The following is a 59,580-nucleotide window of genomic DNA, read 5'->3' as shown; positions in this document are numbered from 1 at the left end:
GGCCTGTTTCCGTGCTGTATCTCTGAACTAAACCAAACCATTCATCCAATGGCCAGTATGGTTAAGCTGGGCTGAAGGGCCTGTTTTCGTTCTGTAAGAGTCTATAAATAGTAAATGGCCCGAGCATCTTTAAAGATTCTCTGCTCAGCTTCTGCTAAGCTGTTCTTTATCCTTGCAATTCCCAGTTTCCTTCACTATTGCCTGATTTACTGTAGTTAACAGCCTTTTGCAATCTTATATGCAGCACACCATCTGCAATTCCTTTAAATTGTCCCTTGTATATACTTGCTTGCTATCCATAAACCCAATATATCTAGTTGGTGATTTTACCCCACTGCTCCTTGGAGTTTCTCTGTTGTTAATCTTGGGTTGTAGTAAAGGTCCACCACTGATTTTCCAGCAACTGGAGGTCTTCCACCCCCCCCCCAACCTCGCATGGGGGTGTACACTACCCAAGCAAAATGTGAGGTGCTGTTCCTCCAATTTGCGCTGGAACTCACTCTGACAATGGAGGAGGCCCAGGACAGATTGGGAATGGGAGGGGGAGTTGAAGTGCTGGGCCACCAGGAGATCAGGTAGGTTAAGATGGACTGAGCAGAGGTGCTCAGTTGTCAAGCCTGTACCTGGTCTCGCCGATGTATGGAAGTTGACACCTATACACTTCCTTATCTATGTACCGCCCACTCCTCTGCCATCAGTCTGAAGAAGGGTCTCGACCCGAAACGTCACCCATTCCTTCTCTCCGGAGATGCTGCCGGTCCCACTGAGTTACCCCAGCTTTGTGTCTATCTTCAATTATTGTACAATCGAGCCGTCCAGTGTTCAGATGCAGTTTAGTGCAGATACAACGTGGAAAAAATCCCGTCGGCACTCCGAGTAGTAATCCCCGCATATTAACACTATCCTACACACACGGGGAATTTACACTTAATATCAAGTCAATTAACCTATCTGGTGATTTCACCAAAGGTCAAATGAGCGTAGATCCCCCCTCACGTGACCAAAAATTTTAACTGGAGGACATGTCACTTCGGTACATGTTAGTGAATGTGGAAACACACACTTTCACACCCGTTACAAACATGGAAAACGGACGATATTTGAGCTGAAATTTTCTGTGCTAGTCGGGGTGACCGTGAAGCACAGCGACCTAAATTTTCAGGCAAAAAGAAAGATAGAAAGTAAAGTAATTACAAGAGGGAACTGAAGGTGGAAAAACAGCGGAAGTGCTTAGCAGCCATTTGCCGTGGAGATTTAAAGGTCCAAAATATCGGGAATTATGGCGTTTGCTGAACAAATTTCATCAAAAGTAAGGCATTATTAACTTACTTTTGATGAAATTCAGCGAGCAAACGCGATAATCCCCGATATTTTGGACCTTTAAATCTCCACGGCAAATATCTGCTAAGCACTTCCGCTGTTTTTCCACCTTCAGTTCCCTCTTGTAATTACTTTACTTTCTATCTTTTTTTTTGCCTGAAAATTTAGGTCGCTGTGCTTCACGGTCACCCCGACTAGCACAGAAAATCTCAGCTCAAAAATCGGCCGTTTTCCATGTTTTTAACGGGTGTGAAATTGCGTGTTTCCCCATTCACTAACATGTACCGAAGTGACATATGTCCTCCAGTTAAATTTTTCGGTCACGTGAGGGGGGGATCTACTCTCATTTGACCTTTGGTGAAATCACCCTATAAACCAGGAAAGAACGTTCACGTCGTGGCCCCTTTTCCACCACCACGCACAAGCAGTGACAAGCCAGACACCATTGTATGCAGATGCCGAGAAGTGTGTTCAGCTCTGGCTGAACAACTTGTAATCTTGTTTGCGGTCTCGATGAGAAGACCTACAAACCTGTATGTCTTCGAAGTGCGGGAGGAATCCGAAGATCTCGGAGAAAACCCATGTGGGTCTCGGGGAGAACGTGCAAACTCTGTACAGACAGCACCCGCAGTCGGGATTGAACCCGGGTCTCTGGCACTGTGAGGCAGCAACTCTAGCGCCGTGCCGCCCTGCTGCAAAATAAAGTCCAGTACCGTCTGATTTAGTTTAGTTCTTCCTTCATGTTTTACGGTGGTAACAATACATTGTTTTAAAATAAATCTTACACCGGGAAGACTTCAGCTGTCACCAGCAGCATCTGCAAAACCACTGTTTTCACAACTTTATTTGTAACACCATGCTAAATACACAAATGTTCCAATTGTATTGTACAAGTCCATGCAAAAATTTACAATCTTGCTGCAGGATAGATTCGAATAATTTATCCATTCCCATATTTACACTGAATTCAGTCTAGATGGAGTTAACATTCATGAAAAATAGCAGTCATTGTACAAAGAGTAACATGTACTGGATGAAAAAAACATGTAACGTGGTAATCAAAGTATATCTGGGCTTAATGTGGCGATGTACAGCCAGTACTCGCTTTACGCAGTTCCTCAACTTAATGCTTGTATTTCAGATACCTCCAGGCAATTGCACTCATTTTAAACTGACATACAATGCATATAAGGAGGGAGACAAAAATGCTGGAGAAACTCAGCGGGTGAGGCAGCATCTATGGAACGAAGGAATAGGTGACGTTTCGGGTCGAGACCCTACCGGGTCTCGACCCGAAACGTCACCTATTCCTTCGCTCCATAGATGCTGCCTCACCCGCTGAGTTTCCCCAGCATTTTTGTCTACCTTCGATTTTTCCAGCATCAGCAGTTCTTTCTTAAACAATGCATATAGTAGACCGTACATTTATATAAACGACAGAAGCAAGTGGCCTTTGTGTTAGTTCGCATTCATTAGGGAAACTGGATGCCATTTAGTTTAGACATACAGCGTGGAAACCGGCCATTCGGCCCACCAACGATCACACTAGTTCTATCCCACACACACACACTAGGGACAATTTACAGGAGCCAATTAACCTACAAACCTGCACGTCGTTGGAGTGGGGGTGGAAACCGGAGCACCCGGAGAAAACCCACGCAGGTCACAGGGAGATAAGACACAAAAGGCTGGAGTAACTCAGCGGGACAGGCAGCGTCTCTGGAGAGAAGGAATGGGCGATGTTTCGGGTCGCGACCCCTTCTTCAGACTTCAATCTCGACCCAAAACGTCACCCATTCCCTTCTCTCCAGAGATGCTGCCTGTCCCGCTGAGTTACTCCAGCATTTTGTGTCTATCTTCGGTTTAAACCAGCATCTGCAGTTCCTTGTCAGGGAGAATAAACAAACTCCGTACAGACAGCACCCGTAGTCAGGATGGAACCCGGGTCTCTGGCGCTGGGAGGCAGCAACTCTACCGCTGCGGGTATTGCACAACTCAAGTTTAAAAAATAATTAAAATTATTGGGTAAACCATCCATAAGACTTCAAACACAAATGGAATCAATGGCTGTCTTTTTTTTTCTCTCTATGGTGCATTTTTGTGGCATAATCATGACGCTGCCAGTATTACCAACTCAGTCAAATGTAAACTTAGCACAATGGGCCATTTATTTCAGGGTAATACCTCTACTTCCCTCTTGTTCAATTAAGACTTGTTCAATAGTGATTGGAGTTGATAGTTTTGCAAATAGGAGCAGTGAAAGTTCAAACAGCGAATGGCTTGGATAGAGTAGATGTGGAGGATGTTTCCACTGGTGGGAGAGTCTAGGACTAGAGGTCACAGCCTCAGAATCCGTTGCCACAGAATGTGGAGGCCAAGTGAGTGGATAGTTTTTAAGGCAGAGATAGATAGATTCTTGATTAGTGCGGGTGTCAGAGATTATGGAGAGAAGGCAGGAGAATGGGGTTAAGAGAGAGATAGATCAGCCATGATTGAATGGCAGAGTTGACTTGATGGGCCGAATGGCCTAATTCTGCTCCTATCACTTGTGACCTTACGAACATGCAGTCATAGATTTTGAAATTTTGATTCCCAGGAGTATGTTTTTAGGCACTTCTCTCTGCTATTTTGATAGAAGTCGCATCGCTGAGCCTGGACTTTGCAATACTGAATGCAGTCAGTGTTGGATGATCAACAACAACCTGCTCCCATCTCATTTCTTATTATACCCTTGTCCTTTCCAATCCAGTCTTATTGTAAGCAAAACACACAAGGTGGGAGGGGAAAGGTCTATTAGGAAGTCAAGGGGCAACTTGTTCACATAAGGGGGGTGGTGGGTGTATGGAACGAGCTGCCAGAGGAGGTAGTTGACACGGGGACTAGAACAAGATTTGAAAGACATTTAGACAGGTGTATGAACAGGGCAGGTGTGGAGAGATGTGGGCCAAATGCAGGCAGGTGGGACTAGTGTCGATGGGGGATGTTGGTTGGTGTGGGCAAGTTGGGCCGCAGGGCTGGTTTCATCACTGTATCACTCACTCTACGATAGCAGCTGATGCTCAGGCACTTTAAAAACTGTGACGCAAAGCCCGGAATTATTACTGGTTCTGAGGTGGTTGTAAAGGAGGCACAAAACTTGAGCAAAAGGCCAGGTCAAACATGTATCTGAACCACAGAGACTCTGACAGGTTGGGGATAAATCTACTCCCCCAGCTGCCCAGGAGATGCAACTTTGGTAAGTCACTAAAACACAAAAATCAACAAAAAGGATTAGTATATTATTGCACAAAGTCTTGTTAAGTTTGGAGACTTCATAGAGATATACAGCTCCCCACGGCCCACCGAGTCCGCACCCACCGACAATATCCTACACACTAGAGACAATTTACAGGAGTTCATTCACCTACAAACCCGCAAGGACGTCTTTGGGATGTGGGAGGAAACCGGAGCACCCGGAGAAAACCCACGCGCCCAAACTGCGTACAGACAGCACCCGAGGTCAGGGGTCGAACCCGGGGCTCTGGCGCTGTGAGGCAGCAACTCTACTGCTGCGCCACCGTACAGAAACTCACAACATTTTCCACAAAAATAAATAAAGAGAGCATATTTAAAAAAGAAAAGAATATAATGGAGCACAGGCAGGAAAATGAATGTAAATGAGGGGCTTTTCCAAGCATTTCTATAGTCAGCCTCTTCAGCTGATGTCCTGTAAAAGTGCACGGCTGGACTACACAGTCATGAAAGCTTCGCCATGTTAGGTGGTATTTCATGTATAAAAATGAATCATCTGTTCTTCCATTTGGTTTTAAAATGGGACTGTACAGCATTGCTACAAAATGCAGTAAAAACACAAAAATATATTCCCATGGCAACTTTACTCATGAACAATAAATAGCCAAAACAATATATAATAACAGCTTTTGACGAGTTTAAATAGATTTGGGAGCTGTACAAAAACAAAACTGGAACAATATTCTTCATGGACGTATGGTTTTCAAAAGTAAAATACTTCTTTGGAATATAAAGAAGGCTTTGGAGACTGTGATCGTGTATAATAGAATATCTATCTATCTTTTTCATTTAGTTTAGAGATACAGCGCGAAAACAGGCCCTTCGGCCCACCGGGTCTGTGCAGGCCAGTGATACCTGCACACTAACACTACCCTACACACGCGCGCACACACGCACACACACTAGGGACAATTTACAATTTTACCAAAAGCCAATTAACCGACAAACCTGCACGTCTTTGGAGTGTGGGAGGAAACCGGAGCACCCGGAGAAAACCCACGCAGGTCACGGGGTGGGGGAGAACATACAAACGCCATAAAGACGGCATCCGTGGTCAGAATCAAACCGTGGCGCTGTGAGGCAGCAGCTCTACCCGCTGCGCCACCGTGCCTCGAAGGGCCGAATGGCCTCCTCCTGCACCTATTAACTATGTTTCTATCAAGGGATAAGGGGAGAAGGCAGGCACGGCTTATTGATTTGGGACGATCAGCCATGATCACAATGAATGGCGGTGCTGGATCAAAGGGCCGAATGGCCTCCTCCTGCACATATTTTCTATGTTCATTGTAGACTTTGTATACAACCTTCTATCCCAAAACACATTGCAATCAGAGAGTTTGCTGCCAAACCTTTAAACCGACTACAGCTCAAGACAAAACGGATCGACCATTTCCACAGTGAAGTCCAATCATGTAAAACTGCTTCTCACATGTACTTGTACATTGAAATATGATAACAGAACTTAAAGTTAGCATGTATGCAGAGCCAAGACTGGGGCTGTGATCATCTATAACTGCACACACCCATAGTCCCAGTGTGATTTGTTGAAACAATCCCAATCCCTGCAAAGTACAATTGCAATAACAACAGGTAGTTTCCTCATGGAAGTAACATCGATGAACTATGAAAATGTTTTTGGCATTTCCTTCAAATCAAACGAACTTTACAAATCAAAATGTAAAACGAACTTAAAATCGCAAACATTAAAACTATAAAACAGTGCACAAATTCAGCAGCTGCTGTTCCACTCTGCAGTCAGCGTTTATACTATTTCCCAGTGATAGGATTATCCGGAGTGACTGGGGTTATTGCATCCTTGTAGAAGTCCTCGATCTGATCGCTGTACATCTTCAAGACCACTGGTCGCTTCAGTTTCATTGTGGGACCTGGGGGGGGGGGGGGGGGGGAACAGAAGCCAAAAAAAAAGCAAAAAGTTACCAAAGGTGGCAAATACTTACAGAAGTTTGTTCGTGCTTCATTTAAAAAAAAAAAAAAAAAAAAATTAAAATATTTTTTATTAGAAACAGTGTACAAAAGTACGGCATATACTCGAGTATATGAGAGTACTTGGTTTATACTCTCTAGAATTTAGGAGATTGAGAGGGGATCTTATAGAAACTTACAAAATTCTTAAGGGGTTGGACAGGCTAGATGCAGGAAGATTGTTCCCGATGTTGGGGAAGTCCAGGACAAGGGGTCACAGTTTAAGGATAAGGGGGAAATCCTTTAAAACCGAGATGAGAAGAACTTTTTCACACAGAGAGTGGTGAATCTCTGGAACTCTCTGCCACAGAGGGTAGTCGAGGCCACAGTTCATTGGCTATATTTAACAGGGAGTTAGATGTGGCCCTTGTGGCTAAGGGGGTGAGGGGGTATGGAGAGAAGGCAGGTACGGGATACTGAGTTGGATGATCAGCCATGATCACATTGAATGGCGGTGCAGGCTCGAAGGGCCGAATGGCCTACTCTTGCACCTAATTTCTATGTTTTCTATATGACATAATGCATTTATTGTACAGCTTCAATTTTAATTTTAGCAAAGATGAAATAGAAAAAGAGAGAAAGAGCAAGAAAGAGAGAAAATGAAAGAGAAAGTGAATGTTTAAGAGTAGACCCCTAGACGAGCAAATGAGTGCAGTCGAACCGTGAGTAAAATAGGAAAAACGGAAAGAAATAAGTTAGTGCTTCCATTTTAATCATCTTCTTCAGCTTTTCCTTCCCAATACGTAATTTACTTTAGTTTAGAGATACAGCTCGGAAACAGACCCTTCAGCCCACCGAGTCAGCACGGTGGCGCAGCTGTAGAAACACAGACAATTGGTGCAGGATTTAGAATTTAGAAGATTGAGGGGGGGGGGGGGGGGGGTCTTATAGAAACTTACAAAATTCTTAAGGGCAAGTTGGACAGGCTAGATGTTAGCATTCATAGCAAAAGGATTTGAGTCTAGGAGCAGGGAGGTTCTACTGCAGTTGTACAGGGTCTTGGTGAGACCACACCTGGAGTATTGTGTACAGGTTTGGTCTCCTAATCCGAGGAAATAAATTCTTGCCATAGAGGGAGTACAGAGAAGGTTCACCAGACTGATTCCTGGGATGTCAGGACTTTCATATGAAGAAAGACTGGATAGACTCGGCTTGTACTCGCTAGAATTTAGAAGATTGAGGGGGGATCTTATAGAAACTTACAAAATTCTTAAGGGCAAGTTGGACAGGCTAGATGCAGGAAGATTGTTCCCGATGTTGGGGAAGTCCAGGACAAGGGGTCACAGTTTAAGGATAAGGAGGAAGTCTTTAGGACCGAGATGAGGAAAACATTTTTCACACAGAGAGTGCTGAATCTCTGGAACTCTCTGCCACAGAAGGTAGTTGAGGCCACAGTTCATTGGCTATATTTAAGAGGGAGTTAGATGTGGCCCTTGTGGCTAAAGGGATCAGGGGGTATGGAGAGAAGGCAGGTACAGGATACTGAGTTGGATGATCAGCCATGATCATATTGAATGGCGGTGCAGGCTCGAAGGGCCGAATGGCCTCTACTCCTGCACCTATTTTCCATGTTTCTAGGAGTAGGCCATTGGGCCCTTCAAGCCAGCACCGCCATTCTATATGATCATGGCTGATCATCTAAACTCAGTACCCTGTTAATACTTGCGTTGATAGGCTCAGCACTTACCCAATTCACCGCCTGCAATGGAGAAGTCCTTTTCTAAAAGACACCACTTCTGAATTCTCTGGGCGTTGGATGAAGCCTTGTCATTCACGCGGTTGATGCCTTCCTGAATGGCAGCAAACACAGTCGCATCTTTGCTGGTGTAGATCTCCGACACCTTTGTGGCTTTGGAACCGATCGTCTGGCAATACTGGACGGCCTCTTCCGTCAGGTCATCCTGCGGCTCCCCAGTGTCACCGTTCACATTGCACTGCAAACCCAGAAAACAGATCAACACTCACTCCTGCACGCAGACACAATCCAGATCCACAGACTGTCTCGGCCCAGCTGTTATCAGGCAACTGAACCACCCCATCACCAACTAGACAGCGGTCCTGACCTCCCATCTACCTCATTGGAGACCCTCGGACTTTCTTTAAATTGGACTTTACCTTCACTAAATGTTATTCCCTCTATCCTGTATCTATATGGTCCGGTGGCGCAGCGGTAGAGTTGCTGCCTCACAGCGCCAGGGACCTAGGTTCGATCCTGGCTACGGGCGCTGTCTGTACGGAGTTTGTACGTTTTCCCTGTGACCTGCGTGGGTTTTCTCCGAGATCTTCGCTTTCCTCCCACACTCCAAAGACGCGCAGGTTTGTAGGTTAATTGGCTGTGGTAAAAATGTAAAAATTGTCCCGAGTGTAGGATAGTGATAGTGCGCGGGTCTCCAATGAGGTAGATGGGAGGTCAGGTTGGTGGTTGGACGGTTCAGTTGCCTGATAACAGCCAGGAAGAAACTGTCCCTGAATCTGGAGGTGTGTGCGTTCGTTTTCACGCTTCTGTACCTCTTGCCCGATGGGAGAGGGGAGAAGAGGGAGTGACCAGTGGGGTGAGACTGGTCCTTGATGATGCTGCTGGCCTTGCCGAGGCAGCGTGAGGTGTAGATGGAGTCAACGGAAGGGAGGTTGGTTTGTGTGTTGGTCTGGGCTGCGGCCCTCAGTGGAACGTAGCGAAAATGCCGCGCAGCCATTGTTAAGGAGGAGAATAAACCACGCACCTTCAGCGTCAATAACATGGAGAGGAACTTGCGCTTGTCTCCGATCACCATGGCGTTGCTGATGATGGGAACTCGCTCCTTCACCGCGTCCTCGATGGGAACAGGCGGAATGTTCTCCCCGCCGGCCGTGATGATCAACTCTGTCACAGATAACACCGCCAGTGAACAGGCGAAGGCAAAGCTGACACAGACACCTTTTGCCCAGATACCTTGTGTGTCTCAATGCACCATGGGCTAATTAAATACAGGTCCACCACCGGTCATCTGGCAACTGTTGGTCCACCTGCCGCCCCCCCGTGGTCTGGGCTACATCTCCCACCCCAAAAAGGTGGCAGCTGATCTCAACCTCGCAGGAGGAGCCCATCGTCAACTTCCAATCCCGCGCCCACCAGCTATCGCCCCCACGCTAGTTCGATCAGAGTCATTGGAGACAATTTACAGAAGCCAATTAACCTACAAACCTGCCCGTCTTTGGAGTGTGGGAGGAAACCGGAGCACCCGGAGAAAACCCACGCAGGTCACGGGGAGAACGTGCAAACTCCGTACAGACAGCGCCCGTAGTCAGGATGGAACCCGGGTCTCTGGCGCTGCGAGGCTGCAACTCTACCGCTGCGCCACCGTGCCGACCAAATGTTTTGTATATAGAATGCGTACAATAGCAAGTGATTGTTATAATAGGGCAGCACGGTGGCGCAGCGGTAGCGTTGCCGCCTCACAGCGCCAGTGACCCGGGTTCCATCCCGTCTGCACGGAGTTTGTATGTTCACCCCGTGACTGCGCGGGATTTCTCGGAGAACTTCGGTTTCCTCCCACACTCCAAAGGTGTACAGACTTGTAGGTTAATCGTGGGCCGAATGGCCTGTTTCCGCGCTGTATCTCCAAATTAACCCGAAGAAGAACCAAAGGTAGATAACAATGCTGGAGAAACTCAGCGGGTGAGGCAGCATCTATGGAGCGAAGGAATAGGTGACGGTTCAGGTCGAGACCCTTAAGGGTGAGGCAGCATCTATGGAGCGAAGGAATAGGTGACGTTTCGGGTCGAGACCCTTCCGGGTCTCGACCCGAAACGTCATCTATTCCTTCGCTCCATAGATGCTGCCTCACCCGCTGAGTTTCTCCAGCATTTTTATCTACCCTCGATTTTTTCCAGCATGTGCAGTTCCTTCTTAAATAAAATCCAACGCGGACAGGCACAAAGGGAAGGTACCTTTAATTCTGCCGGTGATGTAGAGGAAGCCCTTGTCGTCATGCTTGCCCAGGTCACCAGAGTGCAGCCAGCCGTCGTCATCGATGGCTTCTTGCGTCTTGTCCTCCATGTTCAGGTAACCCATGAACAGGTGCCTTCCCCAGAAACAGATCTCGCCACAACCTTCCTCGTCGGGGTTGAAGATCTTGGTTTTTGCGCCCGGCATCACCTTCCCGCAGCTGGGAGAGACCAAAGAGTGAAGGCCCGACTCCACCGATCCCTGCACTCCCCTCCCCCCCACTCTCGTTCACCCACAAGGAAAGGCGCGGAGATGATGTACGAGGGTGTTTTGCAGGGACTTGAGGGACTTCAGCTACAGGGAGGGGCCTCAGAGCTACAGGGAGGGGCCACAGAGTTCCAGGGAGGGGCCCAGAGTTCCAGGGAGGGGGCCACAGAGTTCCAGGGAGGGGCCCCAGTTCCAGGGAGGGGCCCCAGAGCTACAGGGAGGGGCCCCAGAGCTACAGGGAGGGGCCCCAGAGCTACAGGGAGGGGCCCCAGAGCTACAGGGAGGGGCCAGAGCTACAGGGAGGGGCCAGAGCAAGCCGTGACTATTCCTTGGAGCGCAGGAGGATGAGGGGTGATCTGATAGAGGTGTACAAAATCATGAGCAAACATAGAAAATAGGTGCAGGAGTAGAGGCCATTCGGCCCCTCGAGCCTGCACCGCCATTGAATATGATCGTGGCTGATCATCCAACTCAGTATCCCGTACCTGCCTTCTCTCCATACCCCCTGATCCCCTTAGCCACAAGGGCCACATCTAACTCCCTCTTAAATATAGCCAATGAACTGTAGCCTCAACTACTTTCTGTGGCAGAAAACTCCACAGATTCACCACTCTCAGTGTGAAAAAAAAAAATTCTCAACTCGGTCCTAAAAGACTTCCCCCTTATCCTTAAACTGTGACCCCTTGTTTGGACTCCCCCCAACATCGGGAACAATCTTCTTGCATCTAGCCCGAGGCAGCATCTATGAGAAGAATAGATCGGGTGGTGTATCTTGCCCAGAGTAGGGGAATCGAGGACCAGAGGACATAGGTTTTAAGGTGAGGGGGTGAGGGGGGGGGGGGGGGGGGGAGGGGGGGGGGGGGGGGGGGGGGGGGGGGGGGGGGGGGGGGGGGGGGGGGGAGAGATTTAATAGGAACCTGAGGGGCAACTAAAATTTAAAAAAAGATATAAAACACAAAGGGTGGGTGAATGGAACGAGCTGCTGGATGGGCACCCGGAGAAAACCCACACAGGTCACGGGGAGAACGTGCAAACTCCGTACTGACAGCACCTGCAGTCACGGTCGAACCGCGGGGTCCCTGGCGCTGTGACGTAGCTACTCTGAGCCGCCCCAATACCGTACATGAAGAAGCCAAAGAAAATGGCCTAATAACCCAAATCATATTACCTTGTGATTCGGAAGGCGTTGGGAACGGAAATGGTGTGCGGTCCAGAACTCTCACTCATTCCGTACAACTCGTAGATGGGGATGTTGAGGCTCATGAAAAACTCCAGCGTGTCCTTGGTTATGGGGGCTGCTCCAGCGTAACACTTTGTGCAACGATTCAGTCCCAGTGCGTTTCGAACTACTCTGAATACCAGCTTGTTGGCCAGTCGGTAATCCCATGTGATCGCCGTGCATCTGAAATACAGAGAGTCAGCAACTATACCGTTGTTCTCCACAGATACTGCCTGACCCGCTGAGTTACTCCATCACTCTGTGAAACGTCACCTATCCATGTTCTCCACAGATGCTGCCTGACCCGCTGAGTTACTCCATCACTCTGTGAAACGTCACCTATCCATGTTCTCCACAGATACTGCCTGACCCGCTGAGTTACTCCAGCACTCTGTGAAACGTCACCTATCCATGTTCCCCACAGATGCTGCCTGGCCCGCTGAGCTATGGTGCAGCAGCATCTATGGAGCGAAGGAAATAGGCAACGTTTCAGGCCAAAACCTTTCCGGAAATAGGCAACGTTTCGGGCCGAAACCCGGAAGGGTTTCGACCCGAAACGTTGCCTATTTCCTTAGCTCCATAGATGCTGCTGCACCCGCTGAGTTACTCCAGCACTCTATGAAACGTCACCTATCCATGTTCTCCACAGATGCTGCCTGACCCGCTGAGTTACTCCAGCACTCTGTGAAACGTCACCTATCCATGTTCTCCACAGATGCTGCCTGACCCGCTGAGTTACTCCAGCACTCTGTGAAACGTCACCTATCCATGTTCTCCACAGATGCTGCCTGACCCGCTGAGTTACTCCAGCACTCTGTGAAACGTCACCTATCCATGTTCTCCACAGATGCTGCCTGACCAGCTGAGTTACTCCAGCACTCTGTGAAACGTTGACCTTCCCGTCCTGGGCCTCCTCCACTATCAGAGTGAGGCCCAGCGCAAACTGGACAAACAGCACCTCATATTTCGCCTGGGCAGCTTACACCCCAGCGGTATGAACATTGACATCTGACTTCAAGTAGCCCTGCCTTTCCCTCTCTTTCTCCACCCCCCCCCCCCCCCCCCTTCCTGACATCAGTCTGAAACAGAAGGGTCTCGATCCGAAACGTCACCCATTCCTTCTCTCCAGAGTTACTGTCCCTGTCCCGCTGAGTTACTCCAGAATTTTAAATCTACCTTCAGTTTAAACCAGCATCTGCAGTTCCTTCCTACACATTAGAAATGACAAGAGTGGACTGGAATACACTTTAACCATATAACCATATAACAATTACAGCACGGAAACAGGCCATCTCGACCCTTCTAGTCCGTGCCGAACACATAATCTCCCCTAGTCCCATATACCTGCGCTCAGACCATAACCCTCCATTCCCTTCCCGTCCACATAACTATCCAATTTATTTTTAAATGATAAAAACGAACCTGCCTCCACCACCTTCACTGGAAGCTCATTCCACACAGCCACCACTCTCTGAGTAAAGAAGTTCCCCCTCATGTTACCCCTAAACTTCAGTCCCTTAATTCTCAAGTCATGTCCCCTTGTTTGAATCTTCCCTACTCTCAGTGGGAAAAGCTTTGGTAGACAAAAGTGCTGGAGAAACTCAGTGGGGTGCAGCAGCATCTATGGAGCGAAGGAAATAGGCAACATTTCGGCCCGACACCCTTGAAGGAAATAGGCAACGTTTCGGCCCGAAACCCTTGAAGGAAATAGGCAACGTTTCGGCCCGAAACCCTTGAAGGAAATAGGTAACGTTTCGGCCCAAAACCCTTGAAGGAAATGGGCAACATTTCGGCCCGAAACCCTGAAGGAAATAGGCAACGTTTCAGCCCAAAACCCTTGAAGCAAATGGGCAACATTTCGGCCCGAAACCCTTGAAGGAAATAGGTAACGTTTCGGGCCGAAACCCTTGCGGGTTTCGGCCCGAAACGTTGCCTATTTCCATCATTCCATAGATGCTGCTGCACCCGCTGAGTTTCTCCGGCACTTTTGTCTACCTTCGATTTTCAAGCATCTGCAGTTCCTTCTCAAACATAGAATGTACTTTGAATGTTCTGACCCAATACATACCCGTTCATGCGGTTGATGTTGGTTTTTAGGCCGACGTCCTTCGCCCAAGAAGCCACTCTCCTCCTCACCGTGGAGGACTTGGCGCCGACAGTCTTCATCTTCTCCTGCATCTTCTCCCAGACCCGAGGAACCCCCATGAAGGCAGTGGGGCGGACCTCCCTCATCGTGTTCACCAGCGAACCCTGGCGGAAATCACAACCCCAGGCACGCGTTACTTTCCCCGTGTCCACGTCTCACAATTAGGCCATTCGGCCCATCGAGCCCACTCCGCCATTCAATCTCCCTCTCCCTCCTAACCCCATTCTCCTGCCTTCTCCCCATAACCCCTGACACCCGCACTGATCAAGAATCTATCCATCTCTGCCTTAAAAATACCCATTGACTTGACATCCACAGCCGTCTGTGGCAAAGAATTCCACAGATTCACCACCCCCTGGCTAAATAAATTCCTCCTCATCTCTTTTCTGTAGGTACATCCTTTTACTCGAGGCTCTTACTCCAGCACTTTGTGTCCTTGTGTGTAAACCAGCATCTGCAGTTCCTGGTTTCTCCAGGATGGGGCGAGAACTGGCCGATTTTCCAGAATACTAATAGACAATAGGTGCAGGAGTAGACCATTCGGTCCTTCGAGCCAGCACCGCCATTCATTGTGATAATGGCTGATCATCCACAATCAGTACCCCGTTCCTGCCTTCTCCCCATATCCCCTGACTCCGCTATCTTTAAGAGCCCTATCTAGCTCTCTCTTGAAAGCATCCAGAGAACCAGCCTCCACCGCCCTCCGAGGCAGAGAATTCCACACTCACAACTCCCTGTGTGAAAAAGTGTTTCCTCATCTCCGTTCTAAATGGCTTATCCCTTATTCCTAAACTGTGGCCCCTGGTTCTGGACTCCCCCACCATCGGGAACTCACAATTCTGTTATGCCGTGTGCCTTTTATTCTAATCTTCTCTCCCCACTGACTGGTTAGCAAGCAACAAAAACCGTACCTCGATACACGTGACAAGAAAAACTAAACTACATTTAAAACTATAGACTGCTGTGTTTTACCTTGAGGGATAAGATCAGGTTTGAGTGAATTGACCGAAGCAAACTTTAAACCTGATTGTATACTGGCAGGCCTGGGGTGGAGTTACATTTATGCAGGAAGGAACTGCAGATGCTGGTTTAAACCGAAGACAGACACAAAATGCTGGAGTAACTCAGTGGGTGAGGCAGCATCTCTGGAGAGAAGGAATGGGCGATGTTTCCGGGTCGAGACCCCTTCTTCAGACTCTGCTGTTGCTGCCTGTCCCGCTGAGTTACTCCAGCATTTTGTCCACCTAAATCATCATCTGCAGTTCCTTCTTGCACATCTGGGCTCAATGGGGCCCCGGAGGACAGAGGTTTAAGGTGACAGGGGGAAAGGTCGAATGGGAATCTGAGGGGTAGCTTTTTCACTCAAAGGGTGATGGGTGTATGGAACGAGCTGCCGGTGGAGATGGTAGATGCTGCCTGTCCCGCTGAGTTACTCCACTACCTTCATAACAGCATCACCTAATTCACATCTATTCCACCAGTTAATATTTTTAACCTCACATTTTGCATGTCAAATTACATGTACTGGGAAATTATCATTTGAATGTTTAATTTTGCATTTTGACATCATGCTTTTGGACATTAGATCCAAAGCCGATCGGCCACATTCACCGTGTGAAGAGTCACACAGTATGGAAACAGGCCCTTCGGCCCAAATTGCCCACTCCCACCATCATGCCCTATCTATCTATCTATCTATCATATATTAAAACTGTGTGGCTGCCGTCCGGCATCCGGCTGCCTTTCTGCCTTTTGATTCGTTGACGGCTGCTCCTTCCTATCAGCTTCCAACACACTTCAAAACAAAGTTGCAAGACAGGAACACTCTGAACTTTTCACCTCAATGGGATATCACCGCAAGTGCTTCAACAGGAGGGGGAGGGCTAATTGGTATTGCAATTGGAACTGCTGCAGCAGGCAGGGGAGGTGCAATTGGAATTTGTTTTAAATCCACTGCTGAGGGAGGCAGGGGAGTGCTGGAATCTTACATTTGGGAACGGGTTGGAGGAGACGGGTGCATGGTGGAATATTGGGTCGGGGGAATCACACCATTGGGGGAGCAGACCCAACAGGTCCTGCACTTGGTCTAGTCTACACTAAAGTTGAGTTTAGTTTATTGTCAGGTGTACAGAGGTACAGGGGAAAGCTTCTGTTGTGTGCTGACCCATCTGCCTGCGTTTGGCCCATATCCCTCTAAACCGATCCTATCCATGTATCTGTCTAATAGCTTCTCAAACGTTGCGACAATCCAAACATCACCCAAGACTTGCACCATCCTCCACAGTCGTCTCTGAAACCGTTACCATTTTTACTTCTACCATGAACTCGGAGTAATAACACATTTCTATCCATGTAAACATCATGCTAGCCTTCAACAGACCGACAATTGCTATTGAGGGAGTGCAGCGTAGGTTCACCAGGTTAATTCCCTGAACTGTCATATGCTGAGAGAATGGAGCAGCTGGGCTTGTACACTCTGGAGTTTAGAAGGATGAGAGGTGACCTCATTAAAACATATCAGATTGTTAAGGGTTTGAACACCCAAGAGGCAGGAAACATGTTCCCGATGTTGGGGGAGTCCAGAACCAGGGGCCACAGTTTAAGAATAAGGAATAAGCCATTTAGAACGGAGACGAGGAAACACGTTTTCTCACAGAGAGTGGTAAGTCTGTGGAATTCTCTGCCTCGGAGGGCGGTGGAGGCAAGTTCTCTGGATACTTTCAAGAGAGAGCTAGATATGGCTCTTAAAGATAGCGGAGTCAGGGGGTATGGGGAGAAGGCAGGAACGGGGTACTGATTGTGGATGATCAGCCACGATCACATTGAATGGTGGTGCTGGCTCGAAGGGCCGAATGGCCTACTCCTGCACCTATTGTCTATTGACAATCACAACACGGTGGCGCAGCGGTAGAGCTGCTGCCTCACAGCGCCGGAGACCCGGGATCGATCCCGACTATGGGCGCTGTCTGTACGGAGTTTACACGATCTCCCAGTGACCCGCGTGGGTTTTCTCCGAGATCTTCGGTTTCCTCCCACACTCCAAAGATGTACAGGCGTGTAGGTTAATTGGCTTGGTATAAGTGTAAATTATCCCGAGTGTGTGTGTGTGTGTGTGTGTGAGTGCGCGTGTGTGTGTGTGTGTGTGTGTGTGTGTGTGTGTGTGTGTGTGTGCGTGTGCGTGTGTAAGATAGTGTAAAAGGCCTGTCCCACTTACGCAATTTTTTTCGGCGACTTGCCGGCACCCGTCATAGTCGCAGCAGGTGGGGGAAAATTTTCAACACGTTGAAAATCCAGCGGCGACGAGAACAAGGTACGACTCTTTGGGCGACCACTCACGACCATACGGGTGTCACGTGTCGACATGTCACCAGGGTGTTGCCTGGAGGTCGTGAGTCGTCTCCCAAAGAGTCGTAACGTCTTTCTGGTCGCCGCTGAATTTTCAACACGTTGGAAATTTTCGGCGACCTGTGACGGGTGCCGGCAGTCGCCGAAAATGTCGCGCGGGGGAAATGTGCGGGGGAAATCGCTGGTCGCCGAAGGGCCAGTTTCCGCGCTGTATCTCTAAACTATTTCACACTACGATCGTTTATTACCTTCAGGGCGTCAGGTTGTGCAAAATAAGTGGTTCCCCCAAACTTGATGGACAGCCAGATGTCAATCATTTGTGCGGCGATGTGACTGAGGGGGAGATAGCTGACGATACATTCTTGACTCTCAGTGGCAGGCCGCAGGTTGACCATGTTTCCCGCCACGTCCGCCGTCCACGTTAGCTGCGGATGAAAAGATCAGCGCAGAGTTAGAGATTGCCATAGAGGGAGTGCAGAGACGGTTCACCAGACTGATTCCTGGGATGTCAGGACTGTCTTATGAAGAAAGACTGGATAGACTTGGTTAATACTCTCTAGAATTTAGGAGATTGAGAGGGGATCTTATAGAAACATCCAAAATTCTTAAGGGGTTGGACAGGCTAGATGCAGAAAGATTGTTCCCGATGTTAGGGAAGTCCAGGACAAGGGGTCACAGCTTAAGGATAAGGGGGAAATCCTTTAAAACTGAGATGAGAAGAACTTTTTTCACACAGAGAGTGGTGAATCTCTGGAACTCTCTGCCACAGAGGGTAGTTGAGGCCACAGTTCATTGGCTATATTTAAGAGGGAGTTAGATGTGGCCCTTGTGGCTAAGGGGATCAGTGGGTATGGAGAGAAGGCAGGTACGGGATACTGAGTTGGATGATCAGCCATGATCATATTGAATGGCGGTGCAGGCTCGAAGGGCCGAATGGCCTACTCCTGCACCTAATTTCTATGTTTCTACGTTTCTCAAAACGACAATCACCTTTAGTAGACGTGGGTCTTCGCGGGCAAAGCCGTCACTCTTGCCCACGTGGATCAACCACTGCGAAAAACCTGGAATAATATTCTCAGACGCACGCTTCTCAAAAGTAAAATACTTCTTTGGAGACTGTAATCGTGTACAATGGAACAGAATGTAGTTTTTGTTTCTTCCCTAAGTTTAGTTTTGTGATGCAGCCCACAAACAGGCCCTTCAGCCCACGACCAGCGATCCACGCGGACTAGCCCTATCCCAGGGACAATTTGACAATTTTTACTGAATCCAATTAACCTACAAACCCGTCTTTGGAGTGTGGGAGGAAACCGGAGCTCCTGAAGCAGCGCCAGAGACCCGGGTTCCATCCCGACTGCGGACGCTGTCTGTGTGGAGTTTGTACGTTCTGCCCGTGACCTGTGTGGGTTTTCTCCGGGTGCTCCGGTTTCCCCCCACACTCCAAAGACGTGCAGGTTTGTAGGTAAATTGGCTTTGTATAATTGTCTCTAATGTTTTTTTAGGATAGCGTTAGTGTGCAGGGATCGTTGGTCGGCATGGACTCGGTGGGCCGAAGGGCCTGTTTCTGCGCTGTATCTCTAAACTAACGAGTCACCTTCCTGAACGGCTATGTAAAGTTATGAGAGGCACAGGCAGGGTGGACAGTTAGAGCCTCAAGGGGCTGTCCCACTTGACAGTCATTTGCGTGTTACTTCCAGAGCGGGGCCAAGAAGATTGGAGATAGACACAAAATGCTGGAGAAACTCAGCGGGACCGGCAGCATCTCTGGAGAGAAACATTGGGCGACGTTTCAGGTCGAGACCCTTCTTCAGACTGAAGAAGGGTCTCGAACCGAAACATCACCCATTCCTTCTCTCCAGAGATGCTGCCGGCCCCGCTGAGTTTCTCCAGCATTGTGTGTCTATCTTTGGTCTGTGAGGTTGCATGACGAAACAAAGCCGAGAGGTGGTGCTGACACTTGAGAAGGTGCGGGCAGATTGGGGACTTGTTGAACAGGTTCCGCCTGTCCCTGCCAGACCAGTTCTCCATCCCCGAGCCCACACCTTGCACTTGTGCAGCCTCCATCCCAGCCGAGTGAATATTCAGTCTGAAGAAGGGTCTCGACCCGAAACGTCGCCTATTCCTTCTCTCCAGAGATGCTGCCTGTCCCGCCGAGTTACTCCAGCATTTTGTGTCTACTTTTGGTGTAAACCAGCGTCTGCAGTTCCTTCCGACACATCACCAAGGCGCCCTGGCACACACAAACCTCACATCCAGCGTGCGTGTGCAGGAACGAGAGCAGAGGGCAGGAAGGTTGCCCACATAGTCTGACACAGCCCATTACAGCTCAGACAGGCAAAGTCCCACACATCCTAGACATGACTCCCGCTGTGTGTGTGTGTGTGTGTGTCCATCCTGGAACATACTACCCTGTTTGGGGCAGTACAGCTCCCGACACCCACATTCAATCTTAACCTCATCGCCAGAGACCCGGGTTCGATCCCAACTACGGGTGCTGTCTGTATGGAGTTCGTACGTTCTCCCCGTGACCTGCGTGGGTTTTCTCCGGGTGCTCTGGTTTCCTCCCACACTCCAAAGACGTGCAGGTTTGTAGGTGAACTGGTGTTGGTATAAGTGTAAAATGTCCCTAGTGTGTGTAGGATAGCATTAATGTGAGGGGTCGCTGGTCGGTACGGACTCGGTGGGCCGAAGGGCCTGTTTCCACGCTGTATCTCTAAACTAAACTCAGCGGGTCAGGCAGCATCTCTGGAGAAAAGAAATAGGTGACATTTCAGGTCCAGATGCCTCGACCCATCCCTTCTCTCCAGAGATGCTGCATGACTTGCCGAGTTACTCCAGCTTTTAGTATCAATCTTCTTCACACTTACATTGTCATGACTCAGCATAACTCCCTTTGGGTTTCCTGTGGTCCCGGACGTGTAGATGAGAGTGCAGCATTGATTGGGCTTCTGGGAGGCAATTATCTCATCCAGTTGCGAATCCAGCACGTCCTTGCCCAGCTCCATGAACTCCGACCACTTTGGGGAGAAGCAAAGAAAGAAAAATAAGCACATTAGCAAAGATCCTCTAGCGGAGCAAGATAGACCGCTCCTGCTAAATGCAATGGGCTGAAGTGTAGTACGCAACGGAGCGGAACGTGGGCCTTTTTTTCCATCCATTTTAGTAATCGGACCCGACCCGACCCGCAGTGTAATCAACGTTGCGGGGGAACAGCTGGATTTGGAGCGCCGCGGAGCCTGGGATCGAGTTCGCCGGGGTCGGAGCTCCAACCGGCGCGGCCTGAGGACTACGAGTGCCCCGGTCTCCGGGGAGGAGGCAGCCGCTCCAGACTTTCCAAGCCGCTGAGGAATGTTTCACCCAACGCCGGATGTTCCATCTTCACGGCAACAGGGCCCTGAAAATCATCGGACTGGCTGCACGGCCACAAATGGGCCCCGACCTCGGGTGTTTCAGAGGAAGAGGACTTAACTTTCTGGTGCCTTTCCCCACAGTGGAAAGTTTTGATTCTGCTGTGGGGGGGACGTTTGTGTTGAACTCTATAATGTCTGTGTCCACTTTTAAATTTTTTTTAACCTTTTTCTATGGTTAGTATGGAAACTTATTATATATTTTATGCAAAGCACTTTGGTGTCGATGCGAGTTGACTTAAAACGTGCTATATAAATAAAACTTACTTACTTTAAACAAATTATAATTCTGAAAATGAGGGGAAGATTTTTACCAAAGAACTTTTATTTTTACGAGGATGTTTCCGTCTCCGCACTAGTATCTTTGCTCCGCTACGGGATCTTTGGTGCGGAGACGGAAGCCGGTTACGGAAATGGGGCCGAAAATTACCCATGAATCTGCCCATGTCTTTTTTGTCGAGTGGACCATCTTGCTCGCTGTAGGACCTTTGGATTTTAGTACCATTCCCCAAATTCAAATCAGAGGCGGCACGGTGGCGCAGCGGCAGAGTTGCTGCCTCACAGCGCCAGAGACCCAGGTTCGAACCCGGCCTCGGGTGCTGTCTGTACGGAGCTTGTACGTTCTCCTCCAAAGACGTGCGGGTTTGTAGGTTAATTAGCCTCTGTGACAATGGCCCCAATGTGGAGGAAGTGGGGTAACACAGAAGGGGAACGAACTGGTGATCGGTGGACAGCGCGGACTCGGTGGGCCGAAGGGCCCGTTTCCACGCTGTATCTCGGAACTGAACTAAACTGAACCCAATTCCACGTCTCGGAAATGGCCAATCGGGAAGAAACAATCCTATCAGATCTAAAACCACCTCCTCTTACAAAGCCGTGTCAGTCCACATAGTTCGGTGGCAGGCGCTGGACCGTTTACAAGATGGCGGCCCAGTGTGTAGGATAGTGCGGGGGGGATCGCTGGTCAGCAGGGACTCGGTGGGCTGAAGGGTCTGATTCTTCTAAAGACGTACAGGTTTGTAGGTTAATTGGCTTGGTACAAGTGTAAACTGTCCCTAGTGTGAGTTAATGCACAGGGATCGCAGGTCAGTGCGGACTCGCGGGGCTAATAACCATCTAACAATTACAGCACGGAAACAGGCCATCTCGACCCTTCTAGTCCGTGCCAAACACATAATCTCCCCTAGTCCCATATACCTGCGCTCAGACCATAACCTTCCATTCCCTTCCCGTCAATATAACTATCCAATTTATTTTTAAATGATAAAAACGAACCTGCCTCCACCACCTTCACTGGAAGCTCATTCCACACAGCTACCACTCTCTGAGTAAAGAAGTTCCCCCTCATGTTACCCCGAAACTTCAGTCCCTTAATTCTCAAGTCATGTCCCCTTGTTTGAATCTTCCCTACTCTCAGTGGGGAAAGCTTTTCCACGTCAACTCTGTCTATCTCTCTCATCATTTTAAAAACCTCTATCAAGTCCCCCCTTAACCTTCTGCGCTCCAAAGAATAAAGCCCTAACTTGTTCAACCTTTCTCTGTAACTTAGTTGCTGAAACCCAGGCAACATTCTAGTAAATCTCCTCTGTACTCTCTCTATTTTGTTGACGGGGCTGAAGGGTTTGTTCCCGCTTGGTATCCCAAAACCACAGACGGAAACGGAAGATGCAATTAAGTCAACGCAGGAAAATAATCTCAATGAAGAAAGATCACCCAATATTTGGGAAAAAGTCCTATTTAAAAATGTGGGTACACAAAATTGCTGGAGAAACTCAGCGGGTGCAGCAGCATCTATGGAGCGAAGGAAATAGGCGATGTTTCGGGCCGAAACCCGGAAGGGTTTCGGCCCGAAACTTCGCCTATTTCCAGAAGGGTTTTGGGCCGAAACGTCGCCTATTTCCTTCGCTCCATAGATGCTGCTGCACCCGCTGAGTTTCTCCAGCAATTTTGTGTACCCTCGATCTTCCAGCATCTGCAGTTCCTTCTTGAACCATTTAAAAATGTTATTACTTCATCAGCCTTGTTATGCAGCAAGGAGAAAGTGCCGAGAAAATTTACGAGGATGTTGCCAGAACTCGAGGGTCTGAGCTCTCAGGAGAGGTCGCGTAGGCTGGGACTCTATTCAGAGAAAATAGGTGCTGGAGGAGGCCATTCAGCCCTTCGAGCCAGCACTGCCTGTACTCCTTGAAGCGCAGGATGAGGGGTGATCTTATAGAGGTGTATAAAATCATGAGAGGAATAGATCGGGCAGATGCACGGAGTCTCTTGCCCAGAGTTGGTGAATCGAGGACCAGAGGACATAGGACATTTGGCGGCGCGACTCACCCGTTGCAGCGGCCCCTACTGTCTTTTTTTTATTTTTTGTCTAGTTAAATGTAGTGTTTGGTGTTTTTTAATAGTATTTTTAAATGTGTAAATGTGGGGGGCGGGGGGGGAGGGGGAAACTGTTTAAATCTCTTCCCTGTCCGGGAGACCCGACTTTTTCCCTGTCGGGTCTCGGCTGTCGTTGGGGCCTAGCACCGTGGAGCGGCCTCCAGCCTGAACGACCCGGGGGCTCGGGAGACTGCGGAGCTGCGGAGCTGCGGACTACTCACCATCGTGGGGCTGGCCGGCCTCGGAGCGTGGGGAGCGGTGGTGACTCGCTGCTGCGACTCGACTCCTGGGGCTCGGAGGCTCCAGCAACGCAGCCGCAGGTCCGGTGGACTGGGACATCGGGAGCTCGCGGGTCCGGGGGGAGAGAGAGAGACCGCTTCCCGGAGCTCCCGCAACGCGACTTCTCCAGCCGGTGTCACGGGGTTGGAACGACCCGGACCGGGACCGTACATCACCCGGCACGGCTTCATGGCCGTGGGACTCACCATCGCCCGTGGGGGTTCCAACCTTGGACTTTCAGACCGGGAGCGGGGCCGTAAATCGCCCCGCGCGGCCTAAAATGGCCGTGGGACTCATCATCGCCCGCCTGGGGCTTGGACATCGGGAGAGACACGGAGAACAGGGGAGAGAAAAGACTTGCCTTCCATCACAGTGGCTTCACTGTGATGGATGTTTGTGTGAATTTAATTATGTGTATGTCTGTAAGACAGTGTCTTTGTTTGTATGGCTGTGGAAACAACATTTCGTTTGAGTCTCACTGGGGCTCAAATGATAATAAATTTGTATTGTATTGTATTGTATTGTATTTGTCGCAATATACAAGAAACAATTTGGACAGGTACATGGATAGGACAGGTTTAGAGGGATATGGGCCAAACGCAGTGTAGTTGGGACATGTTGGCTGGTGTGGGCAAGTTAGGCCAGAGAACCGGTTCCACGCTGTATCACTCGGTGCTTTGGTCGCTCGGAATTCTCTGCTGTTACGTTTCTTTCTACGGTTCAATGTCCGGGCCGTGGCAATACCTACCGTGTAAAGATTTGGCATTTTCTCTTTCAATTCTTCCTTGTACTGCACGATTGCTTTGAGGTGTGGAAGCTGGTCCTGAATCTGGAAAAGAAGAGTTATATATTACACACAGAGAGAAACGGAAATAAAAACACACTCACACAAATGTACAAGGGACATTTGGACAGGTACATGGATAGGACAGGCTGAGAGGGAGATGGGCCAAACTCAGACACGGTGGCTCAATGGTAGAGTTGCTGCCTTATGCTCCTTGTTCCACTGAACGGAAACCTCTGGAGACTTTGCACCCCACCCAAGGTTTCCGTGCGGTTCCCGGAGGTTGCAGGTGGTTGCCGGAGGTTGCAGGTAGTGGAAGCAGGCAGGGAGACTGACAAAAACCTCCGGGAACCGCACAGGAAACCTTGGGTGGGGCGCAAAGTCTCCAGAGGTTTCCGTTCAGATTTCCTAAGTGGGACAGGGGCATTACTACTGCGCTCGCAACACCTTGAGACCCAGGTTCGATCCCGGCTACGGGTGCTGTCCGTACGGAGTTTGCACGTTCTCCCCGTGTCTTGCGTGCGCTTCCAGCGACATACCAAAGACGTGCAGGTTTGTAAAATAACATAGAGCTTGTGAGAAGGGCTCGATGGACTAGATGGGCTGAAGGGCCTGTTTCCATGCTGCAACTTTCATTTAAGAAGCTCTCGAGAAAACGGTCCGACCATTATCCTCAGGCGTATCCTAACCACGTATCAAACAAAGGCGTACACATGAAGTTTTAAAGATGGCGGCATGGTGGCACAGCGCTAGAGTTGTGACCTCACAGCGCCCTTGATCCTGACTATGGTCGCTGTCTGTACGGAGTTTGTACGTTCTCCCCGTGACCTGTGTGGGGTTTTGTCTGGTTTCCTCCCACTCTCCTGTACATACAGGCTTGTAGTTTGTTTAAGGAGGAACTGCAGATGCTGGAAAAATCGAAGGTAGACAAAAATGCTGGAGAAACTCAGCGGGTGCAGCAGCATCCATGGAGCGAAGGAAAGAGGCGACGTTTCGGCCCAAAACTCAGCGGGTGCAGCAGCATCTATGGAGCTAAGGAAATAGGCAACGTTTCGGGTCGAAACCCTTCCGGGTTTCGGCCCGAAACGTTGCCTATTTCCTTCAAGGGTTTCGGCCCGAAACGTTGCCCATTTCCTTCACTCCATAGATGCTGCTGCACCCGCTGAGTTTCTCCAGCACTTTTGTCTACCAAAGCTTTTCCCACTGAGAGTAGGGAAGATTCAAACAAGGGGACATGACTTGAGAATTAAGGGACTGAAGTTTAGGGGTAACATGAGGGGGAACTTCTTTACTCAGTGGTAGCTGTGTGGAATGAGCTTCCAGTGAAGGTGGTGGAGGCAGGTTCGTTTTTATCATTTAAAAATAAATTGGATAGTTATATGGATGGGAAGGGAATGGAGGGTTATGGTCTGAGCACAGGTTTCTCCAGCATTTTTGTCTACCCAGGCTTGTAGGTTAATTGGCTTGGTATAATTGTAAATTGTCCCGTGAGTGTGTCTGTGAGAGTGTGTGTGTGTGTGTGAGTGTGTGTGAGTGTGTGTGTGTGTGTGTGTGTGAGTGTGTGTCTGTGTGTGTGAGTGTGTGTCTGTGTGTGTGTGTCTGTGTGTGTGTCTGTGTGTGTGTGTGTCTGTGTGTCTGTGTGTGTGTGTGTGTCTGTGTGTGTGTGTGTCTGTGTGTGTGTGTCTGTGTGTGTGTGTGTGTGTGTGTGTGTGTGTGTGTGTGTGTGTGTGTGTGTGTGTGTGTGTGTGTGTGTGTGTGTGTGTGTGTGTGTGTGTGTGTGTGTGTCTGTGTGTGTGTGTGTGTGTGTGTGTGTGTGTGTGTGTGTATCTGTGTGCATGTGTGTGTGTGTGTGTGTGTGCGTGCGTGTGTGTGGTGGCGTTGGTGTGCGGGGATCACCGTTCAGCGCGGACTCGATGGGTCAGGCTTTCCCGCTGCGTCGCTGAACTGAAATTGACGTGCGACTCTCCAGGGGAGAGCAGGGTTGAACCAACGTACCTGGAGGATTTTCTGCAGCTGCTTGTTGTTCTCTACCACCAGGATGTTGGCTTCGCTGTCACTGGCAACGTAGTGACAGGCTTCAGGCGAGTTTGTCGTGTAGATTCCAGCGGCCACCCCGCTGCAAACAAAACGAGACTCCTTCAAAACGTACACCGCCAAAAAAAACACTGCAGCCAGCCGCCGATGAGTCCGGGGCAGCACCGGGGGGTAGAGCCGCTACAACGAGGGCCTGTCCCACTTGGTGATTTTTTTCGGCGACTGCCCGCGTCATATCAGGGTCGCCAAAAGATTCTGAACATTTCAAAATCCAGCCGCGACAAAAAAAAAAGTTGCGACACTTGAAAAAACACCGCGGGTCAATACGCCGTCAAGCCGCGAACTTTTCGGTGACCCGATATGTCAGTCAATGACGTTGGCAATCGCCGAAGAAAAAAAATAAATAAATAAATAAAAATTGCCAAGTGGGACAGCCCTTTACGGCTTCATGCCTCCGCCCGCGACCTCTTCATTTACTTCTTCCACCGCTTCCCTCTCCCGCTCTCCCTCCCTCCCTCCCTCCGCGCGCGGGCCAGAGGCACAGCTGATCCCAGCACGCTGGCGCAGCGGGTAGAGCTGCTGCCTTACAGCGCCAGAGACCCGCGTTCCATCCTGACTATGGGTTCAGTTTATTGTCTGGTGCCCCGAGGTACAACAAATATTCTATTTATTTATTTAATTCTTTCTTTCCAGCAGAATAAAATAATAAAAAGTGTGAAAGCATACAAAAAAAACAAAACAAGAATATATAAAGTGTCATAAACAATATCTATAAATAAATGAAATTGTATGTGTCTGAAAAGGAGCAGGAAGAAGCCAAAGCTTATTCATTCCCACCCCTTATTCAACTGCTTGTAATTATCTTATACTAATTTAGCAGCTATATGTACACCAAATGTCCACCAGCAGCTATAGGTACACCACGTGTACACCAGCAGCTATATGTACACCACATGTACAACACATGTACAACATATGTACACCAAAATATTTACATTTATACACTAATCAAATATTTACAAAACCATACAAAAGAGAGAAAAAGAAAAAAAAGAAAAAACTATAATATAGTGTACAGTATCTTAGTCATATATACCCATCACCCTATAATCACCCTTCCCAATACAATCAGTAGAACAAATATCCCACTCACAATCACCTATCCTCATCCCAATAGCCTTTTTAAAAAAGTGTTTTTGTGCATCTTTTTAAACTGAATGATGTTTGTGCTAAGTTTTATCTCCTGTTCCAGACCATTCCACAAATTCACCCCACAGATTGCTATGCACATACTTTTAAGAGTTGTTCTGACATTGAGTTTTTTTAAATTAATGTTCCCCTCTCAAATTACACCCACCCTGTCTTTCCATAAACAGTTTTTGTATATTTCTTGGAAGTAAATTATTTCTTGCTTTGTACATGATTTGCGCAGTCTTAAATTTAACCGGATCGGTGAACTTCAGTGTGTGAGTGTGAGTGTGTGTGTGTGTGTGTGTGTGTGTGTGTGTGTGTGTGTGTGTGTGTGTGTGTGTGTGTGTGCGCGCGTGCGTGTGAGTGTGTGTGTGTGTGAGTGTGTGTGTGTGTGTGAGTGTGTGTATATGTGTGTGTATGTGACTTTAAGTAGAAACGTGATTACAATCGAGCCGTCCACAGTGTACAGATACAGGATAAAGGGAATAACATTTAGTGCAAGATAAAGTCTGATTAAAAATAGTCCGAGGGTCTCCAATGAGGTAGATGGGAGGTCAGGACCGCTCTCTAGTTGGTGGTAGGATGGTTCAGTTGCCTGATAACAGCTGGGAAGAAACTTCCCCTGAATCTGGAGGTGTGCGTTTTCACACTTCTGTACCTCTTGCCTGAAGGGAGAGTGGAGAAGAGGGAGTGACCGGGGTGAGACTGGTCCTTGATGATGCTGCTGGCCTTGCTGAGGCAGCGTGAGGTGTAGATGGAGTCAATGGAAGGGAGGTTGGTTTGTGTGATGGTCTGGGCTGCAGTTTAAGGTGAAGGGGAAAAGATTTAACAGAAATCTGAGGGGCATCTTTTTCACACAAAGGGTGGCGGGTGTATGGAACGAGCTGCCGGAGGAGGTAGTTGAGGCTGGGACTATCCCATTCTCTGCCTCAGAGGGCGGTGGAGGCCGGTTCTCTGGATGCTTTCAAGAGAGCTAGATAAGGCTCTTAAAAATAGCGGTCAGGGGATATGGGGAGAAGGCAGGAACGGGGTACTGATTGGGGATGATCAGCCATGATCACATTGAATGGCGGTGCTGGCTCGAAGGGCCGAATGGCCGACTCGTGCACCTATTGCCTATTATCTATTGTGTAAGAAACATTTAGACAGGTACACGGATAGGACAGGTTTGGTAGGGATATGGGCCAAATGCAGGCAGGTGGGACTAGTGTTGGCCAGTGTGGGCAAGTTGGGCCAAAGGGCCCGTTTCCATGCTGTATCTCTCTATGACTCGAGCTGCCTTTGCTCAGTCAGTCGATAATGAAGGTTGCTCGCTGCTTCTCATGTTCTGGAGTACATCCTCACTCAACGGAGCAACAAGTAACCAAGTCTCAGACGTCTCCACAGTTACCACGATCAATAGATGCAGGAGTAGGCCATTTGGCCCCTCGAGCCAGCACCGCCATTCAATGTGATCATGGCTGATCATCCCCAATCAGTACCCCGTTCCTGCCTTCTCCCCATATCCCCTGACACCGCTATTTTTAAAGAGCCCTATCTAGCTCTCTCTTGAAAGCATCCAGAGAACCGGCCTCCACCGCCAGGCAGAGAATTCCAGACTCACCACTCTCTGTGAGAAAAAGCGTTTCCTCGTCTCCGTTCTAAATGGCCGACTCCTTATTCTTAAAGAAACATCACCATTATTATCAAGAAACATCACGACTTCTCCAGCCACGAGCTGATCAATAAATAAGAGACCTACCCAGCCATGATGGCTCCGATATCAGCGATGAACCATTCAGGAGAGTTGAAGCCGAGGATTCCAACACCATTGAAACGCTCAAGTCCAAGCTGCGGTGAAAAAAAAATAATTTTTAAAAAATCACGCTAGTCCTTACAGTGACAACTCAGTGACATTGTTACAGCAGTCGTTCAGCACCCCGTGCCGATTTCCACACTGGCAAAACTATTTCAATGTTACGGGACAGGCAGCATCCCTTGGTTTATACTCTCTAGAATTTAGGAGATTGAGAGGGGATCTTATAGAAACTTACAAAATTCTTAAAGGGTTGGACAGGCTAGATGCAGGAAGATTGTTCCCGATGTTGGGGAAGTCCAGGACAAGGGGTCACAGCTTAAGGATAAGGGGGAAATCCTTTAAAACCGAGATGAGAAGAACCTTTTTCACACAGAGAGTGGTGAATCTCTGGAACTCTCTGCCACAGAGGGTAGTTGAGGCCAGTTCATTGGCTATATTTAAGAGGGAGTTAGATGTGGCCCTTGTGGCTAAGGGGATCAGGGGGTATGGAGAGAAGGCAGGTACGGGATACTGAGTTGGATGATCAGCCATGATCATATTGAATGGCGGTGCAGGCTCGAAGGGCCAAATGGCCTCTACTCCTGCACCTAATTTCTATGTTTCTATCTCTGGAGAGAAGGAATGGGTGACGTTTCGGGAAGGGTCTCGACTCAAAACGTCACCCATTCCTTCTTTCCAGAGATGCTGCCTGTGACTCCGCTATCTTTAAGAGCCCTATCTAGCTCTCTCTTGAAAGCATCCAGAGAACCGGCCTCCACCGCCCTCTGAGGCAAAGAATTTTGCAGACCTACAACTCTCTGTGGAAAAATAAAGTGTTTCCTCGTCTCCGTTCTAAATGGCCGACTCCTTATTCTTAAACTGTGTGGCCCCTGGTTTCAGCCAACATCCGCGGTCCCCCTTCCTACAACAGTAAGTGCGGGCCGCGTACCTTGAGGAAGCTTTTGGCAGCGTCACGGCACGCGCTGTAATACTGCCGGAAGGTCATCGTCTTCCACTGGTCGCCTTGCTTCGACGCCAGCGCCTCGTAGTCACCAAACTTGTCCACCGTCTCCATGAACATCTGCGGCACGGTGATCGGCCGCTGCTCCTCGCGGCCCGAATCGTCCGTCCGCAGGCTCACCTCCCCGTTCTTGCGTGTGGTGCTGAGTCTCAAGGCAGGGGAGCCAAGGGTCGGCAAGATCAGCTGAAGCAGTCCTAGACAATAGGCCAGAGCAAAGACATCTTAGTAACACAATCTCATCCCCGTCGAGCAGTCATCGACTGGGTTTGTACTCACTGGAATTTAGAAGGATGAGCGGATATCGTATAGAAACGTATTCATTTCTCAAGGGTTTGGACAAGCTAGATGCGGGAAAAATGTTCGCCATGTGGGAAGTCCAGAACCAGGGGTCACACACAGTTTAAGAGTAAGGGGTCGGCCATTTAGGACTGAGATGAGAAAAAACTTTTTCACCCAGATAGTTGTGAATCTGTGGAATTCTCTGCCACAGAAGGCAGTGGAGGCCAATTCACTGGATGCTTTCAAGAGAGAGTTAGATTTAGCTCTTGGGGTTAAGGGATATGGGGAAAAAAACAAAAAACCCTTGGATGATCAGCCATGATCATATTGAATGGCGGTGCTGGCTGGAAGGGCCGAATGGCCTACTCCTGCACCTATTTTCTGTGTTGCTATGAAACTTTGCCTGTAAAGTCCATGATTTGGACAGGCATTGATCATCAGGTACCACTGGTTTACTGACCCACACGAGCTCCTCACGGCTCTTTGAACAGGCGATCCTCATACACTAGTCCCACCAGACACACACTAGGGACAATTTACAATTTTACAGAAGCCAATTAACCCTCAAACCCGCACGTCTTTGGAGTGTGGGAGGAAACCGGAGCACCCAGAGAAAACCCACGCAGGTCACGGGGAGAACGTGCAAACTCCGTACAGACAGCGCCCGTAGTCAGGATCGAACCCGGGTCTCTGGCGCTGTGAGGCAGTAACTCTACCGCTGCGCCACCGTGCCGCCCCTCCTCCTCCTGGGGATAAACAGTCAACATGCTGTTTAAGGAGGAACTGCAGATGCTGGAAAATCCTAGACTCTGAAGAAGGGTTTTGGTCCGAAACGTTGCCTATCTTCTTCACTCCATAGATGCTGCTGCACCCGCTGAGTTTCTCCAGCATTTTTGTGCAACGTCAACATGCTGACTCGGCAAGGCCAGCAGCATCATCAAGGACCAGTCTCACCCCCCGGTCACTCCCTCTTCTCCCCTCTCCCATCGGGCAAGGGGTACAGAAGTGTGAAAACGATCGCACACACACCTCCAGATTCAGGGACAGTTTCTTCCCAGCTGTTATCAGGCAACTGAACCATCCTACCACAACCAGAGAGCAGTGCAAGCTGGGACTTTATCCCTTGGGGTGCAGGAGAATGAGGGGTGATCTTATAGAGGTGTACAACAGTCCTCTGTAGAGTAGTTCCTGGTGTCTGGAGAGCAGATGAGAGATTGGGATAACACAGAACTAGTGTGGACTCGGTGGGCCGAAGGGCCTGTTTCTATGCTGTGTCTCCAAACTAAAATGTTGCTTTTACGTTCTACTGCTCATAAGTTCTAGGAATTAGGCCATTCGGCCCATCGAGTTGACTCCGCCATTCAATCGTGGCCGATCTATCTCTCCCTGCTAACCCCATTCTCATGATCCCCATTATCAATCAACCTTACCATTGCTTGGTTGCACCTGCCTTTCGTATACAAGGCATGTGACTAGTTGTCAACTGATCCCTACTCAGCCGTCTGAAGAAGGGGTCCCGTTCTAAAATATTACCCATCCATGTTCTCTGGAGATGCTGCCTGACCTGCTGAGTTACTCCAACATTTTGTGTCTATCCTCGGTGTAAACCAGCATCTGCAGACGGTTGTGCAAGACTTCACTAAGGAAACCGGAGCACCCGGAGAAACCCCACGCGGTCACAGGGAGATCGTGCAAACTCCGCACAGACAGCACCCATGGTCAGGATTGAACCGGGGTCTGTGAGGCAGCGACTACCGCTGCGCCACCCCGTGATCTTGGCTTCAGCCGTTCCACGACTCCCTTAACCTACGTTAACCTCTGCAGACGGAACACTGCTCCAGACTCTGGGTTCCCACGCATCTCTGCATCGACGCTACAGTTCACCCGCCCCCTGGTGTTGTTACTAATGCAGGCCTCCCCCTCCGTCAGCAATGCCACTTTGGCAGCCCATTCAGAGTCGGTGCAGTGCTGCACTTTCCTCCCACTGGCTGTGAGTCAGACACTATGGTGTAACCACAGTGACTAAATTACATTCTCCCACTTCCACCGCCGTTATGAATCTGCTTCTGTCGACGAGGCGGCAACTCGAAGGGGGAAGAAACAGGCATGCATGTGGACACCACGCCAGGAAATCACCCGATGGGGCGGTTCAGTTGCACCATTTAGGAGAATTCAATATTGTTTTGCGAAACACAGCTAGAGTCATACAGCGTGGAAACAGGCCCTTCGGCCCGACTTGCCCAGACCGACCGAGATGCCCCATCTGAACTACTCCCTACTCCCTCTAAACCTTCCCTATCCAGGTACATGGATATACACAAAGTGCTGGAGTGACTCAGCGGGACAGGCAGCATCTCTGGAGAGAAGGAATGGGTGACATTTCGGGTCGAGACCCTTCTTCAGACAGAGGATAAGGATGTGGATAGGACAGGTTTGGAGGGCTACTGGCAAAACTCAGGCGGGTGGGGCGAGTGTAGATGGGGCATGTTGGTCAGCATGGGCATCTAGGGCCAAAGGGCCTGTTTCCTGCATGACTGACTCAGCCAGTCCAAACTTCTCAAGTGTTGTTAAGTGACACCTCCAATGGTCTTTGGTTAAATTAAAAGCACATTTTTCTTATGCTTCATATTATTAATAGGAAAAGGAGTGACCACGCTCTGATGCACTAATATAATACTTCTATAGTTTCTAATTTATCTGCTTCAAATTGAATGAAATATAAATACACAAGAAAATGATCATCAAATCCTACAAAGCTTATTTACATCAGCAAAGCAGAATGTGCAAGATTTAATAGGAATCGGAGGGGTAACTTTTGCCACATAAAGGGTGGTGGGTGCATGGCATGAGCTGCCAGAGGAGGTAGTTGCGGCTGGGACTATCCCAACGTTTAAGAGACATTTACAGTTACATGGAGAGGACAGGTTTTAGAGGGATATAGACCAAACACGGGCAGGTGGGACCAGTGTAGCTGGGACATGTTGGCCGGTATGGGCAAGTTGGGTCTGTTTCCACACTATAAGATTCTCAAAATTCAAGATTCAATTTAATTGTCATTTGGACCCCTTGAGGTCCAAACGAAATGCCGTTTCTGCAGCCGTACATTAAAACAAATAGACCCAAGACACAACATAATTTACATAAACATCCATCACATCGCTGTGATGGAAGGCCAAAAAAACTTATCTCTCCACTGCACTCCCCCCCCCCCCCCCGATGTCAGAGTCAAAGTCAAATTCTATGACCTTATTAATTCCATTTTTGAAACTAATTTCATCTCCTCCAAAAAAACTCAACTCATCTAGTTTTACAAGTTGTAGACACAAAAAGCTGGAGTAACTCAGCGGGACAGGCAGCATCTCTGGAGAGCAGGAATGGGGGACGTTTTGGGTCGAGATAATTCTTCAGACTTATGTCAGTGGAGAGGGTGATACATTGATAAGGAAGTGCAAGGTGTGAAAATAGGACAAAGGGAATGGAGATCCACAAGCTGATGGATATCTCCAGGATAGGTTTCCCCTTGGGACGGAGTGGTTTAGGAAGATTCAACTAGGCTAAGGCAAGAAGTCAAAGTACAAAGTCAAAGGTGAAAGGCCAAGGCCTCCTGGAGATACATCTCAAAGATAAATTGAGGGTCAGACACAGAATACACAAAAGAGATTTAAAAACAAAAAAAACAACAACAAAAAAGCCGCCACAGTGAAGGCCCAGACTTACGATTATTCTCCGGCATTTCCTTCTCTGATGCCGCCATTTCCCCGGGGAGTTCTGCGGAAGGTTCCAGAGCTTTTTTATCTGTCCGGTTATTGTTCACCAGCAACTCGGGCGTCTGGACACTGCAAGAGGTGGCAGGAAAAATGAGCGTGAAAGACCAGTTATGTACTTTCAAATCCCTTAAACTGTTGCGAAACAGGGATATCACCTTCACTTTCCCTGAAAACCGAGATGTATTTGCATTATGAGTCACGGCACTCCCATCCAAGGCATAGGAATGTTTTAGAAGGAACTGCAGATGCTGGAAAAATCGAAGGCAGACAAAAAGTGCCGGCGAAACTCAGCTGGTGAGGCAGCATCTATGGAGCGAAGGAAATAGGTGACGTTTCGGGTCGAGACCCTTCCAGAAACTCAGCGGGTGAGGCAGCATCTGTGGAGCGAAGGAATAGGTGACGTTTTGGGTCGAGACCCTTCCGGGTCTCGACCCGAAACGTCACCTATTCCTTCGCTCCATAGATGCTGCCTCACCCGATGAGTTTCTCCAGCACTTTTCCAGCACGGTGGACAAGCTTTTCCCTTTGAGAATAGGGAAGATTCAAACAAGAGGACATGACTTCAGAATTAAGGGACAGAAGTTTAGGGGTAATACGAGGGGGAACTTCTTTACTCAGAGAGTGGTAACGGTGTGGAATGAGCGTCCAGTGGAAGTGGTGGAGGCAGGTTCGTTGGTATCATTTAAAAATAAATTGGATAGGCATATGGATGAGAAGGGAATGGAGGGTTATGGTATGAGTGCAGGCAGGTGGGACTAAGGGGAAAAAAAAGTTGTTCGGCACGGACTTGTAGGGCCGAGATGGCCTGTTTCCGTGCTGGAATTGTTCTATGGTTGTTATATGGTTTTGTCTACCAGGGAAAAGGAATGTTTAGAGACTAGGTTGGGGATCATAACAGAAGCCTCCCCGTGGCGATCTCCTGGAAGCGATGACGCAATGACACTGAATCGGGCGGCAATTCCGTCAACATGTTGGACGACAACAGGAGCCAACGTCTGACCCACGAGCGGACGAACGAGTTTAGAGATACAGCGCGGAAAACAGGGCCGTCGGCCCACCAAGTCCGCGCCGACCAGCGATCCCCGCACATTAACACTATCACACACACACATATATATATATATAACCATATAACAATTACAGCATGGAAACAGGCCATCTCGGCCCTTCTAGTCCGTGCCGAACACTTACTCTCCCCTAGTCCCATCTACCTGCACTCAGACCATAACCCTCCATTCATTGAAACATAGAAACATAGAAATTAGGTGCAGGAGTAGGCCATTCGGCCCTTCGAGCCTGCACCGCCATTCAATATGATCATGGCTGATCATCCAACTCAGTATCCCGTACCTGCCTTCTCTCCATACCCCCTGACCCCTTAGCCACAAGGGCCACATCTAACTCCCTCTTAAATATAGCCAATGAACTGGCCGTTTCCTTCCCGTCCATATAACTATCCAATTTATTTTTAAATGATAAAATCGAACCTGCCTCCACCACCTCCACTGGAAGCTCATTCCACACAGCCACCACTCTCTGAGTAAAGAAGTTCCCCCTCAAGTCACCCCTAAACTTTTGTCCCTTAATTCTCAAAACATGTTTGAACCTCTTAGGTTGAACCTCTTGTTTGAATCTTCCCTACTCTCAATGGAAAAAGCTTACACACGTCAACTCTGTCTATCCCTCTCATCATTTTAAAGACCTCTATCAAGTCCCCCCTTAACCTTCTGCGCTCCAAAAAATAAAGACCCAACTTGTTCAACCTTTCTCTGTAACTTAGGTGCTGAAACGCACACACACACACACACACTCGGGGCAATTTTACAACTTACCGAAGCCAATTAACCTACAAACCCACACGTCTTTGGAGTGCGGGAGGAAATCGGAGCACCCAGAGAAAACCCACGCACGTCATGGGGAGAACGTGCAAACTCCGTACAGACAGCACCCGCAGTCAGGATCGAACCCAGGTCTCTGGCGCCGTGAGGCAGCAACTCTGCCTCTGTGTCACTGTGCAGCTGAAACGCCCCAATATTCCAAGCAATTCTCTTTCTGACTAATATTCTCCAAATAAATCTTCCAGATCATTCTTTGGATTGTTTTCACATTTTTAAACCCTCTGCCAATCAAGTTGCTCTGGCGCTGGGAGGCAGCAATTCTGCCACTGCGCCACTGTTCTTTATTATAAAAATACTTTCATTCAAAAAAAATAAAATAAAATAAACATCCAGAGTATTCATAACACAATCGAAGGCTGCCCACGTTGACAGTTTACAAACAAGCGATCATCAAATTAATAGGACGCCAACTTGATCAACAAAACACTCGACCTCCCGCAGCGACCAGCGTTCGTGTAAGTAAGTAAGTGCGTTTATTGGCCAAGTATTCACATACAAGGAATTTGCCTTGGTGCTCCGCCCGCAAGTGACAGTTACGAATGACTCAGAAAACACTGAACATTAATAATAATCAAACATTAATGATAAAACACCATTGATCAAGCATGTGAACCAACAAAATACCAGATCAAAGGGAGGCTACAGATTTTTGGCTGTTGAGTCGAGCAGCAGTGGCCATCGACTACCCACTGTTCTGGAGTTTCTTTAAACCCCAACAGAGTTCAAAACAATTCCGCCACTTTACGATGGAATGTATGCAAGGTATAAATAACTGGTCTCAGAGGCCAGACTAACTTTCTCCCTTGATTAGGCTTCACCAGTAGCCGAGCAACAGAGCACCAGATGGATGAACGCAACAACATGGTCCCACCAGAGACCGGAAGGAACCAGAGGCCTGGATGTTGTCCCAGTGCTGCTTTAACGTATGAGCAGTTGAACGCACGCACAGGAACCTTCTCTGTGGATTGTCACCTTGTCGTGGCGGAGAAGCTCGTGTGGACCTGAGATCCTGAGAGCGATGCTCCTGGTAGGGCCACCCATGGCGGTAAGGTCGAGGGGGAGGTCTCTGACAAAGACCAATCCAACCAAGACCTCGACAGTGGAACAGGCGGAGGACGATGGCTGACCTTAGTGGAGGAACATGTCACAACGGCTGGGAAGGCGGATGAAGGGTCTCCGATCATCTTGGACTCCACGCCACTGGATCCCGACCCAGATCTGTCAAGGACCGTGGGGTGGATGTCTGTGCACCAGTCTCCCCACGTTAAACAAAGTCACGCACAGGTGTCCTCCATGAGAGGACAGTCATACACGTTTCGAGTGACCACCGATGATGTGGAAGGAAGCGAGTGGGATCTGTCACACTCAAGGCCCTGTCCCACTTACATGATTGTTTCGGCGACTTGCCGGCACCCGTCATAGTCACAAGCAGGTGGCTGAAAACTTTCAACGTGTTAAAAATCCAGCGGCGACCAGAAAAAGGTACGGCTCTTTGGGAGACTACTCACCACCAAACAGGAGTCACCCTGCGACTGATAAGAGAGATAGATAGAGCTCTTGGGGCTAACGGAATCAAGGGATATGGGAAGAAGGCAGGCACGGGTTACTGGTTGTGGATGATCAGCCATGATCACAATGAATGGCGGTGCTGGCTTGAAAGGCCAAATGGCCTACTCCTGCACATGTTTTTTTATGTTTCTATGAAACCAGAGCACCCGGATATGCATGAATAAACAGTAGTAAAGACACAGTATGTTATGACTCCTCTTTACACCTGAGAAAACCCATGAGGTCACTGAGAGAAAGTACAAACTCCGTTCTCCTGGGGTCAGGATTGAACGGGGTCAGCCCACTAGAGGCACTCCGGCACTGTGTCTTTTTTTTTCCCCGTACACCAGCATCTGCAGTTCCTAATGTCTCCATTTAGAATGCTCGACCCTCAAACCATTGACAGGGACTCGAAAGAGGACACACTAATTGGATATTTACGTTATTTTAAACCAGTCTCTCTGCCAAAGTTATGAGCTTGACATAATCTTTGTTGACATTTCCTTCATTGTCAACAAAGTATAATCGCAAGGCGAATGACCCGGCAAGATTTTGTGCACGCAAGGCTTTTGACTTGATGGATTGCACAGCCAGCAATGCCGGTATGAAATCTTGCTCGGAATGTGGAAATGCCACATTCCAAATGGTTATGAAATGTCCAAACGGTAGCACTCAGGAAAGACAGGCCAAGCATTCTTATGCACACAATTCCCTGGGATCAAATGGGACAATTGCATTCAGGAATGATGTCCTGGAAATTTGTTCAGAATACCTCACACATCGGAGCCAAAAAAAATAAACCGCAGGAAATTCATTAAGTTCTTACCACGGTCAGAAAATGCGACCAAAACATTACGCCGATTTTAGTCCGCATTTCTTCTCTCGTTTACTTGAGGCTTATTGAGAAAGTTTAAGAAGGAACTACAGATGCTGGAAAATCAAAGGTAGACAAAAACGCTGGAGAAACTCAGCGGGCGACCCGAAACGTCACCTATTCCTTCGCTCCATAGATGCTGCCTCACCTGCTGAGTTTCTCCAACATTTTCGTCTACCCGAGCCTTATTGAAGCTTAGGTTACTATTGTCGAGGTACAGTGAAAAGCTTTTTGTCATGCGATTTCCAGTCAAAGACAACGATAGTTAATAATAATCTAGCCATCCACCGCGTGCAGATAAACGGTACAACATTTAGTTGCTGCCTCTCAGCACCAGAGACCCCGGTTTGATCCCGACTACGGGTGCTGACTGGGCGGAGTTTGTACAGTCCCCCCTGTGACCGCGTGGGTTTTCTCCGGGTGTTCTGGTTTCCTCCCACACTACCAAGACATACAGGTTTGTAGGTTAATTGGCTTCTGTAAATTGTTCCTAGTGTGTGGGATCGCAGGTCAGTGTGGACTCAGTGGGGTCTGTTTTCGCGCGGTATCTCTAAAATCTAACGGGTGAGGGGGCGATTGCTTGCTCCGCTAACTCAGCGGGTCAGCTAGCGCCACCCAGACCGTGTCTCGTACAAGGACGCTCTGAATTTTTATGTAGATTTAAGTCGACGTTTTTTTCGCCAGTTTACTTGGGACTTATTTAGAAAAACATTTTCAAACTGTTTGGGGGACTTCCCTAAAGTGTTTTGGGAAAAGTTGCAAAATGTCTTACGGATTGAGCAGCCTCCAATGATAGTCTGAAAACTCCCCGTTCCAAATGGTTATGAAACGATAACACTCTGGAATAACGGTAACACTCTGGAAAGACAGGCCAAGCATTCTTATGCACAAATTCCCCGGGATCAAATGGGACAATTGCACTCAGGAATGAAGTCCTGGAAATTTGTTCAGTATACCTCACCCACAGGGGAAAAAAAATTCAACTGCAGGAAATTTATTAAATTCTTACTTGTCAGAAAATGCGGCCAAAAATTTTTAATGTAGATTTTAGTCAGTGTGTTTTCTCTCCAGTTTACTCGAGGCTTATTTGGAAAAATCCTTTCAAACTGTTTGGGGGACTTCCCTAAAGTATTTTGGGAAAAGTTTCAAAATGTCCTGGCTTATTCATTTCTTCTTCAACATTTAATTATCAACAGAGGAGGAATAATGTTCACCGTTAGTGAATAATGAGATCAACCCACACGTACAGTCACAAAGAATACAAAGGAGAAGGTTGAAGTAGTTAAGGCAGGTACAATAATCAGTCTGAAGAAGGGTCTCGACCCGAAACGTCACCCATTCCTTCTCTCCAGAGATGCTGCCTGTCCCGCTGAGTTACTCCAGCACTTTGCGTCCAACAGCATTTCAGAGACACTTGGACAAGTACATGGATAGGAAATAAGGGATCAGAGCAGAATTAGGCCATTCAGCCCATCAAGTCTACTCCGCCATTCTATCATGGCTGATCTATCTCTCCCTCCTAACCCCATTCTCCTGCCTTCTCCACATATCTCCTGACACCCGCTCTAATCAAGAATCTATCTATCTCTGCCTTGGAAAGGTTGATATGGGCCAGGTCCAGGTAAATGGAACCAACTTGGATGGGGCATCTTGGCCAGCAAGCATTAGTTGGGCCGAAGGGATTGTTTCCACGTTGTACGATTTGAAGGTAGACACAAAATGCTGGAGTAACTCAGCGGGACAGGCAGCGTCTCTGGAGAGACGGAATGGGTGATGTTTCAGGTCGAGTATTGTGTGTGTGTGTGTGTGTGTGTGTGTGTGTGTGTGTGTGTGTGTGTGTGTGTGTGTGTGTGTGTGTGTGTGTGTGTGTGTGTGTGTGTGTGTGTGTGTGTGTTGTGTGTGTGTGTGTGTGTGTGTGTGTGTGTGATTTCATTCTCTAACATTGAAATTAATGCTTCCTCCTCCCCTGATAATTAAATGTTGAAGAGGAAATGAATAAGCAAAGACATTTTGAAACTTTTCCCAAAACACTTTAGGGAAGTCCCCCAAACAGTTTCAAAGGATTTTTCTAAATAAGCCTCAAGTAAACTGGAGAAAAAAAAAACGCAGACTAAACTCTACAATACAATATTTTGCTCACATTTTCTGACAAGGATGCAAAGGACATTTATTATCACATACACCAATTGGTGAAGTGAACTTTGACTTGCCATTGCAGCACACAAATAAAGATAAGACACAATATTAAAGAATTTAACAGTAAACATAAAAACATCTGCCCACAATACTGAACAAATTTCCAAGAAACCAGCATCTGTGGTTCCTCAATTTTACAACTGAAAGATTAGACCTAGGGTTTTTATTGGAAAGTCATTCAGTTTTGTTAGACGTGTCAATATAACCTTTAATGAACCCGTACCAACCGCCCAGAGGATGAACAGTAATGGATCATTAACTTCTGCACCCTATTGACACCCTGTCTAAACTCAAGGACAATAAACACTGTCATTGTTTGCTTACTGCTGCTTGAACCGAACTTCCACAACAAGCCTTGCACTTGGTGTTCAATTAGGAAGGAACTGCAGACGCTAGTTTAAACCGGAGATAAGCACAACACGCTGGAGTAACTCAGCGAGACAGGCAGCATCTCTGGAGAGAAGGAATGGGTGACATTTCGGATCGAGGCTCTTCTTCAAACGTCTGAAGAAGGGTCTCGACAGAGAGAGCCACCTATCCATGCTCTCCCCAAGAATGAGTGGGATAACCCATCGTGAGTGTTTGGCGACACTGGAGTTTAGAAGAACGAGGGGGACTTCATTGAAAGATACAGAGTAGTGAAAGGGTGGGACAAAGTGGATGTGGAGAGGATGTTTCCATTAGTGGGAGAGTCTAGGACTAGAGGTTACAACCTCAGAATTAAAGGACGTTCCTTTAAAGAGATGAGGAGAATTTTCTGTAGTCAGAGGGTGGTGAATCTGTGGAATTCTTTGCCACAGAAGGCTGTGTAGGCCATAGACAATAGGTGCAGGAGTAGGCCATTCGGCCCTTCGAGCCAGCACCGCCATTAAATGTGATCATGGCTGATCATCCCCAATCAGTACCCCGTTCCTGCCTTCTCTCCATACCCTCTGACTCCGCTATCTTTAAGAGCCCTATCTAGCTCTCTCTTGAAAGTATCCAGAGAACTGTCCTCCACCGCCCTCTGAGGCAGAGAATTCCACAGTCACTCAACTCTCTGTGAGAAAAAGCATTTCCTCGTTTCCGTTCTAAATGGCTGACCCCTTATTCTTAAACTGTGTGGCCCCTGGTTCTGGACTCCCCCAACATCGGGAACACGTTTCCTGCCTCTAGCGTGTCCAAACCCTGAATAATCTTATATGTTTCAATGAGATTCCCTCTCATCCTTCTAAACTCCAGAGTGCACAAACCCAGCCGCTCCATTCTCTCAGCATATGACAGTCCCGCCATCCCGGGAATTAACGTTGTAAACCTACGCTGCACTCCCTCAATAGCAAGATTGTCCTTCCTCAAATTAGGGGACCAAAACTGCACACAATACTCCAGCAAAAATATCCACAAAGTCAGTGGATATTGTTAAGGCAGAGATAGATTGTTGATTAGTGCGGGTGTCAGGGGTTATGGGGAGAAGGCAGGAGAATGGGGTTAGGAGGGTGAGATAGATCAGCCATGATTGAATGGCGGAGTAGACTTGATGGGCCAAATGGCCTATTTCTACTCCTATCCCTTATGACCTATTCAGCTGAGTTCCTCCAGCACTTGGTGTCCTTCCCCCCCCCCCACAAAGTAGGTAAGAGTGTGCTGATTTTGATGGCCCCTTGGTACAAAGTCCCCGAGTAGAAGCATGATGTAGCACAATAACTAACCAGAGCTCTGACCAAATCCAAATGATTTACAGATCAACCTGACGAACGCAAGGACAAGCTGGCCTCTCCCGCAAACAAGGCACATTTCTGGGGACGATAACATTGTACGTCTCTCGCCAGGGATGACAACAAGGGGCTTGCTAGGTGTGGCACGGTGGCACTCGGGTTCCATCCTGACTACGGGTGCTATCTGTACGGAGTTTGCACGTTCTCCCAGCTCGCTTTCTCCAAGTACAGAGAGTGGTGAATCTGTGGAACTCTCTGCCGCAGAAGGTAGTTGAGACCACAGTTCATTGGCTATATTTAAGAGGGAGTTAGATGTGGTCCTTGTGGCTAAAGGGATCAGGGGGTATGGAGAGAAGGCAGGTACGGGATACGGAGTTGGATGATCAGCCACGATCGTATTGAATGGCGGTGCAGGCTCAAAGGGCCGAATGGCCTCTACTCCTGCACCTATTTTCTATGTTTATTCCAATTTCCTCCCACACTCCAAAGACGTGCAGGCTTGAAGGTTAATTGGCTTCTGCGAGAATGTAAATTGTCGCTGGCTGGTGTCGGGTGGTGCTGCCGAACGAGGTGACCGTTGGTCCGCGGGTACTAGGTGGGGCCGAGTAACCCGTGTCCACGCTGTCTCTCCACAGTCTAATAAGCTGCTAACCAAGCCAAGAGGTGGAGACAGACTTGTTCTGTAGACAAAGGACTGGAATGGAATGCAGCCCGATCACAAACCTGTTCACAACTCCCACCAAAGATCTTACAGCGGATCTCTGCTATAAGATCTTTGCCTCCCTCGGCCTACACCAGTGTATTTTTACAACGATACTGACAAAGATTTCTCACTGCATATTTGGCCGTGCCATGTTCAACTGGTTTACTATGCTGGCGGTTTACATGAAGTGCTTCACTAATGACTCACTTTTAATGAGCATGTTAGGAGAAATCTCCTTCCAGTGTAATTGGTTTGTTACTCAGGCTGCAGCACAGAGCCATGATTAACACATTCCTCACTAAGGAAGACAGCAAAATAGGTGCAAGGTCACGCACATCTTAAACACCAAGCATGTCCCTTCAACTACTCCCAAGCAAACGGCTTTTAGTTTAGTTATAGTTACAAGGTCTCAAGCAAGTGACAGGAGCAGAATTGGGCCATTCGGCCCATCGAGTCTACTCCGCCATTCGTTCATGGCTGATCTATCTCTCCCTCCCAACCCTATTCTCCTGCCTTCACCCCATAACCCGATACTAATCAAGAATCTAACTATCTCTGCCTTACAATAGACACCAGGTGCAGGTCATTCGGCCCCTCGAGCCAGCACCGCCATTCAATGTGATCATGGCTGATCATCCACAATCAGTACCCCGTTCCTGCCTTCTCCCCATATCCCCCGACTCAGCTATTTTTAAGAGCTCTATCAAGCTCTTTTGAAAGTATCCAGAGAATCGGCCTCCACTGCCTCCTGAGGCAGAGAATTCCACAGACTCACAATTGTGCAATATATCCCGAGTTTATAGATATGGGATGGAAACAGGCCCTTCGGCCCAACTTTCCCACACCGAACAACATGTCCCATCTGCACCCAGTCGCTGTAAAATATGTTTTCAGACAGACATAGACTTTAGAGATACAGCGTGGAAACAGGCCCTTCGACCCACTGTCTCCGGGTCGACCAGCGATCACCCGTACACTAGTTCTAACCCACACATACAAGGGATAATTTACAGAAGCCAATTAACCAACAAACCTGGACATCTTTGGAGTGTTGGAGGAAACCGGAGCACCTGGAGAAAACCCACGCATGTCACGGGGAGAACGTACAAACTCCGTACAGACAGCACCCGTAGTCAGGATCGAACCCGGGTCCCTGGCGCTGCGAGGCAGCAACTCTACTGCTGCGCCACCGTGAAACAGGGCCGTTGTAATAGTTTCAAGGCGGAATCCAAAATTCGTCGCATACCAATTGTGTGCAATACGTATTTGAAGTTGTCGCCTCGTACCTGGCTGGGGACTCAGGGCGATGGAGAGGGCCGTCTGCCAGAGGTCGGCCCGTGACCCCGATGGGTGCCTGCGTATCGACCACAGACATTTCTGAACTGCACGAACCTCCCGTTGTTGCTGCTCTGTTGTTGCTGCTGCTGTTGCTGTTGGGGAAATAAAAGTTAAGTGTTAAGTTCGCATGTATCGCAGGAAGGTGATGAGTCACGGCTCAGCAGTGGCAGGAAGCCAGGGGTAACGGATGTACAACTCACAACCAGGATACACGTCACGCTGGCTTAGAGCCACAGTGTGATATAGCGCGGAAACAGGCCATTCATCCCAACTTGCCCACGCCGACCAACATGTCCCAGCTACACTACATGTCCCACCTGCCCGCGTTCGGCCATATCCCTCCAAACCCGCCCTATCCATGAACCTGTCTAATTGTTTCTTAAAGGTTGGGATAGTCCCAGCCTCAACTACCTTCTCTGGCAGCCCGTTCCATACACCCAGCACCCATTGTGTGGAAAATGTTACCCCTCAGATTCCTATCCTTTTCCCCTTTACCTTGAACTTATGTCCTCGCTTCCCAACTTTAATAACACTTTATAATACTAAAATTATCAAGGGATTGGACAGGCTAGATGCAGGAAAAATGCTCCCCATGTTGGGAGAGTCCAGAACCAGGGGTCACACACAGTTTAAGATTTAGGACTGAGATGAGGAAAAACTTTTTCACCCACAGAGTTGTGAATCTGTGGAATTCTCTGCCACAGAAGGCAGCGGAGGCCAATTCACTGGATGTTTTCAAGAGAGAGTTAGTTGTAGCTCTTAGGACTAACGGAATCAAGGGATATGGGGAAAAAAGCGGAACGGGGTACTGATTCTGGATGATCAGCCATGATCATATTGAATGGCGGTGCTGGCTCGAAGGGCCGAATTACCTCCTCCTGCACCCACTTTCTAGGTTTCCATGTAAACATAACCATGACATCCTTCCTTGCAGTAGCACAACAGAATATGTAAACATAGTACGCTGCAAACAATATAATAAACGAGAGGTGTAAACATCCACACATATTATATATTTAAAAAAATACACACATACAACCCCAAAATTCTTAAGGGGTTGGACAGGCTAGATGCAGGAAGATTGTTCCCGATGTTAGGGAAGTCCAGGACAAGGGGTCACAGCTTAAGGATAAGGGGGAAATCCTTTAAAACCGAGATGAGAAGAACTTTTTTCACACAGAGAGTGGTGAATCTCTGGAATTCTCTGCCACAGAGGGTAGTCGAGGCCACAGTTCATTGGCTATATTTAAGAGGGAGTTAGATGTGGCCCTTGTGGCTAAGGGGATCAGGGGGTATGGAGAGAAGGCAGGTACGGGATACTGAGTTGGATGATCAGCCATGATCATATTGAATGGCGGTGCAGGCTCGAAGGGCCGAATGGCCTACTCCTACACCTAATTTCTATGTTTCTATGTTACATGTGCATAATTCACCAGTGTATTTATACAGCGAGTGCGAGTGAGACAGTGAGAGTGCGTGCGTGAGTGAGTGAGTGAGCGTGTGAGAGTGTGTGCATGCGTCTCTACCTCCCAACCTCACCCTATCCCTCAACACTGGGCTCCACATCTCTCGGTTCCATCAAGATGCAGCACAGACCACCACAGGAAATCCATTCTCCCTGTGGCTATCAAACTGTACAATTCCTCCCCCTTCTGTCATGGGATAGACCGACTCTCGAACCCGGTTCGATCCCGATTACAGGTGCTGTCTGTACGGAGTTTGCACGTTCTCCCCGTGACCTGCGTGGGTTTTCTCCGAGATCTTCGGTTTCCTCCCACACCCCAAAGGCGTGCAGGTTTGTAGGTTAATTAGTTTGGGTTTGTACACTTGGTGTATGTGCAAACTGTCCCTGGTGTGTGTAGGATAGCATTAATGTGCAAGGATCACAGGCCGGTGCCGACTAGGTGGGCCGAAGGGCCTGTTTCCGCGCTGTATCCCAAAGCTAAACTAAAGCGTGCCTGCAGTAAATGAGCTGGAATAATTGGGAACAAACTAGGATCAGATTAATTTTGATAAACTGAATCCCCTATTCCTCCTGTGGCAATGGCGTGACCATCACTAATCTCATGTTCAATACTTAATTAAAATCACAAGATCTCCCAGTCCACTGGGTATTCTAAAGAACGATTCACAAGAATCGTTTAATGCCAAGATAGACAAGTTCTTGATTAGATCGGGTGTTTCAGGTTATGGGGAGAAGGCAGGAAAATGGGGTTAGGTGGCAGAGATCAGCCATGATTCAATGGCAGAGTGGACTCGATGGGCCGAATGGCCTAATTCCGCTCCTATAACTGATGAATTTGTGAAGAATTAGAAGACAGACACAAAATGCTGGAGTAACTCAGCGGGACGGGCAGCATCTCTGCATAGAAGGAATGGGTGACGTTTCGGTTCGAGACCCATCTTCAGGTTTGAAGAAGGGTCTCGACCCGAAACGTCACCTATTCCTTCTATGCAGAGATACTGTCTGACCCGCTGAGTTACTCCAGCATTTTGTCTACCTTCAGTGTAAACCAGCATCTGCAGTTCCTTCCTACATAAAAATTAGAATTGGTTGAATCATAAATAACCTTTTTGAATTTAACCGATGATCGGCCGTGAGAAGGAAGGGTGGTGGTGGTGGGGTGTCGGCGGTCAGCGAAGGTCTGAAGGTCGGACAGCTGGCCGGGCTGCCGACCGACGGGGCCACGGGCGAGGCGCTGCTGGCCACTCCATGGGCGACTACGTCGCTGTGACCCGACAGTCCCCTCGACCCGAGTAGTAGCGGTCGAATACGGGACGGGACAAGGGCGGTCCCGTACGGGACAAACTAATTTAGCCCAATATACGGGATGTCCCGGCTAATCACAGAGAGTGGTGAATCTCTGGAACTCTCTGCCACAGAAGGTAGTTGAGGCCACAGCTTGGCTATATTTAAGAGGGACAATGTGGCCCTTGTGGCCAAGGGGATCAGAGGTATGGAGAGAAGGCAACGGGATCAGTTGGATGATCAGCAATTCATATTGAATGGCGGTGCAGGCTCGAAGGGCCGAATGGCCTACTCCTGCACCTAATTTCTATGTTTCTTACTGACAGTTGGTGACCCTAGTCATAGCCGTTTGTGGCAATCAATTCCACAGGTTCACTGGCCTCGGGCTAAAGAAATTCCTCCTCATCTCCTTCCTGAAGGGCCTGTCCCACTCGGGTGTCATTTGCGCTACATCATTTACGTGTCGCGACGCGCGCATGACGTGCATTACGCGCGCATGATGCGTGGTGACGTAGGTAGCGACGCACGGTCACGCGCGGCTCCCCAGGATTTTGGGAATCTCAAAACCTTTGCTCGCCACCGGCGTGACACGTAAATGATGCCCCAGTGATACAGGCCCTTAAAGGTACATCCTTTAATTCTGAGGCCGAGACAGGCCCTTAAAGGTACATCCCCTCCACATCCACTCTATTCAAGCCTTTCACTGTTCGGTAGTTTCAATGATTTCCCCCTCCCTCATTCTTCTAAACTCCAGCAAGTGATTACAGGCCCAGCGCTGTCAAATGCTCATCATACCTTTGCAATAATGCCGTGGGCATAACTCTAACAACATCTATCTTTCTAAACATTCTAAAGGGGAGTTTCCCTGCGCACGGTTCCCCACCCTAATATCTGCCAGGATTGGGTCACACGTCACAAAGCTGGGCGGGCGGGCGGTGTCGCCGAGTTAAATTTAGCAGAATTACCTTCACAATCAATCAGGAGGATTTGCACGAGGAAGTCAGAGGAAACAAAAATGGTTTGTTTTAGACAAACAGCCAGATGCAGCCACAGTTAAAATCCCCCAGAAACAATCTCCGTGACTATTCCTTCCATCACGGGCAGCACAGCGGTAGAGTTGCTGCCTCACAGACCCACTCACCCGGGTTCGATCCGGACTAGGGATGGAGTTTGTACGTTCTCCCCGTGGGATTTCTCCGATGCTCCGGTTTCCTCCCACATCCCAAAGACGCGCAGATTTGTGGGTTAATTGTGGACTGTGGACACTGTGGAAACTGTGGACACACAGATTTGTGGACTAACTCTACTGAACGTTTTTCCTTCCATTATTTATTATGTAAAAGAATATGTGTGTTATGATTGTGTTTATAATTTGTTTGGTTGTTTTGTTGTTTGTCTTTTGCACAAAAGTCCGCGAGCATTGCCACTTTCATTTCACTGCACATCTCGTATGTGTATGTGACAAATAAACTTGACTTGACTAATTGGCTTCTGTAAATTACCGCTAGAGTGAGTGTGTGTGTGTGTGTGTGTGTGTGTGTGTGTGTGTGTGTGTGTGTGTGTGTGTGTGTGTGTGTGTGTGTGGGTGTGTGTGTGTGTGTGTGTGTGTGTGTGTGTGTGAGTGTGAGTGTGTGTAGGATAGTGTCAGGATACTTGGTGATCGCAGGTCAGCATGGACTCGTTGGGCCGAAGGGTCTGTTTCCACGCTGGATCTCTAAACTAAACTATTAGACCCTTCAGCCCACCGAGCCCGTGCCGGCCAGCGATCCCGGCACACTAACACTATCCGACACACACACACACTAGGGACATTTTTACATTCTACACCAAGCCAATTAACCTACAAACCTGTACGTCTTTGGAGTGTGGGAGGCAAGCAAAGATCTCGGAGAAAACCCACGCAGGTCACGGGGAGAACGTACAAACTCCGTACAGACAGCGTCTCTGGCGCTGTGAGGCAGCAGCTCTACCCGCTGCACCACCGTAGCGCCCTAAAGAATAGACATTTTTGAAGGCCTGTCACTCAGCGGATTTTCCAGCTTTCATTCCCTACAATCTCAAGTGTTGTTGACCGGTCTGGAGCAGACTACACCCTATATTCTTAATAACCAATGTTATTGAGCAATGATGGAAAATGTTCCTCAATGTTCCTTGAATCATTTCAAAACAACCACGTAAGTCTGGGATGGGTTCCATCAGGGTTGTTATGAGAAGTAGTGACCAGCTCTCACCCAATATTATGTTCCTGCTGCTTATTGAAGTCCAGAAGACCAAAAAATGATTGAGCAGGAAGTACGTGATACTCCCCGATCTCTGTGCAAATCCTTGCCCAAGCTACAGGGACATTCTGAAGAATGATCAAGAAGGAACTGCAGATGCTGGAGAATGGAAGGTAGACAAAAATGCTGGAGAAACTCAGCGGGTGCAGCAGCATCTTATGTAAAAGAATATGTGTGTTATGATTGTGTTTATAATTTGTTTGGTTGTTTTGTTGTTTGTCTTTTGCACAAAAGTCCACGAGCATTGCCACTTTCATTTCACTGCACATCTCGTATGTGTATGTGACAAATAAACTTGACTTGACCTATGGAGCGAAGGAATCCATAGATGCTGCCGCACCCGTTGATTTTCTCCAGCAATTTTGTCGATTCTGAAGAATGAGTCTGAAGAAGGGTCTCGACCCAAAATGTCACCCATTCCTTCTCTCCAGTTGCTGCCTGTCCCGCTGAGTTACTCCAGCATTTTGTGTCCATCTTCACAGACGTTCCTTATTTTAAAATCAAAACTGGACACAGGATGCTGGAGTGACTCAGCGGGACAGGCAGCATCTCTGGAGAGAAGGAAATGTGTGACGATTCGGGTCGAGACCTTTCCTCAGACGTAGAGTCAGGGGGGAGAGGGAAACAAGAGAGGGAAGGGCACAAATAATTGCACGGTGTAAAAAGATCAGTACAATGAATATAAAAAATCTGGAGTAACTCAGCGGGTCAGGCAGCATCTCTGGAGTAAAGGAATGGGCGACGTTTCAGTTCGAGACCCTTTTGGGGTTACTTTTGGGCGAGTCCAGAACCAGGGGCCACAGTCTTAGAATAAAGGGGAGGTCATTTAAGACCGAGGTGAGAAAAAAAGAGTTGTGGAGAGTTGTGGATTTGTGGAATTTCCTGCCACACAGGGCAGTGGAGGCCAAGTCACTGGATGGATTTAAGAGAGAGTTAGATAGAGCTCTAGGGGCTAGTGGAGTCAAGGGATATGGGGAGAAGGCAGGCACGGGTTATTGATAGGGGACGATCAGCCATGATCACAATGAATGGCGGTGCTGGCTCGAAGGGCCGAATGGCCTCCTCCTGCACCTATTTTCTATGTTTTTGCACTTTTTTTCTGCTCACATTATCTGCAGCTGGAACAAACCAGTGCAAATTTCATTCAGATTTTTCTGTGTACGTGCCTTGCATGTTCTTTGAACTGTGCAGGAAGGAAGTGCCGATACCGATTTAATCCGAAGATGAACACAAAGAGCTGGAGTAACTCAGCAGGACAGGCAGCATCTCTGGGCAGAAGGAATGCGTGACGTTTTCGGGTCAAGAACCTTCTTCCGATTAAAAAAAAAACAATGCTTAAACCAGCATCTGAAGTTCCTTCCTGCACTTTAAACTTGTTTTCCCTGAATAGGGGCAGGAAAAGTTGCATAAAGCTCCTGACTATATTAAAAGAGATGGAAAATCTGCAATAAATAAACACAAGCTGGGTTGGAAGAACGTGAAGGTAGACAAAATTGCTGGAGAAACTCAGCGGGTGCAGCAGCATCTATGGAGCGAAGGAAATAGGCGACGTTTCGGGCTGAAACCCTTCTTCAGAACCCTTCCTTTGCTCCATAGATGCTGCTGCACCCGCTGAATTTCTCCAGCAATTTTGTGTACCTTCGATCTTCCAGCAACTGCCGTTTGCTATGTCGCTCTTCAAGGGAGATGCTAAATGCATTTCGTTGTCTCTGTACTGTACACTGACAATGACAATTAAAATTGAATCTGAATCTGAATATGCAGTTCCTTCTTGAACACTTGGAAGAACGTGAAGTGCTTTTATCTCAATGTTTAAGAAGGAACTGCAGATGCTGGAAAAATCAAAGATAGACAAAAAATGCTGGAGAAACTCAGCGGGTGAGGCAGCATCTATGGAGGGAAGGAAATAGGTGACGTTTCGAGTCGAGACCCTTAAGGGCGAGGCAGCATCTATGGAGCGAAGGAATCGGTCACCCATTCCTTCGCTCCATAGATGCTGCCTCACCCGCTGAGTTTCTCCAGCATTTTTGCCGACCTTTGCTTTTATCTCAAGCACCTCGTGAGGCTGGGAATCTACACCGGAACTGGAGATGTGGCTTCCGATTGTAGTCCTCCGCTCAGTCTGCCTAAACCTACCTGATCTCCCGGTTGCTAAGCACTTTGACGCCCCCTCCCATTCTCATATTGACCTTTCAGTCCTGGGCCTCCTCCATTGTCAGAGTGAGGTCCAGCACAAATTGGAGGAGCAACACCTCATATTTTGCTTGGGCAGCTTACACCTCAGTGGTATGAACAATGACTTCTCCAACTTCAAGTAACCCTCGCTTTTCCTCTCTCTCCCTCCATCTCTTCCCGTCCTGGTTCTCCGACCGGTCTGACTGTCCTCCTGATTAAATTTTATCTTTGAATGCCTCGTTGTCACCTTCTCCAACAATTCGTCCCCTTTGATGATGCATTTTCACACCTTGCATTCTTTATCTCTTTGTCTCCCCCTCCCGAATCTCAGTCTGAAGAAGGGTCTCGAACCTAAACGTCACCCATTCCTTCTCTCCAGTGATGCTGCCTGTCCCGCTGAGTTACTCCAGCATTTTGTGTCTATCTTCTGGCTTTCAGAGGAAGTAGTGGAGTCAGGTACTTGAGTCGTACAGCATGGAAACAGGCCCTTCAGCCCAACTTGCCCTCTACCGGCCAACATGTCCCAGCTACACTTGTCCAACATGCCTGCGCTTGATCTATATACAAAAGTGCTGGAGAAACTCAGCGGGTGCATGTACCTGTACTATCCATGTACCTGTCTAACTGTTTCTTAAATAGTCCCAGCCTCAACTACTTCCTCTGGCATCAGGCATGTGGTTCTTCCAATAATTCTCCCAATTTTGTTAGCCCTTGCTGTCTCCTCCCAACCCACAGCCCTCGGGCTCCTCCTCCTCCTCCTTTTTCCTTTCTTCTCCCCGCCACCCCCATCAGTCTGAAGAAGGGTTTTGGCCCGAAACGTTGCCCATTTCCTTCGCTCCATAGATGCTGCTGCACCCGCTGAGTTTCTCCAGCATTTTTGTGTACCTACTTCCTCTGGCAGCTTGTTCCATACACCCACCACCCTTTGATGGAAAAGGTTACCTCTCAGATTCCTATTAAATCTTTTCCCCTCCACATTAAACTTATGTCCTCTGGTCCTCGATTCACCTACTCTGGGCATCTACCTGATCTATTCCTCTCATGATTTTATACACCTCCACTCTATAAGATCACCCCCTCATCCTCCTGCGCTCCAGGGAATAGAGTCCCAGCCTACTCAAATTCTTGATTAGCACAGGTGTCAGGGGTTATGGGGAGAAGGCAAATAATTGGGAAAGATAGATCAACCATGATTGAATGGCAGAGCAAACTCGAAGGGCCAAATGGCCTAATTCTGGTCCTATGACTTATGAATAAGGATAGAAAAACAAAATATAATCAGCCACAAAAAAAAAAGTATTGTTTTATGTTGTGTGGCTCTAGATGCTTAAATTATCAACCTCATTCTTTACGGCAGCATTTTCTCAGCTTTTTTTCTTTTAAATTGTGCGATTTCAAATATCAGATTGTAACGTCTAAATCCAAGCAACAAGCGATTCTCGGCCACGATATGACAATCCCAATTGTAAAGATACAGCGTAGAAACAGGCCATTCGGCCCACCGAGTCCGTGCCAACCCCCAACACACATGGGACTATTTACTGCAGGTCCCTCCATAATGTTTGGGACAAAGGCCTATCATTTATTTATTTGCCGCTGTACTCCACAATTTGAGATTTGTAATAGGAGGGGAAAAAAAAGAAAAGAAAATATATCACATGTGGTTAAAGTGCACATCGTCAGATTTCATTAAAGGATCTTTTTTTTTTAATATACATTTTGTAGAAATCACAGCTGTGTTTATACACAGTTCCCCCATTTCAGGGTGCCATAATGTTTGGGACACATGGCTTCACAGGTGTTTGTAATTGCTCAGGTGTGTTTAAATGCCTCCTTAATGCAGGTTTAAGAGAGCTCTCAGCACCCAGTCTTTCCATCACCTTTGGAAACTTTTATTGCTGTTTATCAACATGAGGACCAAAAATGAAAGTCAAAGGGGTCATTATGAGACTGAGAAACAAGAATAAAACTGTTAGAGACATCAGCCAAACCTTAGGCTTACCAAAATCAACTGTTTGGAACATCATTAAGAAGAAATAGAGCACTGGTGAGCTTACTAATCACAAAGGGACTGGCAGGCCAAGGAAGACCTCCACAGCTGATGATAGAAGAATTCTTTCTATAATAAAGGAAAATCCCCAAGCACCTGTCCGACAGATCAGAAACACTCTTCAGGAGTCAGGTGTGGATTTGCCAATGACCACTGTCCGCAGAAGACTTCATGAACAGAATTACAGAGGCTACACTGCAAGATGCAAACCACTGGTTAGCCGCAAAAATAGGATGGCCAGGTTACAGTTTGCCTAGAAGTACTTAAAAGAACAACCACAGTTCTGGAAAAAGGTCTTGTGGACAGATGAGACAAAGATTAACATATCAGAGTGATGGCAAGAGCAAAGTATGGAGGAGAAAAGGAACTGCCCCAAGATCCAAAGCATACCACCTCATCGGTGAAACACGGTGGTGGGGGTGTTATGGCCTGGGCATGTATGGCTGCTGAAGGTACTGGCTCACTTATCTTCATTGATGATACAACTGCTGATGGTAGTATCAAAATGAATTCTGAAGTGTATAGACACATCCTATCTGCTCAAGTTCAAACAAATGCCTCAAAACTCATTGGCCGGCGGTTCATTCTACAGCAAGACAATGATCCCAAACATACTGCCAAAGCAACAAAAGAGTTTTTCAAAGCTAAAAAATTGTCAATTCTTGAGTGGCCAAGTCAAGCACCCGATCTGAACCCAACTGAGCATGCCTTTTATATGCTGAAGAGAAATCTGAAGGGGACTAGCCCCCAAAACAAGCATAAGCTAAAGATGGCTGTAATACAGGCCTGGCAGAGCATCACCAGAGAAGACACCCAGCAACTGGTGAGGTCCATGAATCGCAGACTTCAAGCAGTCATTGGATGCAAAGGATATGCAACAAAATACAAAACATGACTACTTTCATTTACATGGCATTGCTGTGTCCCAAAACTTATCGTCTCAGGAGAGGGGGGGGGGGGGGACTATGTATAAATTACAACTGTATTTTCTACATGATGAAACCAAAATGTATAAAAATGGCCTTTATTAAAATCTGACAATGTGCACTTTAACCACATGTGATTTTTTTCTATTACAAATCTCAAATTGTGGAGTACAGAGGCAAATAAATAAATGATGGGTCTTTGTCCCAAACATGATGGAGGGCATTGTATTTACTGAAGCCAATTGAACTGTTGCCGTCAGGCAGACGGTACAGATCTACAAGGACAAGGACAAATAGACTAAAAAACAGTTTTTACCCCACTGCTATAAAAGCACTAAATGTAGCCGCCAAGGAACGCAGGGGCGATACAGACTAAGGGACTGTGGTAACTGTGGAATCGACAGAAGGATGGAGGGTTGGGTGTGTATGCGTGCTTTGTCCGTGATATTTATTTAGTTGTTTATCTTTAATATTTTACCTTGTATGTATCGTTAGCTTTTAGAAATGTTTGAATGCTGCACTGACTGGCTGACATTTTAAATTTCGTTGTACATGGTTCATGTTACAATGACAATAAAGAAACTATTCTATTCTATTCTACAAACCTGCACGTCTTTGGGGTGTGGGAGGAAACCGGAGAAAACCCACGCACGTCACGTGAACGTACAAACTCCGTACAGACAGCACCCCGCCCCCCCGTAGTCAGGATTGAACACGGGTCTCCGGCGCTGTGAGGCAGCAACTCTACCGCTGCGCCACTGTTTATCGTTGGTTACTGTTCTACCCTTGGTCAATTCATCGACAGGATTCACGAACCACAAACGCCCAATAACAACCTCGTTGGAGTCGCAGAAAGAACATTGTGTGTAAGAAGGGACTGCAGATGCTGGTTTACACCGAAGATAGACGCAAAATGCTGGAGCAACTCAGCGGGACAGGCAGCATCTCTGGAGAGAAGGAATGGGTGACGTTTAGGGTCGAGACCCTTCATCAGGTCTGAAGAAGGATCTTGACCTAAAACGTCACCTATACCTTTTCTCCAGAGATGCTGCCTGACTTGCAGCTTTTTGTGTCTATCTTTGTTGTGAGATATTTGGCATGTCACCCACGAAATGTTCATAAGTGATAGAAGCAGTATTAGGCCGTGCGGCCCATCTAGTCTACTCCGCCATTCAATCAAGGCGGATCTATCTTTCCCTCTCAACCCCATTCTCCTGCCTTCTCCCCATAACCCCTGACACCCATACTAATCAAGAACCTGCCCATCTGCACCTTAAAAATGCTCCATTAACCTGGCCTCCACAGCCATCTGTGGCAATGAAGTCCACAGATTCACCACCCTCTGACTGGAGAAATGTCTCCACATTCAACCCGAAACGTCACCCATTCATTCCTTCTCTCCAGAGATGCTGCCTGTCCCACTGAGTTACTCCAGCTTTTTGTGTCTATCTTCAGTTTAAACCAGCATCTGCAGTTCCTTCCTACAAAAATTCCTCCTCGTCTCCTTTCTAAAGATGCGTCCTTTTATTCAGAGGTTGTGCCCTCTGGTCCAAAACTCTCACACGAGTGGAATCTGTGTACAACCTTGTACATCTGAAGGTGGAAGACTAACAATTTTGCTCAAACTGCAGAAAAATGCATCAAATTAGTGATAGTTTGCATGTAGACAAAAATGCTGTAGAAACTCTGCGGGTGAGGCAGCATCTCTGGAGCAAAGGGATAGGTGACGTTTCGGTTCGAGACCCTAATAGCTTGCAAATCACACGTCACATTGCTACTCATAAAGCCAAAGACAGCAAACTCTATGAAAAAATGAGGATCTATAATTCTAAAATCCTGCACCATCAGGTTAATTGTAAAATTGTCATTCTCGGAAATTGCTAAAAAAAAATAAAAAATAATTGTTTGCAGTCCAAAAAAAAAATCTATGGAGATTCGAGTATTGTTGGTCCAGAAAAATATCCCAAATGGAATTTAAACAGGAGGAAATATTCACTATATTTCTGTTGAAACCACACACACACACACACACACCTCGAAGGAGGGGGGTTCCCTCTCTATATTATATGTAAAGACTCTTAAAAGAGCTGCAGTCTTCAGGGTTGGAGGAGGTTCTGCAGATATTAGGCCCAACTTATTAGTGAGAGAGAGGGAGAGGTCCCACGTTTCATTCAACCTTTTCTCTTTTTGACCTCGACTCCTTGTTTTTTTGTACATTCTTCTCCCCCCATGAAGTTTCACGAAAGGGGTTCGCCTTCAGAACCAGCTTGCGTTTCCCCACAGGAATGAAAGTAACATTTTATATGGTTACACACACACCCTCTCCACCGACGCCGCTATATTGCATCTGCACACGTCCTCCTTATTGGAAAAAAGCACATTTCAGCAGCATGTTACTTTAACAGAGCAGTTTTAGCACAAACCCCTGGTTAATGCAATGGTTTTAAACAGAGGAGTTCAATGCAGACATTAAAAATCACACTATAACAGAGGAGTTCAATGCAGACATTAAAAAAACATACTATAACAGAGGGGTTTAATGCAGACATCATAAACACTATAACAGAGGGGTTTAATGCAGAGAGCTGGTAAGAAAAACGAAAATACTTTTAACAGAAGCGTTGAATGCAGACTGGTTTAAAAAAAATATTAACAAGAGGGTTTTAATGCAGATTAAAATATATATATATTAACAGAGAAGCTTAATGCAAAGTGCAGATTTAACAGAGGCTTGCTGGCACAGAAAAATATTAACAGAGGTTGAATGAAAACTTGGTATAAAATTACTTTTAACAGAGGCTGTTGGCACAACAATGCTTTAACACAGGCTGTTAATGCAGGCTGCTGTTAATATTTAATAACACAAATAGAGCATAACATTGCTTACTTTCTGTGGATGACAGGGCTGGCCGGTCTTGCAGTTTGTGTGGTGTATTGGAGCCTAGTCCATAGACCGGTGCAACTTGGACAAGACAGTGGAGACTAGGCTGCTAGCTGCATTGTTACGCTCACCACTCATCGCCACTCGCTGATGTAACGCCGCTATAGCACTCATTGGTTGCGAGAATCTGCAGGTAGCTCGTCACCCCATCTACCCACAAGCCATATAAGGCCAGATCTCCAGATTGCACTCAAATTCATTGGTGTGTTGTTGAATGGCAGGCGAGTTGGCTCCCCCCTCTCTCCTTCCAACCTTCCTGCCACACACACACACACACACACACACACACACACACACACACACACACACACACACACACACACACATACACACACACATACACACACACACACTGACACACACACACACACACACACACACACTCACTCACACACACACACACACACTCACACACACACACTCTCAGACACACACACACACACACACACACTCACACATACACACACACACACACACACACACACACACACACATTCACACACACACACGCACACACACACACACACACACACTCTCAGACACACACACACACACTCTCACAATCATATTCTCACACACACACACACACACACACACACACACACACACACACACACACACACACACACACAGACACACACACACACACACAGATACACACACACACTCTCACACACTCACAGACGCACACGCGCACACACACACACACACACACATAGACACAGCCACACATATAGACACACATAATAATAATAATAATAATAATAATAATACATTTTATTTATGGGCGCCTTTCGAGAGTCTCAAGGACACCTTACAAAAATTTAGCAGGTAGAGGAAAAACATGTAAGGGGAATCAAATAAATAGTAGAGACATGACTAGTACACAAAGTAAAGACAGAATTCATTTCAAAACATACAGACACACACGGCCACAAGCACACACACTTAAAAACCTCCCAACTATAATAGTGCAAAAAGACAAAACCAATGTCCCCAAGTCTATGTAATTCAGAAGATAGATATAAAATGCTGGAGTAACTTAGCGGGTCAGGCAGCATCTCTGGAGAGAAGGAATGGGTGACGTTTCGGGTCGAGGCCCTTCTTCAGACAATATGTAATTCAGAGTCTATTTTGAGGTTGTAGTGTTTAATAGGCTGATGGCTGTGGGGAAGAAGCTGTTCCTGAACCTGGACGTTACAGTTTTCAGGCTCCTGTACCTTCCTGATGGCAGGGGTGAGATGAGAGTGTGGCCAGGGTGGTGTGGGTCTCTGATGATGCTGGCTGCCTTTTTGAGGCAGCGACTCCTGTAGATCCCTTCGATGGTGGGGTGGTCAGAGCCGGGTTTGGACCGGGCAGTGTTTACCACATTTAGCAGAGAGAAGGAACGTCATTACGTTTCCAGTCAAGACCCTTCCTCAGACCTGTCAATGCAAGTCAATAAAGCACCATTGAAACTCGGTGGAATTCTCTGCCTCAGAGGGCGGTGGAGGCCGGTTCTCTGGATGCTTTCAAGAGGGAGCTAGATAGGGCACTTAAAGTTAGCGGAGTCAGGGGATATGGGGAGAAGGCAGGAACTGATTGGGGATGATCAGCCATGATCACATTGAATGGCGGTGCTGGCTCGAAAGGGCCGAATGGCCTACTCCTGCACCTATTGTCTATTGTCTATTGAACCATTCCAAAACTGCCTCCACCTTTTAGTTTAGTTTAGAGATACGGCACGGAAACAGGCCCTTCGGCCCACCGAGTCCATGCCGACCAGCGATCACCCCGTACACTAACACTATCCTACACACAG

The 59,580-nt window shown here is 47.8% G+C and overlaps 1 protein-coding gene across 1 annotated transcript; it reads right to left on the bottom strand.

Annotated features, from left to right (window-relative positions):
* Positions 1-3,408: 3,408 nt before the first annotated feature.
* On the bottom strand, positions 3,409-57,886 carry acsbg2 (acyl-CoA synthetase bubblegum family member 2). The gene is made up of 15 exons (XM_055658323.1): positions 57,726-57,886; positions 44,608-44,751; positions 34,359-34,477; positions 30,291-30,556; positions 29,306-29,394; positions 26,335-26,455; positions 24,304-24,384; positions 20,364-20,513; positions 17,745-17,921; positions 14,074-14,255; positions 11,955-12,188; positions 10,522-10,739; positions 9,315-9,454; positions 8,282-8,528; positions 3,409-6,497 (listed from the first exon to the last, which is right to left on the bottom strand). Exons 2-15 carry the CDS (start codon positions 44,694-44,696, stop codon positions 6,379-6,381), a joined length of 2,232 nt encoding a protein of 743 aa, XP_055514298.1. The 5' UTR covers positions 44,697-44,751; positions 57,726-57,886; the 3' UTR covers positions 3,409-6,378.
* Positions 57,887-59,580: the final 1,694 nt, after the last annotated feature.

Source organism: Leucoraja erinacea, chromosome 29 (assembly GCF_028641065.1).
Source record: "Leucoraja erinacea ecotype New England chromosome 29, Leri_hhj_1, whole genome shotgun sequence".
Lineage (NCBI taxonomy): Eukaryota > Metazoa > Chordata > Chondrichthyes > Rajiformes > Rajidae > Leucoraja > Leucoraja erinaceus.
This window is presented reverse-complemented; position numbering and strand designations above follow the sequence as displayed.

Bases quoted from the DNA above. Each gene is read 5' to 3' on its own strand.
- acsbg2 (XM_055658323.1), bottom strand. From the start codon at position 44,696: ATGTCTGTGGTCGATACGCAGGCACCCATCGGGGTCACGGGCCGACCT. The intron at 9,455-10,521 runs GTACCTTCCCTT...TATCTGTGACAG, and splicing joins CATCACCGGCAGAATTAAAG to AGTTGATCATCACGGCCGGC. The intron at 6,498-8,281 runs GTAAGTGCTGAG...CCCCCCCCCCAG, and splicing joins CATTGCAGGCGGTGAATTGG to GTCCCACAATGAAACTGAAG.